The 72,089-nt window shown below is 38.3% G+C and overlaps 5 protein-coding genes across 5 annotated transcripts; 2 read left to right on the top strand and 3 right to left on the bottom strand.

Annotated features, from left to right (window-relative positions):
• Positions 1 to 20,781: 20,781 nt before the first annotated feature.
• Positions 20,782 to 29,186, bottom strand: LOC121986936 (zinc finger MYM-type protein 1-like). The gene is made up of 6 exons (XM_042540860.1): positions 29,110 to 29,186; positions 24,895 to 24,919; positions 24,604 to 24,737; positions 21,947 to 22,914; positions 21,443 to 21,834; positions 20,782 to 21,363 (listed from the first exon to the last, which is right to left on the bottom strand). The coding sequence occupies exons 1-6, from the start codon at positions 29,184 to 29,186 to the stop codon at positions 20,782 to 20,784; spliced, it is 2,178 nt and encodes a 725-aa protein (XP_042396794.1).
• An 860-nt stretch (positions 29,187 to 30,046) lies between these two features.
• Positions 30,047 to 31,274, top strand: LOC121986935 (protein ALP1-like). Its single transcript, XM_042540858.1, has 3 exons — positions 30,047 to 30,370; positions 30,479 to 30,704; positions 30,796 to 31,274. The coding sequence occupies exons 1-3, from the start codon at positions 30,047 to 30,049 to the stop codon at positions 31,272 to 31,274; spliced, it is 1,029 nt and encodes a 342-aa protein (XP_042396792.1).
• Positions 31,275 to 33,485: 2,211 nt separating this feature from the next.
• Positions 33,486 to 49,231, top strand: LOC121985404 (threonylcarbamoyladenosine tRNA methylthiotransferase-like). The gene is made up of 11 exons (XM_042538841.1): positions 33,486 to 33,723; positions 33,814 to 33,852; positions 36,861 to 36,952; positions 37,344 to 37,593; positions 37,786 to 37,905; positions 37,975 to 38,050; positions 42,347 to 42,555; positions 42,706 to 42,814; positions 43,049 to 43,141; positions 48,254 to 48,414; positions 48,553 to 49,231. The coding sequence occupies exons 1-11, from the start codon at positions 33,574 to 33,576 to the stop codon at positions 49,081 to 49,083; spliced, it is 1,830 nt and encodes a 609-aa protein (XP_042394775.1). The 5' UTR covers positions 33,486 to 33,573; the 3' UTR covers positions 49,084 to 49,231.
• Positions 49,232 to 62,698: 13,467 nt separating this feature from the next.
• On the bottom strand, positions 62,699 to 65,221 carry LOC121987746 (disease resistance protein TAO1-like). Its single transcript, XM_042541482.1, has 2 exons — positions 63,863 to 65,221; positions 62,699 to 63,277 (listed from the first exon to the last, which is right to left on the bottom strand). The coding sequence occupies exon 1, from the start codon at positions 65,108 to 65,110 to the stop codon at positions 63,929 to 63,931; it is 1,182 nt and encodes a 393-aa protein (XP_042397416.1). The 5' UTR covers positions 65,111 to 65,221; the 3' UTR covers positions 62,699 to 63,277; positions 63,863 to 63,928.
• Positions 65,222 to 65,409: 188 nt separating this feature from the next.
• Positions 65,410 to 67,345, bottom strand: LOC121986934 (putative disease resistance protein RGA4). The gene is made up of 2 exons (XM_042540857.1): positions 65,532 to 67,345; positions 65,410 to 65,461 (listed from the first exon to the last, which is right to left on the bottom strand). The coding sequence occupies exons 1-2, from the start codon at positions 67,343 to 67,345 to the stop codon at positions 65,410 to 65,412; spliced, it is 1,866 nt and encodes a 621-aa protein (XP_042396791.1).
• Positions 67,346 to 72,089: the final 4,744 nt, after the last annotated feature.

Raw genomic sequence — 72,089 nt, 5'->3', positions numbered from 1 at the left:
TAGGAACCCACAACCTATTGGTGCTCCTTGGATGCTCTAGGTATTTACTAGGAATGACTTCCCTAGATACCTTCCTAAGGACCTTTCTAGGCTTCTTAGAAGCCTTGGTCACCTCTACTAGGTCACTTCTAGGAATAACTTCCCTTGTAACCTTCTTTGAAATTTTATTAGGCCTTTTTGGAGCCTTAGTCACCTTTACTAGATCAACTTTAGGGATGACCTCCCTTGCGACCTTCTTTGTGACTTTGTTAGACTTCTTAGAACTCTTAGTCACATTTGTCTTGTCAAAAGTACTCTTAGGGATTCCTTCCCTAGTATCTTTGACTTGACCTCTACACCTAGGGTTGGCCCCATAGCTATATGGAACCCTATGAAAGGAAGTCACATCCTCCTTGGCTTTATGTTTGTATCCCAAACCCCTATCGCTATTGGATGGCGCTTGTCTAGCTTTTCCTAGGTTATGCTCATTTTGACCCCTAAGCATGTTTTCCATTCTTGCTAAGGTCCTTTCTAAATTATCAAGTCTTGTCCTCAAGACTTGATTTTCACTCCATAAATCCCTAGATTTTGGTTTTTCATTTAATCTTTGAGCATTTCTATTTTTAGGCTTATATCTAAAATCCTTGGTGTTATTGCCTAAGTTATTATTTACCTTCCTAACCTTAGGTGTGGTAAATCTAGCATGAGGAGGAATATATTTATCCTTAAGGTTATCATGCCTCCTATTCTCATGATAAATAGCATTAAGATGATAAGAGTTATTTCTAGCATGCTTTTTATCATGTGTCAACGGAATGGATGTTAGGATCCTACGTACGGCTAGAGAGGGGGGTGTGAATAGCCGACCCCAATTGCTCGCGTTTCTTTCTACAATCTAGGGTTAGCGCAGCGAAAACTAAATGCAGAAAGAAAACAGGAGAAGAAATCAAACCTCAACGCAAGGATGTAACGAGGTTCGGAGATGATACTCCTACTCCTCGGCGTGTCCGTAAGGTGGACGAGCCCTATCAATCCGTCGGTGGATGAGTCCCCGGAGAACCGGCTAATATCAACTCCTTGTGGGTGGAGAAACCTCGCCACAAACACTTGCAACAGCAAGCTAAGAGTACAACAGAATACAAGAAGTAAATACAATGAATGTAACAATACAAGCTTGCCTTCTTGTCGTCGACTGAAGTCCTGGAAGCAACAACTTCACGGACGAATGCCAACAAGCAACTCAGCCGAAAGAAGCTCACGCGGGGCTTCGGAAGTGAGCTCAACAAAGCTCAGTCGAAGCTTAAACTTCAGCAGCAGAAAGAAGTTCTAAGGAGGAAAAGGAAGAACCTGCACGGAAGATGCCCTCTTATACCGCGAAGAAGAAACAATGAAGAAACCAGCCGTTGCGTCACAACGTTAGAACCCGATCGGCGTGGACCGATCAATATCCTGATCGGCCCGATCGACGTGAAGAAGCCTTCGCTTGTTCCATCCCGATCGGTCCATGGACCGATCAGAACTCCGATGGTCCACGGATCGATCAGGAACCTCCCGATCGGTCCGTAGACCGATCAGCTTCTTTTCTCGCTAGTTTACCATCGATCTCCTTCCGATCGGTCTCCGCATCGATCGATAACCATCGAGCATATCGATCGATCACCGATCGGTCACCGCACCGATCGGATGAGCCATATCATTGGATCGGTCAGACCGATCCAAACTTCTCAACCCTAAACCTAAGGCTTCCACACCAACATCCGGCCAACCTCGACTGTTGGTACATCACGCCTAGCATCCGGCCACTCCCTTGACCAGCACTCCCCGCTAAGTGTCCGGTCAATCCTTTTGACCCACTTAGACTTCTCCACACCGGATGTCCGATCACCCTCGATCCATCCGGATTTTCCCTTGCCCGCTTCACTCACCAGACTCTCCACACCGCCTAACATCCCGCTTAGACTTTCTCGCCTCGACGCCACTCACCAGACTTTCCAACCGCCTAACATCCCACTTAGGACTTTCCCATTGCCTAACATCCCGCTTAGGACTTTTCCACTGCCTGGCTTCACTCACGTGACTTTCCACCGCCTCATACATAGGACTTTCCCTTGCCCGGCTTCACTCACTGTGACTTTCCAACCGCCTAATATCCCAGTTAGACTTTCCTGCCAAGTCTCCATACTTGACTTTTCCCGCCAAGTCTCCATACTTGGACTTTTCCCGCACCAAGTCTCCATACTTGGACTTTTCGCGTGCCAAGCTCCCTGGACTTTTCCGTGCCAAGTCTCCATACTTGGACTTTTCCAGTGCCAAGCTCCCTGCTTGGACTTTTCCGTTGCCAAGTCTCCATACTTGAACTTTTCGCGTGCCAAGCTCCCTGCTTGGACTTTTCCAGTGCCAAGTCTCCATACTTGGACTTTTTCCCGAATCAGGTCAACCAGGTCAACCTTGACCTACGGTTGCACCAATAATCTCCCAAACATCTATTCTTGTCCCATATCAAGAATACAACTCTTCCACGAGTGTCAAACATCAAAATACAACTCAACTAGGTCAACCTTGACCTAAGGTTGCACCAACAATCTTCCTAAGTCAAACATCAAAATACAACTCGAGTCAGGTCAACTCGAGTCAGGTCAACCAGGTCAACCTTGACCTAAGGTTGCACCAACAATCTCCCCCTTTTTGATGTTTGACAAAACTCATAATCAAGTTAGGTTAACCCGATAACCTAACTTAGGTTTTCCAACCATCTTCCAATGTCCAATGTTCTTTCCTTGAACATTCTCTGGACATTCTCCCCTTAGGTTAACCCGATAACCTAACTTGGATTCTCCAATAATTCTCCCCCTTTTTGACATACATCAAAAAGAATTCCAATGTTCTTCCTTGAACATTCCTTGACATCCTTTCCCTAGCTTAGGTTAACCCGATAACCTAACTTGGGTTCTCCAATAATTCTCCAATGAACACTCTCCCCTTTTTGACACACATCAAAAAGAAAAGGAGGGTATCAAGGTCAAGAGTTTCTTCCTAATGAAAGTCCCATACCTTTCATTGAAACTCTTAATTTCCCCCTTGATACTAAACTCAACAATCAACTTAGTGATAATCCCATATCACTAATCCTCAAAAGTCTTAAGGAGTAAAAACTCCCCCTAAAAGTCAACTCCCCCTTGACAATTAGGTAAAACTCCCCCTAAAGGTCAACTCCCCCTTGACCATTGCACCAACAATGTCTTTGTGAGTTCCAAACCTTTAGAAATCCAAAAACACCATTTCCATAACTGAAATTTCAGACAACAGCTGAAAATCAGAAACTGGCACGCTCTGATCGGTCCCCAGACCGATCAGAAACCCCATGGATCGGTCCCCAGACCGATCAGGCCTTCACCAGATCGCACCAAGCTCTCTGGTTCTTACTGGATCGGTCTGCAGACCGATCCATGCTTCACTGGATCGGTCCACAGACCGATCAGGACTTACCTGGATCGGTCCCCAGACCGATCCAGACTCTGATAGGCAGATTTCTGAAATTTCCTTCCTGAAATTCAGAAACTCCTAGAAAATTCTAGAAAATTCGAAAAATTATGAAATTTTGAGGATATATTCCTCATAACATATACTATCATGGAAAAATAGTTTTCTATGAAAATAACTTCCATTTTTCAATCTTGATACAAAGTTCAAAAACTTTGAAATAGTTCAAGTTTAACTCAACTTTGTATCACAATGTTCAATGATGAATGCTATCACTAGGAAAGCTTCATCAAGGTTTTTCAAATCAATTTTAAAATGCTTTTAAAACCATTTGAATTTAGGACCATAATCTTAGGGCTAGATGTACATGACTTGTACACAAGCTTTCCCTATGATCCTCAATTTCTTGAATTAGGGTCATCTAGGTACAAGGACTATGTACCTTGATCCTAACTCATGATCCTAATATCTCACACACATCTAAGGTGTATCAAACCACATTCAAGTCAATTTTGATGTGAGATATGAGTTTAGGTATCTTAGACTAAGGTCTCATACATTTTCTAAACACAAATTTGATCTCAATATCAAAATGTGTTTTTCATCCTTAAATCAATTCAATTGATTATTAATGCAAGAGATGATGACATGGCATAAAATGGTATCATAAATGAAAACATGTGCCAATGTCATGATGTCATGGCATAAAGTTTGAAACTTAAATAAACATGACATAAAAACTAGCCTAAGCATTATCATGACATTTCAAATGATAATAAACTAAATATGATGTCATGGCATGGCATATGGCAACCAATCATGGCAAGTTAGCACAAATAAAATACCTAAATTCCCTATCTAAGTATCCTTAGCCTTAGCTAACTTAAAATCTAACCCTAGATTGCCCATATATCCCTAAGAGAAAACCAAAATCCCAATTATGGTATTTCTCTAGGTTTTCTTAAATTGTGCCAAATAAGATCATTCTTTTCCATAATGGCACATTTTACTCTTCCAAGGAGTAAATGATAATTCCATTTCATTTTCAAGAGTTCTCAAAACCTTGAAAATGCTCCTTGAGTGTCAATTTCCTCAAAGTTGGGTTAACTACCCTTCTTATTGGAGTTGACACTCTCTAACCCATTTATGGGGTAGAGAAGATGCTCCTAGGAACCCAATACCTATTTGAGCTCATTGGGTTCACTAAATATTCACTAGGGATGACTTCCCTAGCAACCCTCCTAATGACCCTCTTAGGCTTTGAAGCCTTGGTCATTTGGGTCTCGTCAAAGTCAACTATAGGGGTGACTCCCCTTGTAACCTTGGTAATGGTCTTCCTAGCCCTAGGTTTTGTTCCATAATCGAATGGAACATTGTGGTAAGTGGGCTTGACCATTTGGGACTTAGGTTTGTGACCCAAACCTTTCTTGTCCTTGGACTTGGGTTTTTGACTCTTAAACCCTAGAGATGACTTCTCCATGTTTTTAAGAGCCTTTTCTAAATTATCAAGTCTTGACCTCAAGACTTGATTTTCCCTCTCTAATACCTCAAGTTTTAATTTGTCATTTTCTCTTGAGATATTCCTAGGCATGTGTCTAGTCTTCTTGGGATTTCTACCTAGGTTTTCCTTAACTTTAGAAGCGTTAATCCTAGGGTTGATATTTCTAGTGTTATCCTTACCTAGGCTAACATGTTTAGCTCCTAAGCACATGTATTGGTTCCTAAAGTTAACATGCTTATCATTATTAACAATTGCAACAAAACTACTAGCATGAGTTTTATTAGAATTGCAATAATGAACCTTAGAGGTTACCTTAGGGTTTGCCTTAGCTCCCCCTATCGATGTGCCCGGTCTCTTGCCCTTGTGAGGTTGCCTCCCCCTCGGACAATGGCTCCTATAGTGTCCCCTTTGCTTGCATTGGAAGCACACGATGTGCTCCTTGCCCTTGCGTTTCGGGACTCCGGCTTCCTTGACCTTTGGCGCCGGTGGAGTCTTTCTTACCCTCTTCGGACACTTACTCTTGTAATGTCCATGTTCCCTACACTCAAAGCACATAATGTGTAATTTAATTGAACTTAAATTGCTTGAGTTACCTAGGGTTGAGGGTGGATGCGAGCTCTCTTCTTCATCCCTTTCGGAGGTAGAAGCTTCTTCTTCTTGCTCCGAACTTGAAGAAGAACTCTCCTCCTCTTCGTCCTTAGATGTTGAGTAACCCTCAACTTCTAATTCCTCTCCTCCATGATGTGAGCTACTTGGCTCACTTAGCTCCTCTTCATGGCTTGAATTTGAGCTTCCCTCATGGAACTTGGCCAAGTTATCCCATAATTCCTTGGCATTGTTGTAACCTATCTTACACAAGATGTTAGAAGGCAATGAAAATTCAATTATTCTCGTTACCTCTTCATTGATTTCGGATTTGTGAATTTGTTCTCTTGTCCACTCCTTCTTCTCAAGTGGTTTTCCTTCCTTATCCACCAGAGGAATAAAACCTTCTTGTACACAAAACCAATTCATTATGTTAGTCATAAGAAAGTACTTCATCCTTACCTTCCAATACGCCAAGTCACCGCATTCGTAGAAGGGTGGAATGGTGATGTCTTCTCCATAGAGATCCATTCTCTAGCTTTGCTCCCACGGGTGTTGATCCGATGAAGAGCGACCTCGCTCCGATACCACTTGTTAGGATCCCACGTACGCGGGGGGGGTGTGAATAGCCGACCCCAATTGCTCGCGTTTCTTTCTACAATCTAGGGTTAGCGCAGCGAAAAAACAGAAAGAAAACGGAGAAGAAATCAAACCTCAACGTAAGGATGTAACGAGGTTCGAGATGATACTCCTACTCCTCGGTCCGTAAGGTGGACGAGCCCTATCAATCCGTCGGTGGATGAGTCCCTGAGAACGGCTAATATCAACTCCTTGTGGGTGGAGAAACTCGCCACAAACACTTGCAACAAGCAAGAGTACAAGTAATACAAGAAGTAAATACAATGAATGTAACAATACAAGCTTGCCTTCTTGTCGTCGATCAAGTCCTGGAAGCAACAACTTCACGGACGAATGCCAACAAGCAACTCACAGAAGAAGCTGTCAGTTGGAGTCAAGCAAAGCTCACCGGCTTAAACTTCAGCAGCAGTAACGTTCTAAGGAGGAAAAGGAAGAAACCTGCACGGAAGATGCCCTCGCCTCCTTATACCGCGAAGAAGAAACAATGAAGAAACTAGCCGTTGCGTCGCAACGGCTCGATCGGTCCGTGGACCGATCAGGCTTCCTGATCGGCCCGCAGACCGATCAGGACTTACCTCGTCTATCCCCGATCGGTCCATGGACCGATCAGAACTCCGACGGTCCACGGACCGATCAGAACCTTCCGATCGGTCCGTAGACCGATCAGCTTCTTTCTCGCTAGTTTACCATCGATCTCCTTCGATCGGTCTCCGCATCGATCGATAACCATCGCAGCATATCGATCGATCACCGATCGGTCACCGCACCGATCGATGAGCTATATCATTGGATCGGTCTGCACCGATCCAAACTTCTCGACCCTAAACCTAAGGCTTCCACACCAACATCCGGCCAACCTTGACCTGTTGGTACATCACGCCTAGCATCCGGTCACCCTTGACTGCTAGCACTCCCGCTAAGTGTCCGGTCAATCCTTTGACCCACTTAGACTTCTCCACACCGATGTCCGATCACCCTCGATCCATCCGGATTTTTCCTTGCCCGCTTCACTCACCGTGACTCTCCACACCGCCTAACATCCCGCTTAGGACTTTCTCACGCCTCGACGCCACTCACCAGGACTTTCCAACTGCCTAACATCCCAGTTAGGACTTTCCCATTGCCTAACATCCCAGTTAGGACTTTTCCACTGCCTGGCTTCACTCACCAGGACTTTTCACACTGCCTAACATCCCAGTTAGGACTTTCCTACTGCCTGGCTTCACTCACCAGGACTTTCCAACTGCCTAATATCCCAGTTAGGACTTTCCCGTGCCAAGTCTCTATACTTGGACTTTTCCAGTGCCAAGTCTCCATACTTGGACTTTTCCCGTACCAAGTCTCCATACTTGGACTTTTCGCGTGCCAAGCTCCCTGCTTGGACTTTTCCAGTGCCAAGTCTCCATACTTGGACTTTTCCAGTGCCAAGCTCCCTGCTTGGACTTTTCCGTTGCCAAGTCTCCATACTTGAACTTTTCGCGTGCCAAGCTCCCTGCTTGGACTTTTCCAGTGCCAAATCTCCATACTTGGACTTTTTCCCGAATCAGGTCAACCAGGTCAACCTTGACCTACGGTTGCACCAATAATCTCCCAAACATCTATTCTTGTCCCATATCAAGAATACAACTCTTCCACGAGTGTCAAACATCAAAATACAACTCAACTAGGTCAACCTTGACCTAAGGTTGCACCAACAATCTTCCTAAGTCAAACATCAAAATACAACTCGAGTCAGGTCAACTCGAGTCAGGTCAACCAGGTCAACCTTGACCTAAGGTTGCACCAACAATGGATTCATTAAATGATACCTTGGTTTTTACCTTGGAAGTTCCCTTCTTCTCCCACTTCTTCAAGTGCGCCAATTTCTTGAGCTCTCCTCTCCTTGGGCACTTTGTGTGGTAGTGACCCCACTCACCACATGTAAAGCACCTAATGTGCTTCTTCTCCTTCTTCTTCTTCCTACAACTCACATTAGTTTCTAAATTAACTTTAGTGAGTTTAGGGTTTACCTTCTTGAGCGAAGGACATCTACTCTTGTAGTGCCCCATCTTACCACACTCAAAACATTTGATGTTGTCCTTTATGCTCTTCTTGGTAGTTGAGGTAGAGGGTTGAGCTTCCAAGATCTCCTCTTCCTCGGATTTCTCTTCTTCCTCTTCACTTGAAGATGTGGACTCTTCCACTTCTTCATCTCTTGAGGATGTGGAAGATCTCTCCTCTTCCATCTCTTCCTTCTCCTCCTCGAATGTTGACCTCTTGTAAACATCGGATTGATCCTTCTCTTCTTGGACCAATGAGTCATTCTCCTTGGGCTCTTCCACTCCTTGGATTTTTATAGGGTCTTCATGATAGGCAATGATCTTTTTCCAAAGATCACTTGCATTTGTGGTTTCACCTACACTCAACAAAATATTAGAAGGTAGTAAATTATGCAAAATTCTCGTTACCTCCTTGTCCGCTTCCGATTGCTCTCGTTGCTCTTCGGTCCAATGCCGAGGTCGGAGGCGTTTACCCTTCTTGTCCGTAGGAGCTTCAAATGGGTCACTCAAGACAACCCATTGGTTCCAATCCATTTGGAACCATGTCTCCAACCGCTTCCTCCAATAATTGAAGTCTTCTTTGTCGTACGGAGGTGGAATTCGGATATCCCATCCGAGCGGTCCTTCGGACTCCATCTTCTTCTTCCTCTAACTTCTTGCTCTCTTGGCGGTTAGTCCGTAGAAGAGCGACCTCGCTCTGATACCACTTGTTGGAACCTTGACGTCCGCTAGGGGGGGTGTGAATAGCGTCTCACCCAAATCGTCGCTTCCTACAATGGTTAGTGTGCACAGCGGAAATACAAGATAAACACTAACAATAGAAAGCAAACCTAACACGTTGATTTAACGTGGTTCGGAGATAAAGCTCCTACTCCACGACTGTCCGTAAGGTGGACGATCCCGATCCGTCGGTGGATGATTCCCCGGAGAACTTCCGGCTAGCTCGCGTAGCTCCTTGTGGGTGGAGAAACCTCGCCACAACCTCGTACAAGCACGCTAGATCACTTGGGCACTTGGAGACTCTAATTAGGGTTAACCACCACTAATTTCGTCAACTTCAACCAAGCTTCCAATGCTTGGTTATATAGGCCACGGGTTAGAAAACCCCGCCTACCAGTCGACTGCCAAAACATGCAGTCGACTGCCCTTCGTGGAAATTCGACCGTTGCAGCCCAACGGCTCGATACCAACCCTCTGTTCGCTACCAGTCGACTGATGAAACCACCAGTCGACTGCTACAGTACTGCTACAGTAACGCTACAGTACTGCTACAGTAAACCCTAATTTTGGGATTTTACCCCGAGTACATTCACTCAGCACTCGTTCTCGCCCGACCAACCTAGACCTAGCCTTCTAGCCTCCTCCATCAGCCTTGCGTCCCTCGGATGCCTCCCCATCCTTCACGTCTTGCCTTTTGGAGCTTCTATTGGCCTTGTCATTGTTATCAGGTCTTCCTTTGCCAAGAGGTCGCGCCTCCGGGACTTCATCCATTGCCAAGTCACACTTGGACTTACGTTGCCAAGACTACATGCTTGGACTTACACCGCCAAGACTCATCCTTGGACTTTCCTCCTTTGCCAAGATCACACTTGGACTTACGTTGCCAAGACTACATGCTTGGACTTACACTGCCAAGACTCACCCTTGGACTTTCCTTGTTGTACCTGTATCCTGCACACTCACAATGCATATCAAATACAACAATAAACCTAACTTAAACTTTTGCCCAAACATCAAAACCTAGGGTACCCAGATTGCTCCAACATATGTCACACACTCTCGCCCCTGTGTGAGTTATAAATGAGCAGGTCTCTCATGTCCAACGACCATCTGGTCGAGTCCCAGATTCTCGTCCCAGCGTGAGTTATAAGCAAGCAAGACTCTCGTGTCCAATGACCATCCGGTAGGATCCCAGACTCTCGTCCTTGTGCGAGTCATAAGTGAGTAGAGTTCTTGCAGCCAACGACCATCCAATCGGATTATAGACTCTCCCCTATAGGAGTTATAAGTATATACGGCTCGAGCGCCTCTCAGATTCTCGCCCCTGTGCGAGTTATAAGTAAGTAGAGCTCTTGTGTCCAACGACCAACCTGTTAGCTCCCAGACTTCACCCATAGGTGAGTTATAAACGAGCAGGTCTCTTGCGTCCAATGACCATCCAATCAGCTCCCAGACTCTCACTCTTGGGTGAGTTATAAGTGAGCAGAGCTCTTGCATCTAACGACCACCCGGTCGAGTCGTAGACTCTCGCCCCTGTGTGAGTTATAAGTGAGCATGACTCTTGCATCCAACGATCATCCTGTCAGGTCCCAGACTCTCGACCTAGTGCGAGTTATAAATAAGTAGGTCTCTCACGTCCAAAGACCATTCGGTCGTGTCTCAGACTCTTGTCCCTATGCGAGTTATAAGTGAGCAGGGCTCTCTCATCCAACAATCATCCAGTTGGGTCTCAGACTCTCATCCCAGCGTGAGTTATAAGAGAGTAAGGTTCTCGCATCCAATGACCATCTAGTAGGTCCCAGACTCTCACCCGAGTGCGAGTTATAAGCGAGCAGATCTCTTACGTCCAACGACCATCTGGTCGAGTCTCAGACTCTCGCCCGAGTGTAAGTTATAAGCGAGCAGATCTCTCGTGTCCAACAACTACCCAATTGGATCCCCGACTCTCATCCTGTGTGAGTTATAAGTGAGCAAAGCTTTCGTGTCTAACGACCATCCGGTCAAATCCCAGACTCTTGCCTTGTTCGAGTTATAAGCGAGCAGGACTCTCATATCCAATGACCATCTAGTCGGCTACCAAACTCTCGCTCGTGTGCAAATTATAAGCATGCATAACTCACACACCTCACAGATTCTCTCTTTCTTGTGCGAGTTATAAGCGAGTAAAGCTCTCACGTCCAACGACCATCTGGTCAGATCCCAGACTCTCATCTCTATGCGAGTTATAAATGAACAGGGTTCTCGTGTCCAATGATTATCCGGTTGGCTCCCAGACTTTTACCCTAGTGCGAGTTATAAGCATGCATGACTCATGCGCCTTCCAAACTCTCATCCTAGTACAAATTATAAGCAAGCAACACTCTCGCTTCCAACGACTATCTAGTTGGGTCATAGATTCTCATCCCAATAATGAGTTATAAGCGTGTATGACTCACATATCTCCCAGACTTTCTCCCTAGTACGAGTTATAAGTGAGCAAAGCTCTCGCATCCAACAACCATCCGGTTGGGTCCCAGACTCTCATCCCAGTGATGAGTTATAAGTGTGCATGGCTCACACACCTCCCAGACTCTAGTCCCAGTATGAATTATAAGCGGGCAGGGTTCTCGCATCCAACGACCATCTAGTCGAGTCCCAGACTCTCATCCTAGTGATGAGTTATAAGCATGCATGATTTACGCACCTCCTAAACTCTCACCTAGTGCGAGTTATAAGTAAGCAGAGCTTTCGCGTCCAACGACCATCCGGTCGAGTCCCAGACTCTCGCCCAGTGCGAATTATAAGCATGTATGGCTCATGCACCTCCCACACTCTAGTCCCAAGGAGAGTTATGAGCAGGGTTCTCGCGTCCAATGACCATCCTGTCAGGCTCCAGACTCTCATCTTATAGATGAGTTATAAGCGTGCATGGCTCACGCGCCTCCTAGAGTCTCGTCCTTGTGATGAGTTATAAGCGTGCATGGTTCATGTGCCAGAATAACTTCTTGTTCGAGTTTAATCCCCGGACTGGCTCTTATTTCAACAGTTGCCCTATGCTCCTCTCATCTCATCTCATCTCATCTCATAGTCGTTCTACCCGGATCTTATCTCGATAACTGCTCTACTTGGTTCTTATCTCTATAGCCGCTCTGTCTAACTCCTATCTCAATAGTCACTCTACCCAACTCCTATCACAACAGCTGCCCTATGCGACTCTCATCTCATAGTCGCTCTGCCCAGCTCTTATCTCGATAGCCGCTCTGCCCAGCTCCTATCTCAACAGTCGCTCTGCCCGGCTCCTATCTCAATAGTTACTCTGCCCAGTTCTTATCTCGACGGCTGCTCCGTCCGACTCCTATCTCGACAGCCGCTCTACTCGACTCTTATCTCAATAGTCATTCTGCCTAACTCTTATCTCAATAGCCGCTCTGCTAAGCTCTTCTCTCAACAACCACCCTGTCTGGCTATTATCCTATCTCAATAGCCTTGCCTAACATTTAGTATAATCGCGGCGCTGCCTGGTAGTGCACGCATATTGTGGCCTTGATTAATACACCACATCCTCAACCTCATTGTTTGATCAAGGCTCGAACACAAAAGTTAATCATTCCACTATAGATAATGGATGGGTAAACAGAAAGGCAATCAAAAATAATAAACGCAAAGCAGAGGTCAGTGTTTCATTATCGAAAGTCATTAATGAGCACATAATACAAGGATAGGTTGGTTAATTAAAATCAGAGAAAATATTCTCTGGCCTCTCTCCTACAATTCTTTGGTAGTCTAAAAATTCCTTCTGTGGATTAGTCATCAGGTATCCCTCCTCTTAGAGTTGCTAGATTGCTCCTGTAGCCCTATGTGATCGCGTGTAGCCGAACTACAACTCAAACAGAATATGCGGCTTGCCTAGCCTCCGAGCGTCCATTTTCCTCAACCTTGTAGACCTTTAGGGCAAACTTGGAAGTTGCCAGCTCGAACCTTATTCGTTCTAATTCGGATTGTAAGGAGTCTAGCTCAGTTGCTTGTGAATCCAAGTTCCATTGCTGGTGCAATATTGTCAGGTCCTTGGCCTTGGCCTCCCTAGTCGTGTGGGACATTGCGGAAACATACGTCATTCTCAATTCATACAGTTCCATAGTCTTTTGCACTAGGTTTGATAAAGCTTTATTTTTCATCTTAATCTCAGCTCAGATTTTGGACTTGGTGGCAAACAAGTGCACCTCGAGTTCTTTCTGGTTTGAATGGTGGAGATCTAGGGATTGTATCGCTTCTACCAAAACTTTCTTCTTCTCAGGAAGAAGTTTCATTCGGTGCTTCATCTTTGGTTGTAGCTGCTAAACCTCTTGAGCTACAGTGAGGAGATGAGATTCCAACTCCATTACCTGATAAAAAAGAGGGTTATAAACCACAATGACTAGATTACCCAAAGGAAAAAAGATCACGGGCATACCGCTATAGGATTCGCAGATGGAAGACAAGCAAGAGGCACAATAAAGTCAAAAAATAGGCAGATAAACCATTTGATTGCATCGATAGATGAGTCGCTCCCCAAGACCGGTGGATCAAGGGGTAAGTGAATCATCGTCCGTACAAAAGGTCGTGCGTCAGCTGTTTTGCTTGGTAAAGAAAAGTCGAACAGTAGCGTGGCGATATTGGAAAGGAGGAATATTTATGGCAATAGTAGAAGGCGAAGTGGCACGCCATCTCAAGGTTCTTTTCCTGCATTTATACCGCCCACAATCTATCATGCCTAGCCGACAACCCATGAGCATCTCCCTTATCCAAAGCCACGTGACTAAAGCCGAGCAGGTCTTCATAAGGGTCGGACGCCTCAACTAACCCACTCGGCTACAGTCAATCAAACACACTATTAATATGGTTTCCTATGAGTGCGGGCCTCAACGTGTGACTTTAGGTAGGTCCTTAGCAAGGCAGTTCATTGGGAGCGACCGCCTGACCAAACAATAGGACAGTGGATAAACTTGAGTCTAGTTAGTCGGTCAAGAGCCTCATTCGGCTAGATTAGAATGGGATACTTGTGATACAGAGAATAATAGGTGACCCTAGGGATAATGCGGGGACAATAGTCAAGGTGACGTGATAGTCAAAAGTTAAGAAAAGGTGGCGGTCAATGTCAAGGACTATGTGTCCTAGCAGGTCACTCCCTACTCCCAGCCGACTACTGGTCAGACCCCCAGGGCTCAATCTGTAGGACCGTTAGATTCGATAGAGGGGGGGGGGTGAATATCGATTCGAAAAACAAGAGTTTAAACGCAGCGGAAAAGTAAAATAGACACAATGATTTTACTTCGTTCGGAGCCTGTGACGACTCCTACTCGAAGGCCCGTGGTCCTTGACCACTTTCGTTGGGCAATCACTAGCAATTCGGAATAATGATTACAAAAGAACCGTACAGGGAATGCTAATGAAACTGAAAAACAAATACCGACAAAAAGGGAAAAGAACGGAGCGTAGTGTCGGAGCTTTGTTGGCGTCGCACTGAGCGTCGAGCAGCAAGACCAGCAGTAGAAGAGTTCTCAGCTTGATTGATTGATTCTGAAGCTCCTGTCTGGGGCTTCTTTTATATGCTGTTCTGGGCGCCTGGAATGTGACGTAACTGCTCAAACCAAGATGCTCCACGTGGCGACGACTTGGCTGGATAGAATTCGCCTTCCGGGCGCTCGGACCACCTTGTTCCAGAAAACTCCCTTTTCCTGCAAAACAAAGTTAGTCCGAGGCAAATATACATCCTGTAAAATAAATTGTTAGCACAGTTTAAAGTTCAATAAAAGAGTATGACTTAGATTCCGTCTTTCCGAGACCGGAATCTAGTCACGATCTCGACTTAGACATCCGAAATGGATCTAAGCCGGATCGACGCCTAATGTCCCTTCCCGGAACGCGTCTCTCCCCTCCGGTGACTTACCTCACTTACCGCCAGAGGCGCGTCCCCCCGTCTGGACTTCTCGCCACCTATCCGGTCAGCCCGTCGTGGACTTCTCGCCAAGCGTCCCGTCGACCGCTTGGACTCCTCGCCGACTATCCGGGTCGACCTAGCGGACTTCGTGCCGGACATCCGGTCAGCTCGTCTGGACTTCTCCTGCACACTCGATCAAAGTGTCAGACAACAACAAGACTAACTTAGCCTATTTGTCATTCATCAAAACCTGGGTTAAATCGTTAGTGCTAATCGCACCAACAATCTCCCCCTTTTTGATGGAATGACAACCTGGTTAGGTTAGTGAAAACATATGCAAGAAACAACATGCTTTTATGTGGTTTTAAAGTTAGTTTGTGTTTTCAAATTGGTTTAGCTAACTTAACCACCTAACCCTCCTCCCCCTTTGGCATTCATCAAAAATAAGCAAAGGTAAATAATCATAGTGAAGAGTTACTGTAAAAGGTAATCAAATTTTGAAATATATCTAAGTTTGGTTCAAAAATTAAGAGATAAAAGTACAATTTTTAACACCAAGTTAACAAAATAGTCAAGTTGACTTGGGGGAGACAACTTGAATTTTGAAAAGTGTAAATTCAAAGTTAATCAAGTTTAACTTTTCAAGTGTGTAAAAAAAAATTTTAAATCAGGTTTTTCAAATTTACTTTAAAAAAAATTTCAACTTCAAATTTTCAAAACCAAACTGAAAGTTGATTTTTCAAGCATATGTTACAAAACTGAATAAGTTTAAATTTGCAATATTCAACTTTTAAAATCAGGTTTTTTTTTTAAAAAATTAGGTGGGATTAAACTTAGTTAAATTTAACTTTTTGAAAACTGGTTTTTTTAAAATAAGTTAGTTTTAACATAGATGTAAAAAAATATTTTTCAAACATACATCAATTTCTCCCCCTGAACTTGACATTTATCTTTAACCAGCTGTCTAACCAATTAGGTACTAACTAACTATCAGAAGATAGTAGCTTTCACTTGGTTAGTCAGATTAAGTTAATTATAACCAGTCAGTGTTTGACTTGACTGATGAACTTTAATCTGATTAATATCTGAATTGTATTTAACGTCCAGACTTATGCTGATGCACTGAAATAAGCATCTTAAGTCTAGACAGTTGGCCTATGCATCTCACCCCTTTCTATGTTTGTCAAACACAAGCAAGGTAAACCTAAGGTGTTGGTGAGATGCTCAAAAACTAGTCCTATGAGTACATGCTTTCTAAGGATGTAAAACTAGTCTAAGGCCAAAACTGTTTTTGAAAGTCTAAAAATGGAAAGTTTGAAAACATATAGTTTTAACTTATAAGTTGGTAAAATCATTTTTGAAAGTATTTTTGAAAGATCCTAGCCTATCAAGATAGAACATTTTCAATGTAAGTCTGAAATACCACTAGATAGATCCAAAATAATTTACAGGTAGTGTTGCTACAGAAGTGAGTCATTACTAGATCTACTGAGAAGATGAAGGGGGTGGTCCAGACCCCAAGGATCGGAGAAGCGCCATCAGCTCAGTGTGTCGGGTATCCCCGGCAGCTCGGCATGTCCCGATGAAAGTCAGAGTTCTCCTGCTGGAGACTCGCCATAGCTCTCTCTAGTCCGGTCATACGGTCGGCTAGAGAGCGATGAGCGTGACGTGGTGCTCGAGCTGGGGGCGGTGGTGGAGCCGGAGCGGCTTCCTCTGAAATAGTGCGAGCATGAACTCGTCCACCTGTGCGTCTGGATCGGGCTGGTGCTGTGCCCCCCTCCGCCAAGACATAGTCCCGTCATCTCTATCTATCTGGATACCGGCTAGGGAAAAGTTCCGAGCGGCTATAACATCGAACTCGGTCATATGGGCAACGTCTCCTCTAGTGACATCAATGTGCAACGAGGACATATAGGCTGTCAGAATGTGACCAAATGGCATATGGACTCGACTATCAGTCACGAATCCAGCTGAGTAGATAATGGTGGAGAAGATATGTAGGCTGATGTCAATGTATAACCTATGAATTAGGGCATAAAGTAAGAACGAATGGAATGGGCGCATCACAGCGATGTCCCGAGTAGTCAGTGGTAAAATGCAAAGGACTACAACCCTATAAAGAGCGTAGTCCTGGACCCGAAGTTCTACTGACCTAAACTGTGTCACAGTGAGATCTCTCTCTCCCTCGAAAAAATACGAATAAATCGTATCGAGAGTAATATGTGAGTAGGGATCTTCGAATGGTAGATCCCTCGGAGGATAGCACAAAAAGGAGCAAGTAGATGGACGCAACTCTAAAAACTCTCGAATAGTCGTAGGGGAAAATACGATATCAGTGCCTGCTGCCCTAGTGGTATAGGTGAGATCGTCTACTTTCACTAGGTTATTGCAAAATTCGGCACACGGACTTATGTTTATTGGACTGGTACATTCGACAAGGTTCCTTAAGTTATAGTGGCCTATAACCTCTAAAGCGGAGGGACATGACCTTAAAAAGAACGATCTATCTATGCAGGTAGTCCTAATGGCCTTATAAATGGTTGACTCAAACTTAATCCTAAGTTCGTCTGTGGGAAACCTAGGGTCTGTACTAGCATTGGAGAGTCCAACACCAGTATTTGTTCGTTTCCTACTGTATATAAATAAAAGAATATTCTAAGAAAAGATTGAGAAGACAAATTCTAATAAAATTTTCAGAGAGGGGAAGAATTTTTACCGAGGAGCTATCGAAAAATATAGATTTGACAACCTCGGTTGAATCGCAACAACGTCTTCACCGCAAGAAAATTTAGATTTAGAGTACTTTCGCACTGAGGTTCGGAGTGAACCTTGGCAAAAGTGAGAATTAGTGGTGCAAAGATTGGGGGCGCATGCTGCCCCTTATTTATAGGGGACTCCGTGCGCTCGGATCCTCTCCGGGCGCCCGGGGTTGGCGGTCGGCTGACTTTATAATTTATCTTCTATCATATAACTCGAGGATGGGCTATAAGGTATGCCTGAAATGATTATAATTATTATTTTTTTTACAACAATTGGGTTGAAATGTGAGCTTTCACATTATTTTTTTTAAAAGAAGGTTAGCATAAGTTCTGACAGGGTTGTCACTTCAAAATTTTCAAATTCTAACATTAACATATAAAATAATGTGATCCTTTCATTTTCGATAATTTATCAAAAGACGTATATAAATTTTTGAATTTACTAAAAGACACATATTACTTTGTTATTTATCAAAGATGCACCTTTTTATAGTGTTTTTCCCATTCTACCCTCTTGATTACTTTTCTTTTTTATTTTCTCTATCATTTCTCTCTCTCTTCTCTTTCCTCCTATGCATGCAACTTTTCTTCTCTTTCATCTTCTCTTTTTTCCTCTCTTTTGCACGTCAATTCTTTTAAAAATATTTTAACACCTCTGAGAAGTCAAAATAAATAATGGATAATATATTTGAACTTCTTGCAACCTCATAAATCCATAGGAACTGAAATGAGTGCAATCAGAGCTCTCAACATCCATCAGAAGATTTTGATTGAAACCCACTGATGGATATAGAGAGCTCCGATTACATCCATTTTAGTTCATGTGGATTTCTGGGGTTGCAAGGAGTTCAAATATGTCATCCATTATTTATTTTGACTTCTTAAAGGTGTTAAAATGTAACAAGAAAGAATCACTAAAATTCTCCACGTTGGGCCTGACATAGAATCATATCAGACTCAATGTGGGCCTAATATAGAATGATATCAGACCCACATTAAGCCTGATATGGAATCATAACAGGTCCAATGCGGGCCTGATATGGAATGTTATAAGGCTTACGTTGGGTCTGATATGATTCCATATCAGACCCAATGTGGAGAATTTTGGTGATTCCTCTTTATTACATTTTAACACATCTGAGAAGCCGAAATAAACAATGGATAACATATTTGAACTCCTCGCAAGCTCAGAAATTCACAGGAACTGAAATGGATACAATCAGAGCTCTCTAGGTCCATTAGTGGATTTTGGTCGAAACCCACTGATGGACCTTGAGAGCTCCGATTGTACCTATTTCAGTTCCTGTGAATTTCTGGGATTGCAAGGAGTTCAAATATGTCATCCATTATTTATTTTGATTTCTTAAAGGTATTAAAATGTAACAAGAAAGAATCACTAAAATTCTCTACGTTGGGCCTGATATCATTCTATATCAGGCCCACATGATATGGAATGATATCAGACCGACGTTGAGCCTGATATGTTTCCCTATCAGACCCAACATGGAGAATTTTGATGATTCTTTCTTATTATATTTTAATACATCTGAGAAACTAAAATAAACAATGGATAATATATTTGAACTCATTGCAACCCCAGAAATCCATAGGAACCGAAATGGGTGCAATTGGAGCTCTCTAGGTCCATCAGTGGGTTTCGACCAAAAACTCACTAATGGACCTAGAGAGCTCTAATTGTACCCATTTAAGTTCCTGTGGATTTCTAAGATTGCAAGAAGTTCAAATATGCTATCCATTATTTATTTTAACTTCTCAGAGGTGTTAAAATATTTTTAGAAAAATTGGCATGTAAAAAAGAGGAAAAAAGAAGAGAGAAAAGAGAAAAATATTGCATGCCTAGGTGGAAAGAGAAGTGAGAGAGAAATGATAGAGAAAATAAAAAAGAAAAGTAATCAGAAGGGTATAATGAGAAAAACATATAAAAGGTGCATCCTTTGATAAATAACAAAGTAACATGTACTTTTTGGTAAATTCAAAAACCTGGATACGCCTTTTAGTAAATTGTCGTTTCATTTTTGTTGAAACGACAATTTAGCAAAAACCTATTGTATGTGACTACATAATATATATAACCCTCCCTTAATAAGCTAAAACTTTTTTTAAAGTTTTATAATTAAATAATATTATTTAATACTATTTAATCTCTTAATTATTCATGCCTAAAAAGAATATTTAATGTAATTATTTTTTTCCTTTTTTTAAGGAAACAATTAAATTTTTTTAAACAGTAATAAGACTGTTTATGAATAAAATAATTTTTCGATTAAGAAAAGAATCTCAATAAAAAAAATAATCGAAACAAAACCAATCTCAATTGAGTAAAAATAATTTTAATCGATTGATAATTGTTATAGTCGCGAGTTTAAGATTGTTAATCGATTAAATTTCAATCATTTCTATTTAAATTTTAGACTCAACAATCGATTGCTCGACCAAAGTAATCGATTGAATCATACAATTTTACCTAAAAGTATGTTAAATAGCGATGATTTTCGCTGTTCTTCGTATTATTCACAGAAACATGAAAAACTCGAAAAATAAGTCTATTCTAGTTTTCTCTTATACGGTTTTCGACGATAAAAAATTTGTATTAAGTAGGAAAAACTTGATCTAGTATACAAATAACTAATCGACGAAAAACTTAAACTTTATTGTCAATAAAAATGACAAAACAGAACACTTGCTCTGATACCAATTGATAGTTCTTATAAAACACCTAAACCGCATGGATTCTAAGAATCGTATAAGAATTTGTATATAGGAAACACAAGAACATATAAGTATGAATCTTCGTTTTATCGAAAACATATTATAAGAAAATAAATACATAAACAAATATAACAAGCAAACTGATTGAAGAGTCATCCTTGTCTTTAGCGTCGTCCATAAATAATCCTTGTGGAAGAAGATGCAGCGGAAAGAAAAGGAAGGTCTTCCAAGGGGTTTAAAAGTGACGACGCCGAAAAGCTTTAGGTCAATGGAGAATCAAAAGCTCTATCAATATTCTTCGCTAAACCCCTGGGAACAGTGGCGGATCTAGGCAAAAATTTAGAAGGGTGCTCAAAGAAGAGGCTAAAAAAAATTTCTTGCTATCAAATAAATATATTAAAAGATAACAGTACTAAATATAGACATAAAAATATGTGCATACCAATAAAGTAATTATTTTTTAATACTTGAACCACTAGCATCAGATCTAGACATACAAATAAGAGGAGGCAACTGGATCCTACGAGTGTTCATCTGTTGAAAATGTTGTAAAATTTGTTCATTTTCAATTGTAGCAAAAATATTCTTATCGATGTATACTACCAAACTGTCATTCATCCACTCATCCCCCATCCTATTACGCAAATTAGTCTTGATAATTTTCATCGCAGAAAAAACTTTTTCAACAGAAGCAGTTGCAACTGGTAAAACTAATGCTAACTCGATCAAACAATATACCAATGGAAAATTTGTATTCTTGCTCGTTTCAACCATATTTTTAGCAAGACTTCCCAAATCTCCAATCATAGAAAATTCACCTCGTACATTTTGAATGTAAGTCTCAAGTTGGTCCTCAAGTATTGCACGATCAGTCAATGAAAAGTCCTCCGAATAAAGTTCAGCAAGGTGGAGTAGCTTACCAATATCAAATTGAGAAAAAGAGTCCTTTGGATCTAAGCAAGCAATGCAAGTAAGTACCTCCGTACTTGATTCTGAAAACCGATTACTCATCTCTTGAACCATCATATCAAGAACCTAATATTGTAACAATAAAAAAATGAATAAAAAACATTATTAGAAAATTAAAATTCAATAAAATATTTAAAAATAATACCTGACAAAAAATTTCAACACGATAGTGATGAACATTAGTAATCATTTGTCCATTATGTCTGCTGCGACCACGAGTTCTCATATTTTCTTCCATATTCGGTACTGGGATCATATGGTTACTACAAAATTTGTTGACGACGTCCAAAAAATTCTCCCATCCTTCCTCTCTCAATTTTTGTAATCGAACTTTTATTGTCTTGATCAAACTGACAGCCAGTACAATGTTTTGATTCTTTTGTTGTAAGACAAGTGACAATTCATTTGTGATTCCCAATAAAGATTTCATCAAATGCATCACAAACACAAATTCATAATTCTCCATCTTATCAATCAAACTGGTGGTGATACCACTATTATCATCATTAGTACCATCATCATACACATTTTCAAGCACTTGTAAAATAGAAGTCCACGTAGACATCAAACGGATAATAGTCATGTAATGTGAACCCCAACGAGTATCCCCTGGTCATTTTAAACTGATTTCCTGATTTTTTTCCTTTGCCACTAACAATATCTCCTTTCTCCAAACATTCTACAAGTCTATCATGTTCAAGTTGTCTAAACTTATCTTTTCTTTTGCATGAAGCACCAGTAATATTCACAATCATATTAACATATTGGAAGAAATCACTCACAATTCGATTGCTTTTAGCAACTGCAACAACAACTAGTTGAAGTTGGTGAGCAAAACAATGGACATACCTTGTAGATGAATTTTTCTTCAATATAAGAGCCTTCAATCCATTATACTCACCTCGCATATTTGAGGCTCCATCGTATCCTTGACCTCTCAATCTTGATAATGACAACTTATGTTTTGCAAATAATTCATCAATAGCCTTCTTCAAAGAAATAACAGAAGTGTCAGACACATGTACAATAGCAAGAAATCTTTCAATAACACATCCATGTTTGTTCACGTATCTTAAAACAACTCCCATTTGTTCTTTGACTGAAATATCTCGACACTCATCAACCATAAGAAAAAATATATTGTCTTTTATATCATTAAGAATGACATTTGTGACTTCAGCAGCACAAGCTCGTGTTAAATCCTTTTGAACTGTTGGAGACTTCATTTGACTGTTTCCAAGGGCATTTTCATTCATAGTCTTGGCAACCTCATCATTTCTTTGGATATACCACTCAATCAATTCAAGAAAGTTACCTTTATTTGAGGAATTCAATGACTCGTCATGTCCACGGAAAGACAAACCTTGTTTCAAAAGAAAGCGTGTAACATCTAAAGTTGCCGTTAATCGAGTGCGATATGCAACCTCCATTTCACGCCCCTGTGCTTGTAGCAAATGTGACACACTTTGTCGTTGATTTTTAAAAGCCTCAAGTTGTGTTCTTGCATCATTGTGAGCACTAGCTACACCACCAACATGCGTATTAAATACTTCCATTGCTTTTCTCCAATTAGTCATCCCTGAATTAGTAAATGCCTCATCTCCAACTCGACATCCTCTATGAGAATTTTTAAAGAGATAACACCAAAAACAAAAAGCTGCATCTTTTGATATGCTGTACTCTAACCATGAAATTTTTTTAAACCAAACAACTTGGAAACTTCTATGCTCTTTACCAAATTGTCTTTAGGGATAACTATACCAAATAGTTGACAAGGTTCTCTAATCAAATATTCTCTTCGAATCTGATCTCTAATAGAAACATCAAATTCATTAATTGGTTTGCGTAGCCCTGAGTCACTAACAACATCATCCGGATTGAATTCAACACGAGAATATTTGTTCTTACTATTTTCTTCCATAGAATTCTTAGAAGACTCAATACTTCGTTTTAAAAATTTCTCCATAACCTATGTCAATTTCTCAAAATTATTAATTTATACAATCAACATAACAATTAATGTACTACCAAGTATAAATCATGAAATTAGAAATTAGATGAAATAAGGGATAAGATTCACCTAAAATTGAAGATATTTTACTTGTTGTGGAGAATCACCGGCGGAGCACAATGGCAGTGGCGTCGACGGAACAGGCAAACCGTGAACAGTAGTGACGTCACTGGCATGAGGCGTCGACGAAGTGAAGAGGCGACAAGATGAGGGCAACGGTTTGAGAAGACCGGAGAGAGGGAAACAATGAGATCTCTTAGTGCAATTAAGGTTTTTGGTTTAAATAAGAAAGGATTGGCTTAGAAAAAAAAAAGATTCGGCGGCTGAAAAAGAAAATGAAAGCTGTGGCAGCAGGAAAAGGATCGAAACGGATAAAGGAAAGGAGAAAAGGTGTTTTTAATGGCACTTTTATGAAAAGGTCCAATAGTTTTAAAAAATTATAATTATACCCTTTATTTTTTAATCATAATTAAATTTTTTTTCTCCAAAAGCAAGGGGGTGCTTCCGCACCCCCTCATGCCCCTGCCTCCGCCATTACCTAGGGATCAACTCTATATATAGTAGATATCTATTATCAGCATATAGATGATAATAGATGCATGACTATAGGTTTTACACATACAAGGTCTACATCCAACAACCAAACCCAATATACCTAAGTTAGATCACTTTAATGGATTAGTTTTGTACTCATATGCACAACTTACAATTAAGCCCACTAATTAGAGACAATAACTAACAGAGAATTGTTGGTGATTTCCATAATATGGAAAATAACGAAAGGAATTAGAAACTTGAATAATTGTGTTTATTCAATTATGTCCCTTTATTATTGTTTTTTTTAATGTTTGAATGAGAGGTTATGATCTAAAAGACATGTCATTTCATAAACAATGTTTTGAACATTATAAAACATCACTTTGCACAAACAAACAATCATTCTTTTTGAAAACAAAAACCTTTCCTCTCTCAAAGTTATTTCCCTTTCAAAAGTAAGTGTTTGTATATTGTTATAATGCAATAACAATATATAAGCATTCAATTGTCAAGTTTGAATAAATCCAAGGTATTCGGAGTTATTTTCTTAGAAATAATATTATTAAGAAATATATTGTATTATGGAGGAATATTTGCTTAGGTAGGAGAAAATAATTTTTTTAAGGAAAGTGAGCGTACGTACCTTGAAATCGTTCTCTAATTCACGGTAGTTCTTCAACAAGAATATATTTGAAGAAGCAAAATTCTTATATAACAACAACAAATTTCCTGATCAAAGCAAATTCCCTCCAACATACTTTGTCGGGCAAGAGCTAAACATCGAGAAGCCCAGCTCAAGGATTTGCTCCATGGCTAGATTATTTGCAGGTGTGCGTCGCAGATCCGACTCTAAAATTTCCATTGCTTGCCCATCTCTAAATTTCTTCATTGCCTGCTTCCAGAATTAGGATAAGGTTTAGGCCATAACTGAATAGTGTTGAAAGAAGACATCAATCGGTAAGTGATGAAAGGTCTTTCCATGGTAAACTTTGTCGTCCCACTTTCTTTCCACCATGATGAATCACTTTCTTGATATCACCTTAGATTACCATGCAAGTGATAAACATCGAGTTCCTGTAAAATAACACAACTTTCGAGTTTTAACTTCACTATTCGATTCGATTTCAGCATTTTTAAATAAATAATAATAATTTTTTTTAAAAAAAACAATCTTTACAAGTCATTCCACTGCACAATGGGCCATTTAAGGAAATCAAAAGGTCTCTAATTGTGACAACTTCATGAAAGAAATAGGGATTTTAATAAAATCCGATGCCAGGAGTGATGATTTTCAAGGATTTCTTTTCGATTTCGAGCACATGCCAAAACAAGCAAGTCAAGCTCAAGTCAAGAGGCAATTGCAAAGCTCAGAAACAAATGAACGCATACAAAACAACAAAAATATACTATTACAGGGGGAAAAAAAATTGAACCGTTAATCTGGAAGAGAAGGCGAGAATTGAAGATCAAAGCAGGGAGAAGTTAAGGTTTCGATGACACTTGCCATTCGACCATGCAACATCTGTGGTATAAGGTGAATATATTTGTCTCTAGCATTTTCGTTAGTCCATTTCAGAATTAATACGGAGAAGATAAATTACAATGATTAAAAAGACAAGGTAAGATGAGTTTACATGGATTGTAAGGATTTACGTTCTATCAGTCCCAAGATTCAACTCTAAGATCTCATGTAATAATTAATCTATTAATTATCAACTCAACTAAACTTGTGGAAACACTCGACGATGCAACATCGGTCATGTGACAAAAAAAAAGGCGATTCGCTCTCCCCCAACGTCCCTGCCAACTCGTCCTTAGGTCAACACGGATGAGGTAAATCACAAGTTACTACTAGCGATTAGTGCAAATGGTCAAGACATGGGAGAGGTTATACTCGATCACACTAAGTTTCAATCCCAAGACCTCATATGATAATATCCTATGTCTTAACTATCATATCGTTCTGAGAGACCAATGGAGAGGAGAAGGAGGAGGATATGATCGACCTGATCAACTCCTCGGTTTTTTTTGTTTTAAATTTTTTTATGCGTCCATCGTGGGCAGTTACCTGTTCACACTGCACTTGTATAAGCTCAGCCATTGGTTATAATGACGTAAAAATGATTTCGAATAATTTAAAATAATTTTAATTATATTCTAAATATTTTTTTTATCGATTTAATAAATAGCGTGTGATATGAGATTTTTACCACATTAAAATAATTTTACTCTATATTATATTAATTATAACTTTAGCTGCTAAAATAATATTCAAAAAAATTAAATAACAAATAAAATGAGATAATATTTTTTTTAAATAAAATGCTCTTTTGAATAATGAAAATAAAAGATAACTTTCATTTTTGCTAAAGAGATTTTGATATCATAAAAAATATATCGATCAAAAATCAAATGAGCGCCCCACATTATGTATATCGTCAAATAACATTTCTTAAAAATAATAACGACTAACTACTATAATATATATAACAACTATTTTATAATTGTTACAATATGTAACAACTAATATAATATTATTATAGTATTACAGTAGTTATTTAGTATTTTCTATAACATTTAAAGTGATTTTAACTAATTTAAAATGATTTTAATAAAATTTAATTAATTTTAATTAAGTTGGTAAAAATTATTTTAATATAATAGTCCTCAAGGCTTTATAATTTAGAGTTCAAGATTTTAAGATTTATGATTTGCCTATAATTGTGTATCAACTATTTAGTAATTCCTACTTTTAAAGTGATTTTAATTTTTTTACCAAGAATATATTTTGATATAATAGCGTTTAAGATTCAAGATTTTAAGATTTATGATTTAATTATAATTATGTAATATTACATAAGTTACTTTTACATATATGTAGCAACTACCTAATAGTTATTACAAATATTTTAAAATAATTTTGATAAAATTTAAATAATTTTAATTTTTCCTCTAGTGAGAAGCAGATCTAATAATGTTGGTCGTTTGGATGATCTTTCATTAGCACTTTCTAATTTTTTTTAGTGGTCGATTGAAAATTTTATAGGACCGGACTTGTCACCTAAGGATTAGTCAGTTCGAAGAATTTGATATATGATGTTAACTAAAAAAATAATAAAAATAAATAATTTTAATAAATTGTTAAAAAGTATTTTGATATAATAATAATAATTTATGCATAATAATTTTGATTAAAATTAAATAATTAATTTTTTCATGTGGAGATAATTTGAGGGGGCGTTTGGTTCTTTCTTAGGAATAGGAATCGGAATGAGAATCATTGTATTGTGGAATATGAATGAGTATGAGTATGGATATCACTCTTAAAAGTAATGTTTGGTTAGTTGCATATTTTCTATCGGAATAAATCAAAATTTCCCTTCTTACCCCTTAAAGGAAAATAAGAGAAAAAATTGGATGGGAGAGAAAGATGAATGTGAGAGAAAAATATGATGAAAGAGAATGATAAGAGAGAAAATACGATGAGAGAGAAAGTGTGATGAGAAAGAATGAAGAGAGAAAAAGTGTGATGAGAGAAAATGAGAAAAGAGAGTGTGATAGGAGAGAGCATGATGAGAGAAGATGAGAGAGAAAATATGATGTAAGAGAAAGTATGATGGGAGAGGATGAAAAGAGAGAAAATGTAATGAGAAAAAATGATGAGAGAGATTCAGGAGAGAGAAAGTATGATGAGAGATAAAGTGTAATGATAAAAAAAGAGAACAGTGAGTGTGATGAGAGAGATTGAGGAGAGAAAGTATGATGAGAGAGAAAGTGTGTTGAGGAAAAAAAAAGGAGGGAGTATGACAAGAGAGATTGAGGAGAGAGAAAGTGTGATGAGAAAAAAAAGAGAAATGAAAGTGTGATGGGAGAGATTGAGGAGAGAGAAAGTATGATGAGAGAGAAAATATGATGAGAAAAAAAGAAGAAAGAGAGTGCGATGGAAGAGATTGAGGAGAGAGAAAGTATGATGAGAGAGAAAGTGTAATAAGAAAAAAAGAGGAAAGAGATTGTGACATGAGAGATTAAGGAGAGAGAATGTATGTTGAGGAAATGATGAGAGAGAAAATATGATTAAAGAGAACAGAGAGAGAAGTGATGTGAAAGAAAAAATAAATAAATATATTTTAATATTTGATATTAATGGAAAAACTTTTAGTTTTAGGTCAAGGATATTTTTGAAATAAGGGAATATTTTGATTGATGAAAATAGAGTAATAGCTCATTGAAAGGGAGTAGAGCCGTTAATTTGGGTTGGGCCCGTCGGGTTGGCCCGCCCCGCCAAACAATTTAAGCGGGTTGGGTTGGAATTTTATCAACCCAAGTCCGCCGTGGGCCGGCCCGCTCGGGCTTGGGTTGGCCCGCGGGTTGAAAAACATATGTAAGTTAAGTTTTAGGTCAATTTATTATCTTTCTTTGTTATAATTTTGAAATAAAAATAGTACTTTTCATATAACATAAGTATTTGTGTTCATTTATATTTAAAATACATGTTTATGTATGCATTTAATTGTAGAAAACTTTTTTGAAGTAAAATGTCGAAGATATGAAATATCTTTTATTTTTTTTTAAATTTTTGATGGGCCCGCGGGTTGGCCCGGCAAACCCACAACCCGCCTTAAAATGGGTTGGGTTGGAAATTTCCCAACCCGCCAAGTTGGCGGGTTGGCCCGCCCCGCCCCGCCAAATAGTTAGTCCGCCACGGGTCGACCCGCCCCGCCACGGGTTGGCCCGTCTGACAGCTCTAAAAGGGAGATACATGGGAATGAGTTATTACCCAATTTTAAAGATTCATTCCCTTATTTGTATTCCTATTCCTATAATTCAAATATTAACAATGATAATCAATGATTATCATTCCCATTCCCGAAACATCTCCTGATATCTTAGGGGCTGCTTGTTTGGAGGGTTTGATAAATAAGGAATGGGAAAGGAATGAATTGTAGATGGTTGGTTTGAGGGTTTTATATTTACACATTAGTTTCATTCCTTATTTATGGGTAATCATCCATTCCTTACTAAAATCACGTTATTGAAACCCATTGCCGACCAAAAAAACGCACAAAGCCACTTTTCCCCTTTTTTTTCCCTACCGAGTCTCTCTCTTCTTTTTCCCCCAAACAAAAGCGCAGAACCCATTCGCATTACTGTCTCTTCTACCCTATCCACCGCTCTCAACGCCACCGCCGTCCTCGTCGCCATCACCTCTGCCGTCGTTGCCATCACCTTCACCGCCGACCCATTCACGTTACTGTCGCTTCTACCCTATCCACCGCTTGAGAATCTCGATCACCCTCAACGCCACCGCCGTCCTCGAGCTCGTCGGCATCATCACCGCCATCGTTGCCATCACCTTCACTGCCACAAACTTATCAAAACCCACTTCCTCTCTCCGTGAGTATTTCTTTTTTTTTGTTATTTTTTCTCTCGCTCCTCCTTATCTTGCCTGGCATCAAATTTTATTTGGAAAATTGATGGTATTTTATGATTTTGTTCGCCAAGATCTCGATGGTAGCTTTTCGTTCTTCAAGAGGGTTGCGATTACTGTTGCAGTACCAAATTTGAACTCAAAATCACTCGGTGATAGAAAGAAGGATTTTTCATTTATGTTGTCATAGGGGTGAAGAATAGCTTTATCAAGCAAAGAATTCCTTCTCGTCATTTTTTTCTTGGGTCCTCTTTTAAAGAATCATTTCCAGAATTGCTTGGACTTATGTTTTCTTAGATCAGTTAGAACTCCAAAAGCTTTTGGAATTCTTTCTTCAATTCTTGTATTGATTTTTGGCTTTTGATATGAAATGTAGTAATCTAGTGACCCATGACATCTTGTTTGCAGGCTTACAAACAAAAAAAATGAAAACTTTTGGAAATGATGTTTCAATGTGGTTACCAATTTATGAATTACTAATAACATTTTCAGTGGATACCTAGCTATGGTAACTAGGTGCATGATATTAATTTTACAATTACTCTATCAGTTTATTTTGTGTGTAGATTAAAATGGCTCGCTCGCCTATGATCAACCGAAGGCACAAACTAAAGAAAATGTTGTTGCTTCAACAAACAACCAATAATATGTTGGTTTTCTTATTTTCCATCTATTATGTAGTCCTATCTTTGTATCTTCGAAATAAAGTTTATGAGATCAAAACTAAGGAAGAGAAAATTATTAGTCGAATGAGGTGGATGTTTAGTTTGACTATGGACTGTGATGCTGCTTGTATTAGTGAGCTTCGAATGAACAGAGATACTTTTAGAATATTGTGTGATATGGTAAAAGATGTTGGGGGGTTAAAACCTAGTAAGAATGCATCCATAGAGGAGGTTGTGGCAATGTTTATTTACACCTTGGCTCACCATAAAAAAAGTAGAACAATTAGTCTACTTTTTTCACGGAGTAGAGAAACTGTGAGTAGGCGATTCCATCAAGTTCTTTATGCAATTATGAGATTACATGATATTTTGCTTAAGAAGCCGGAGCCTATTACTCAAGATTGTCAAGATGAGAGATGGAAGTGTTTTCAGGTACTTTAACAATATAATTAAAATATATATCACATTAATATAAAAATTTTGTCTTGTAATTAAACCAAATTCTAAATGTTGCTAAAAATCTCTTTTTGGAATTGGTAGGGATGCCTAGGAGCTTTAGATGGAACATTGATTAAAGTTACACCACCTAGTGAAGAGAAGTCTCGATATCGCACAAGAAAGGGATGTATTTCAACAAATGTCTTAGGTGTTTGCTGCCCAAACATGGAATTCATATATGTATTGCCTGGATGGGAGGGCTCAGCACACGATGGTCGTGTGCTTCGAAATGCAATCTCAAGGCCTCATGGTCTAAGTGTCCCGCGAGGTACATTATGTTGTAGTTTCCCGTTTGTGAAAAAATTCCATTAATCTTACTCCTGTGCAACTTAACCAAAAGTTAACTTTCAATTTGAAAGGTTATTATTATTTGGTGGACTCTGGATACTGCAATGCAAATGGTTTTCTTACACCATATAGAGGACAACGGTATCACCTCAAGGAATTTGATGGCCATCAACCTGAGACAGCGGAGGAATACTTCAACATGAAGCATTCTAAAGCAAGAAATGTAATTGAAAGATGCTTTGGACTGCTGAAAGGAAGATGGAAGATCCTTGCATCGCCTTCCTTTTTCGCAATTCAAACCCAAGTTCGCATTATAATTGCGTGTTGCCTTCTACACAACTTAATCCGCAAGTTTATGAGTTTTGACCCTCAAGAATTAATTATGGAAGAAGAAGAGGAGAGTGAGGATGAGGAAAGTGATGAAGATGATGAAGTAGAATATGTTACAAATATTACTCCAACTAATGAGTGGTTGCAATTTAGAAATAATATGGCAACCAACATGTGGAACATGTGGACTACTGGAATCAATAGCAATGATGTGGATTAGTAATTTGTCATATTGCTTGTTTATATGCTGATTAGAACATGAGGGTGTTTTGATATTGTGATTGTACTAGATTTGTTAATATCTTCCAATGTATAACTTTCACAGTTTACTACATTACTTTGAATGCACTCTTTATGTTCATCTTGTGATTGTTTTGATTTTGTGACTGTAGTAGAATTGTTAACATCTTTTTATATGTAATATTGTCAATGTATAACTCTTAGTTTGCTTTATTATTTTTAATGCACCCTCTAGGTTCATCTTGTGATTGTTTTCATTATGTGACTATATTGAAATTGTTAACATCTTTTAATACATAATATTCGTATAACTCTCATCAGTTTATTGTATTAGTTTATATTTTCTAGAAAGTGAACTTTATTATATACTATTTGCTTGGTGGCACTTACCCTTTTTTTAGGAAGGTCTACACCTATGGCTGTTCGTGGGAGGGGAAAGAACAAGCAATATTGGAAGGATGAGGAGATTGATGCCTTGGTTGATGTTCTACAAGAACTAGCTTCTGATCCTTTGTGGAAAGTTGATGGGGGATTCAAAAATAATTACATGTTTCAAGTGCACAAAATATTGGTGAGCAGGATTCCCAATTTCGATAAGGAAGCTGATCCCCACATTGACTCTAAGATCAAATGGCTAAGGAAAAAGTACAATCTCATTTCAGAAATATGTATGCAAAGTGGTTGTCAATGGGATGATGTTGAGCATAAGATCAACTGTGAGAAACAATGGTTTGATGAATGGTGCTTGGTAAGTTAAATAATTATCCACTATTGTACTTTTAGTTAAATTGTTATTTCTAGCTAAGTTTTAACACATTTTTGTTTTCAATTATTTTTTCTTTTGTATAGAATCACAAGAATGCAGTTGGGTTGTTAAATTTTAGATTTCCTTATTTGCGCAAGCTAGACATGGTTTGGGGTAGGGATAGAGCAACAGGAGTCCATGCTGAGGATTTTGTTGAAGCCAGTGCTAATGTCAATTGTCCAAAAAATATGACCGTGTGTTCTTCCTCAGATAGTGAAGATGAACCTGTCATAGTATCTGATGCACAAGGATCCCCAAGTAGTTCATCAACAACTCAAGCAACAAAGAAGCGCAAAAAACTGTCACCAAGGAGGAAAACCTTTTGCAAAAGCAAGAAGCCCAGAACACTTCAGCAAACTATTGATGCAAGGTTAGATAGCTTTATTACTAAGTTTGAGTCCGTATGCGATCACATGGCATCACAATATGCTATTGTTACAAATGCTTTGGTTGCGGAGTCTAAATCTGATGAATCCCTCTCTAATGAGAAGATGCAAGAAGTAATTAATGAACTTCTAAATGTTGGCATATCTCCGATGGATGTTGGTAGAGCTGCTGAAATATGCTATAATGATCCTGCCAAAGTTCAAGTTATATTTGCTTTGCCAAGTCATTTGAGAAGGTCCTTTGTGCTTGGTTTCCTTTATCTATCAGTTGCTCCCTAAATCTTGCCGGCACATATCATTTTGGTTTATAAAACTTTTGTAAAATGAACTGAGGAATTGATATTGCACAACTAGGTTATTTTGCAATGTTGGAATATTTTGAGGTTGTTATTTTGTATTTATATGCTATAAACAAAGCATGCGATATTAACCTAGTTGTTATACATCAGTTCATAATATTTTGTAATAGTTTGTTTAGTTGGCATAACCAAAAATTATATTTTGGATCATTTTTCTGTAGACATTATTTGTTGTAATGAAGGCAATGCTCTTATATAAAGTGTTATAAGAACGTAAAAATAATATTATATAAAATAAATGAAAATAGAAAAAATAAAGAGAAAAAATAATGGCAAATGTCCAAATCCTCACCTTCAAAATGACAAATATATATAATAGGTAGAGATTTTAAAAAAATTATTAGCTCATTCTTATTCCCAAATAAGATATAACCAAGCAGCATCTTTTATAATGATACTCATTCCCTTTACTAAACCAAACAGTGCCATTAAATTAATGATATTCATTACCATTCCCCACTAATATCATTCTCATTCTCATTCCTATTCCCTTTACTAAACCAAGCAGCCCCTTATTCTCTTAAACTAAACGTCCCCGGTTATGTTCTCAAAATTTTTATCCAATTTTACGTAAGAGAGAGTAGAATAAAAATAATTAACTAGTAGGGTGCATTTAGAAATATGCAAGCTATTTGTTTCGTGCCCCGGGAGTAGCACGTGAACTCTCAATCCCTGACCCTGGTTCCGTTCCGCCGGTTCGCTCGACGGCCGCTTCACGTGGGCGCTGCGATGGAGGACATAGAGGACCTCGTCGGCGCCGGCGCTCCTCCCGGCCTCCGTCTTCCCGTCACTGCCATCGGTATCAAAGCCAAGAGAAAGCCTAAATCTCGCCTCCTCTCTGACCCCGTATCCCCAAACCCTCAAATCCCAGGCACACAGGTCCTACCATCGAACCACTTTCCTTTCGTTTATCTCTCGGTTCAAGTATTTTCTACATGCTGCTAATGTGTTTTGTTTAATTTGGTATAGACGATATACTTGAAGACGTTCGGCTGTTCGCATAATCAAGTAAGTCTGTTAGCTGCATCCGTTAAGCTTTTTATTTTTTTTCTCTTGAGGTGTTGATGCATGGAGACGAGACAGATGTAGTTCACTCCACAAATTTCATTGTCTGCCACCTGCCATATAAACGAATTAAAATTGAAGTGGGAAGAACTCCTTGTACACTGTTTAAACATTCATTTCTTAGATAAAAATTTTGTTTTCTCACTAACTTTAGCTAAAATTTATTGGGTAAAAAATCTCAAGTCATTGCCATCAAGTTAATTATGTGACCAGGCATTAGTTAAAACCTTAGCAGCTAACATGCTTATGTTACTGTATAAGGGGCTTCCATTAGGGCTGTTATGAAAAGATCTGCATCTTCTTCACCATCAGTGCGCTCTTCATCAATGATAAATTACTGTAGCTTTATCTTTTAAATAATGTTTTCTTTTCTGTATATTTCAATGATGGATAAATGCCTAGACTAGCTTTCTGCCCTAGCACTGGGCAGATGAAGGCAACAATGCTTGAGTACCCTTCTGGCATTTCTTGACAACAGATAATGAATTAATAAAAAGAGAGTCGACCCTGGGTATCATATATCCTGATTATGCTTCACACCTACACTAAGCTATCCGCATAATCTGAAACAAAAGTGCTGTTATCTAATACCAAGCACCATTCATGATTTACACTTTAAGATAGTATATGGGAACATTAGCGAACAACCATATTCATAAATGAAGCAAATTATAAAAAATTCTTTTGTCCTCAAAGAAAAACGAGGAATCTATTTGTGAATCTGCTTTTAATCCTTTTTGAAGAAGTTTGTGATGCAACACCTAAATCAAACCATCAAACCACCCAAGAATATGAAACGAAGTAGATGAAGCGAAGAAAATAATTCTAAAGTCGAATTGAAAATTGTATTAATTCAAAGATAATTAAAATACATGACTCCAAATTTCTTTTGTAGACTCCACTCGACAATAAACACAGGGATTAAATATTCTAAATAAAGAAAATATACTAATCTTAATAGGAATTATAATTATTTCCTATTCATTACCAAAATAGAAAATGCTAGATGACAAAAATCAAATCTCTAAATTGTTTCAAATGTGCATCAATTATGAATATTTTTCAATTTTCCCGTTGTCATGGATGAGTCAATCTCAATTTAATGCAATTTATTTTCTTCAAAATTATTTCCTTTTTTGTGTTCCTTGTATAATGAACTAATAGAAGGAGAAGGAGAGTTGATCTTTGGTATCATATACCCTGATTATGCTTTACTCCTAGACTAATCTATCCAGATAACCTGAAACAAAAAGTGCTGTTATCTTATACCAAGCATCATTAATGATTTATCCAATACAAGGTTCAATGTGACTTAGAGATTATGGTGGGATCCAACATGCCATTCTAATGAACCTTAGCCATTGATTTTTGAGGTTGGCTATGTGTCCTCTTCTAATCTGCTGCCTCGGATGGCACTGACCATTCATGTTCAAACTTATTGATCTTTCTAGTGGACACATGCCACCCATCTAAATGTTATTGTGTTTAGTGGGTAATTTTATTTTCATTAGCTACTTTACCTCATGTCATGTTGTATGAGACATCCTTGCAGAATTTGATATGAATGTTTGATTGATCTCACATAGTGGTTGCCAAGAGATACCCCCTGATCTTCCTTAATCATATGTGTTTTGATCCATGCCCCCACTTTATCTTTCTCCTCTCTCATGGCGCCCTCTCTATAAATAGTGTGGCTGGCTCAGTTAAGAAAAAAATTTACTCTTACCTTTCCCTACAATATTTCTCAACTTCAAGAGTAGAATATGATAATATGTATTGGAAAATTCTTTTATAAGAAAGTGCTGCCTCCTTTTGTTTATATCTTAGTCAAATGGAATAATAATGTATGCCAACTTGAAAGTTCTAGCAATTTACTATTTGAAGTTCCATTTTGGTTTTGGGTTTTAGCGGAAAGTCATTTTGGTGCCAACTGGTGTATTTTATGTTTACTAAGTGTTATCAGTGACATAAATGACCTACCAGAAGGGAGGGGAGGAAAAGGAAGAAGATTAAGAAGAAAGGCACACCTTGTTCTTCGTTGGAGTTGTTTGCTTGATCACCCTTCTTCCTTGTCGAGCCTCCTTGAAACTCCCTTGCTGAGATTGCTACCCAAGGGTTATTTTCCAACATGAATATGCCTTTTTAAACTGGTTTTATTTTTATTCCAGTTTCAGTATTGTTGCTCACCTCAAGTGGCTCATATCGCTCAATGCTCATTTTTGTTTGATATAAATGACATTTAAAACCATGATGTGGACCAAGGTTAAAGTGTCATGCCAAGTTGGAGTATCAAAAAGAATCTCTAAGGAGATGATCACTTACCTAGAGGAGTTGGAGGAAACCCTAGTCGTCTAACCTCATATAAGGAGGCTCACAACCATAATAGTCCTAAGGATTTGAAGAAAACACTAGTCAGTTTGCCTTGCATTTTGTTATGGGAGAAGCCTCGCCTCACTTCCCTTTGGCTCATATCACCAAAATTGGAGGAAGCCTCATGTTTTGAATCATGGAAAGTAGATACCAAGTGCATATGAGGTGGAGGAAGTCCTCGACTCATCTCACTTCACAGGATCTAGAGGAACCTTCCATTTTGAATGGGGGAAGTAGAAATCATATGCACATGAGGTGGAGGAAATCTTGCCTTGAGACCATGTATCTACTCCTGCACATGTCAATCAATTGCTGGAATATGATTCATCTGTGCCAGTTGATTTTTTAAATTGTGATGCAAAGTATTGCATAGAGCATCCTAAATGCCATATGAGAACCATAAATAAGCATCTGTGTATTTTGAAGTTAATTTAAGTTCGCTAGTATAATGTTTTTGTTAGACAATGCCAATGCACTTTTTTGGGGAAGTATGTTTGCAAGTGCTTATTAAGTTACAAAGATGTGATTTTTTTGGTGTTGTCTTTGAAGTGCTCATTCCTTCTCCTTTGTTTGCTAAATAGAGTGATAGTGAGTATATGGCTGGTCAACTTTCAGCATTTGGTTATGCTGTGACGGAGGATCCTGAACAGGCGGACTTATGGCTGATAAATACGTACTTTTCTTGTTCATAATCTTCAATTGTTGTTTTTTGTTTCTCCCTTTGACTTCATGCCAACTTGTTTTCTACTAAACATTTTGTTAAACTTTAGTGCCACCTACAATCAATGTTTATGCAATTCTGTTATCCGGTCGTTTATATCTTATGCCCTGTCACATTCATGGTAGTGAATTGCAGTTTGGAAAAAGCAGCAGGAGAAATTACTTTGTATGTCACTTGCAGGGACATATAACTAAGTTCGACACTTCATGCATGTTAAAGTGTTAGCTAAAGTGCTAAACATTATCCTTAAGACTTGTCTCTTCCTGTTTGTCCTCTACATGATTTGCACATTTTCTCATACCAGTAGGATTTTCTGAACCCCTTAATTGACTAATTGCTGCAGATGCACTGTTAAGTCTCCTAGTCAGTCTGCAATGGCAACGCTTATAGGGAAGTGTAAAACTGCAAAAAAGCCTTTAGTAGTGGCGGGATGTGTTCCTCAGGGTAGTCGAGATTTGAAGGACCTCGAAGGCATTAGCATAATTGGAGTACAACAAATAGATCGTGTTGTTGAAGTCGTAGAGGAGACTTTGAAAGGCCATGAAGTACGGTTTTTAAACAGGAAAACATTGCCATCACTAGATCTTCCTAAGGTATTTCTTGGAGGTTGTGCATTATTTATATAATCATATTAGAGTTAGTTTCAGAAAACAAAGCTGTTTAGCTATTTTTCACTGGATTTTAGTGTTTTTATGATTCCAGGTGTGTGTTTTTGATGTGGAGTTGATGATCTCTTAGATCTCTACTTGGAAGGATTCTTGTCTAACTCTTCTGTGTTTCTGCAGGTAAGGAAAAACAGGTTAATTGAAATTCTTCCTATAAATGTTGGTTGTTTAGGTGCTTGTACTTATTGCAAGACAAAGCATGCTCGTGGCCATCTAGGGAGCTATACAGTTGAAAGCCTTGTAAGTTAGCTGAACTAAGGTGTAGCTATAGAATTATTCTGTTCAGATATAAGACATATGTTGATGCAGGTAGAACGTGTAAAAAGTGTTATTTCTGAAGGAGTCAAGGAGATCTGGTTGAGCAGTGAAGACACTGGTGCATATGGTTAGTGATTTTTTGGTGAACTATTTTAGTTAAAAATGTCATGGCCTGGGTTATCCTACCATGCTCAAGGAGTACCTCTTTAGGTGACAATTGAATCAAATGTATACTATATATATGTTCGGAACTGTGTATGAACTCAAGGAAACGAAAGCCAAATGAGTTTCTTATCAAAGATCTACATATATTTTCATCTTACAAACAGGAACATCTTAAAAAGGAATGCATACTATATAAAAGAGCATCTATCAGTAAAATTGGTACATATAAGAAAATAAAACACTGAACAAAAAGTATAACAAGAAAATGCAAATTAAACAAAAAATGGTTTCTAACATGTTCGAGTATCTTTGAGTAACTCTATATATGCTAATTGGAACTAGTGAAGGCCTGGAATACCTACGCTTGCTTATAAAATTTGGAGGACAAGGTAAATACAGAGTAAGAACATATTACAAATTGGGTAAGAGGATATATGCACTCGAACATAATCTTATTTAAGAACGAACCAACATGTGGTTCTCCTCCTAACTTTTTAATGTTTTTTAAGCACATAATTAACTTTCAATCTTTGTCACATTTAGCACATTTTATCATGACTACGAATCACTGAAATCATCTGACACATGGGTCAAAGCCCTCTAGGTGGTAGATAGCAATATAGTGAACCACACAATATTACCCATACACGCTGGCACAATGCAACGATACCATGAAGCCCATAGGTGGTCAGGAGCCATGATTATATTTTTACACTTGGAGTATTTACTTTTTAGTTTTTAGCATTTATTTTCACCATTTAAATAGTCTCTTGTTGTAGCCATTCTTTCACTTTAAGCTTTCACACAATATTTATTCAACTTTTGGGTTTAAATATAATTTAGCAATGTTACTTTTAAGTAATGATTAATTTGAGGGGCTAACATATTTCACCATTTAATAATTGTTACTCTAATGTAACTATGTGTTGGAAGATGATTTGAAGGTTTAATGTACTATCTGTAAACAAACATTTAAAAATGGAAGAGAATTAATATTGAACATGGAAGGGAAAACAATTTAAACGACAAGTGACTGGAGCATCATGTTATAACTTGAAAATTTCTCCCCTTAGATGTGACCTCGCAAGATGTCACGCCCCAGAGGAGTCCTGTCCGAAAAAATTTCGACAGCATCTCCCCTGTACGGGTGACAATCTGAAGCATTACTACATACAAAATATACCACAGTCACACTCGGCTGGAATATATATATATACAAAATATAAACAACAGAACACACAGTTTAATATACTCAGCCTACCCGGCTGGACAAAAATGAAATACAACCCTGCAGTTTAATAAGCCTACACGGCTAAAGGTAAACACACAACAGCGGAAGACATAAAACGATACGAACGTAAAACCAACGACACTAACAAAAAATACCTGTCATCACAGACTTGACCCAAAATTCACATCGACTTGTTGAAGAACAAAATACACAAAATCAATATACCACCCCAAACGATAACAAAACCAAAATGAAAACTATCCTCGAGTGTGACGTAGGACCCAGGACTGGCAGCCGGCATCTCTCCAAGCATCCATGACTCATCTACCTGTTACATGGCGAAAGAAAACCATTTTGTGGGGTGGTGAGTGTTGGAACTCAGCGGGTAAGGAAAGAGATAGTGCATGAACATAACATATAAGTAGAGAGTGTCAACAGTATACAGTCTCATAGGAGGAATAACAGATACTATAATAGAACCAAAATAAATGCTCATACCTGAAACTATATCCTAGGCTAGGTATAGTAGGTCAGAATTGGTACTAATCTGCTACAGTACTGCTCATACTACAGAGATAATAAGCAAGGTATATACAAATTTCCAATGACTAAACATCTACAATGAGAATATATCTCAACCTAAGTAAAACATATCAGCATATGTGAACAACGACAGTAAGCAATAACAGCATATATAGACAGCAGCAGCCAAAGCAAATATAATAACAACAGCGTATGCACGGATGGTCACTCCCGCCCACCTCTCTGCACCATGACCCCCGTATGGTCGAGAGGCCGGGTCAGTGACAGACTGTACACCACTCCAGCTACCACGACAGTTGCATAGTAGCTAACTAGCTATATCTGCGACGGGGTCCCTGCTGCTCGTACTCCAGCTACCACTCACACGAGTGGCCGAGTGCGGCACGACAGGACAAGCAGCATCGACTCCAGCTACCACTCTCTCGAGTGGCCGAGGATGCGGCCCCTTTTTAACGACTCTCTCGACCGCAAGGGAGAATTGATCGTTGACATGTATGCCATGACAAGATGCGAACAATGCAACAATCATCATATATATATAAGCAGAAACAGGTATACTACATGAAGCCAGTATGCTCAATACGGTACATAAACAAACAACAGTTAAAGCATACAAATATGTCTCACATGATTGATAAGCAAGAGAAAAATAAACATTCATTTCACTAAAGAATTTAACCCATGATCATTTTAATTCCCTTTCATAAAATAATGTTATCACCATATAATATTGAACACATTTAATTCATGCACAAAGGATCATATAAGTTTACCCATATCAAAAGATGCCGCAAGATGAGCCAAGAGTCCTCGAGGTTAGCTGCTCTGTATGGAAGAGTCCCTACATAATCACATAAGTATAACTTAATAAAAAATCCAAATATGGTTAATATAAGATAGGAATATTAAACCTCAAACTCCATGTATTCCCTAGATTAGTGGATCCAATCTTGGTTCATCATCCTCAATACATCACAATTATTAAAGTAAATGGATGTACCACTCCTTAAATCCCCAATTTATTAAAGTTAAGTTCACTAACATCACTATCTAAATCGTAAAAGTATAAGTTAGACAAAGAAAGTGTTACCTAACAACTCTCTTTGATAAATAAGCTTAGTAGGTGTTTTGATGACGTGAAAAGCTCAAACCAATTTAACCTAAATAAGGTATTAGTCTATAATTGATGATCGTTCCGCAACACAAAGCATGAAGTTGCTCACTGAATCCTTAAATCGATAGTAATCAGTTGTTTTTTGATCCAGGGAAAGCCCTAAAGTATGGAATGAAGGAAGGGGAGGTGGAAGTGTAGTTAATAGTGTCACCAAGTCGGCTATTACTAATGGTTGCATGTGGGAGGGGTTGCCGCCGGGAAGAGAAAGGGAATGAGGCAATGCCGGAAGTCGGTCAACATTGCTGCAACATGCCTAAGTGTTGGACAGTGTCGCCTAGGGACGTGCAAAGGTTAGGTGGTGCTCCATGTGCGTGTTCAAGAGGTGATTGTGTCTCAGGCACATGGAGGTATTGGCAAGCGACTTCATGCAAGTGCAACAATAGGCGCCTTCACGTGTGGGCAACAACAAGCGACTACACACAAGGGCAATGTGAGTGAGATAGAGCCATAACCGGGAGGGAAGGAGGCGAAAGCTTTGAGAATACATGGCTCGGGAATGACCACGTTGGGGAGTGGAGGGGAAAAAGATTTTATATACTCCATACAAAATTAACTTTCCCACTAACCCAAGTAACACAATTAAATTGGCTTAGCTCAAGTGTAAACTTGGTTCAATCTTAATTTACTCATAGATCCAAATCGAGTTCAGTTTGCATCCACATGATTGTAATCTCCATGCCTATGTGATTGACTCACCCAAAACTTAATTATACCACAGATCCCCAAAAGCCAATAAGTTGGTTCGCTTGTCAAATTGCTTCTCTAAAGTTCAAAATAAATTAAGACAAAAAAGGATAAAATTTGATATCTAATAAAAAAATGTTGTAGATAATGAACTAAAAGTGATTGCTTGTATAGATTAATGTTGGGAATTGTCAAGTATCCTCTATGTTAGCTTATACAAAGAATGTGTAGCCTCTCTTTTTGTACTTATAATTGATACTGCACCGTGAGCATAATGACTCGTTTAGATGAATAGGAGGGAAGAGGAGGGAGAGGGAAAAGATCATGCTCTTGACAAGGGGAAAATATGATCCCATGTATTGTTTTTCCTTTTTCCTCCCCTCTTTCTCTTCCTCTTCCCTGCTATAATCCTATCACTCCAGTCAAGTAAACAAACCATCCGATCATGTTAATGAATATTCAATTATCTGAGTAAAGGTAAAGGCAATTATTAGTCTTAGTTGACTTGATGCAATAGTTAGAAACATTTTGTCTCTGGTATTTTGGTTTTCTGGAATTGTATAATTTAATTCTTCATGCTATGTATCTGATAATAACTATTTGGTCTAAGTGATGCTAAATTGCAGGTCGGGATATTGGACAAAACCTTCCAGTTCTTTTAAATGCTATTATCACTGAGCTTCCTCCTGATAGGAGTACCATGCTTCGCATAGGCATGACCAATCCACCATATATACTGGAACATTTGAAAGAAATTGCTGAAGTACTGAATCATCCATGTGTATATTCATTCTTACATGTTCCTGTTCAATCAGGGAGCGACTCTGTCTTAACAGTAAGTTGGATAAAAGTTTCTCTGTCTATCTAGATGTAATCCTCTCTTTCTCCCTCTCTCTTTGTCATGAATTTTTCATACTATAAAATAAAATAAGTTTCCAGTTTATGACTTATTACCTGCAACTTATGGGTCTGTTGACAATGTTAGGCAATGAATCGTGAATACACTGTAAGTGAGTTCAGAACAGTGGTTGACACTCTCAAAGAGCTTGTTCCTGGGATGCATATTGCTACTGATATAATATGTGGTTTTCCTGGTACTTTTTTAGTTTATTTTATTACTTTTACCAATTAATGTGGATTTTTATGGTTCTTGATATATAACTCTCTTTCTTGTCTTATTTCTTTGTGTTATTTTGTTAGAATTGATGAATAATCAGTGGTGTCTTACTATCATGATATAGATACTTTTTGAATATTTTTCGTAGTAATTATTTATCATGTCCTGAGATGTCTCCGGATTGCTGCTGAACATGTCTTGCACATTTTAGGTGAAACAGATGAAGACTTTGAACAAACTATCAATCTTATAAAAGATTACCAGTTTGCACAAGTTCACATATCCCAATTTTATCCAAGGCCAGGTATGTTCTGACATAGTTTTAGTCACTGGCAGTTTGTTTGTAATTCATTGTATATTTTGTCAGCTTTATCTGCTGAGCGAGTTACATAAATGGGCAAGAAAGCATTATGCCTAGGAAGACTGCTTTGCTTAAACTTTGCCTTTTTCTTACAACCCGACCTAGTTTAAATTTTAAGTTTTTTAAACTGAATGTTTTTGGTAAAATTATTTCTATTAAAATAAGTTATTTTAGTCTAATATGCTTGCTCATTATGGTTGGAATTGTGGCAAAGTTGAGACTATTCAACTATTATGGATTTTGGTACATTTGATTGTTGCCATGCCATGAATGAGCTCTTTTCTGTTGCACAGAATTCTTTAGGTAAGACCTTGTCGCACACAATTCTCTAGGTAAGACCTCGTGCTGGATATTGAATAATGTGGTGGACACGCTAACACTTGCAACACCCTCACATAATATTATTGGCAAATAGAGATAATTAAAATAATAGTGATAACAATATAATATGTATCTCAAAGATTATAAAAGTAGAAAGCTAAGAAAGTATATCACAAATATTTCTCATGAATTAATAATGCTAATAGTAAATATATGATACAAGCCAAAAGAAAAATTAGAAAACAAACAACAACCAAGCTTGTATTTCACTAAGTGGGGTTAGTTATATGGATCCTCCTATTTTATTGGGCTCTATCCCCCCCTATATCATCATCATCATCATCTATATTTAAATGAATTTTATTGTTACTAATCAAGTTTTTGGTCTTCCTTATTTAATGTGTGTATTTGTTATAATCCTACGTCGGGTAACTGGAGCATTTATTGGATGTCTAAGTATGCACCCATACTATCTTAAACGCGTCTAAATTTTTGTTCATTCTCGTATGCCCGTCAACTTATGTAAAAATGTCCACCTTAACATGTTCATCTCTGCGACTCTCATCTTTTATTTGTGTACTCGCTTTATAACCTAACATTCAACTCTATATAACATAGCAGGTCTAACTGTCGTTTTGTAGAACTTTCAATTAAGCTTTAGAAGTACCTTATGATCACAAATAACACTTGACGTCATCCACTATTTCAACCATCTTGCTTGTATCCTATGTAAACATCTCTATCAATTCCTTTATCCTTTTAAAAAACAATCCTAAATACTTAAAGCTTTGCAGGTAACTCATCGCTTAACTTAACATTTGCTTTACTACTTCTAATACTACTAAATTTAAATTTCATATATTCTGTCTTTACTTTACTAAATTTAAAACCTTTTACTTCTAGAGTTTTTCGTCAAAATTTGAGCTTAATATTTACTGCTTTATGTGTCTCATCCACCAAAGTAATATCATTTGTAAATAACATGCACCATGGTAACATGTCTTGGATGCCTAGTGAGTTCATCCATGAATAGTATAAAAAGGTAGGGACTTTGAGCTCATCCTTGATGTAACCCAATTTTTATAGGAAACGTTTAGTTAATCCGTCTAAAGTTTCACTCTTGTCATGATATCCTCATACATATCTTTAATTATTTCAATATAGGCTACACTAACACTTTTTTTTTTCTCTAAAATTTTCCACATAATCATATAGACAAATATTATGTATGGATCCATCAAACTATTACACTAACAATAACACATTTCAAATAGATTAAAAATATTAAAAAAATTAATTTCTCAATCCAAAAACGAGTATAAATAAATATTCACATCATCCAAGTAAACTTAATGTTGCTTTGTGACCAAAAGGTCATGGGTTTGAATCCTGAAAACAGCCTCTTGCAAAAAAGTAGGGTAAGGCTGCGTACAATGGATCTTTCCCCGAGATCTCGCATAGCAGGAGCTTTGTGCACCAGACTGCTCTTTAAGACCCTGGAAATAGCCTCTTGCAAAAAAGCAGGGTAAGGCTGCATATAATAGATCATTCCCCGGGATCCCGCATAGCGGGAGCTTCGTGCACCAGGCTGCCTTTTTTATCCAAGTAAACTTAATCATTAATCAAACGATAAGTAACTAAATAAATTTTCAAATTTCACAAATAATCTAATCTTTACATCGTTTATCATAGTGTTCACGGGAACCAAATTCTCTAAAAAAATAAATTATTCATAGATCCCACCTTGTGAATCATTTTATGAACCATCTCCTTGAGATTTTCTCTCTGCCTACCTTCCTCGATAAGTTTATCTTCCCTCTGCCTACGTTCTTTGATAACAAGTTTCAATTTTTTTTACTTAATTTCTTCCTCCATTCTCTTATTAGCATGTCTTCAATTTCTGGTGATAGTTCTTTGTTCTTCTCATTGAAACACATCTCATAACTTGTTAGAATATGTGAACTTCTATGATCTTCTAGAGTGTTGATCATGTTCAAATCCATAAACCCTCTCCTTAGGTGGGAGACTCACCACATCACACCACGATTTGAGATTGAATGAAGGATGAGAAGATTGATCATCAACATTTTGTTTTTCTCTATATTTTTCTTGTCCATATTTCAATAACTTAAATTAGTCCAATAAATATAAAAACAAACAAGTGAGATGCGCAATATATAAATATTGGTGTTAATCAACTTCCAAAATCCAATGCTATTCTTAAAACAATGGACAAAAGTTGCACTTGACTGATTGGCCACCTCAAGAATTTAACTGCAGCAATTTTAGTCACTTGTTTGTTTTGTACTTGTGGTCTGATTAATAGTTAAGTTTACTTGGATGATGTGAATATTTATTAATTGTATGGTATTTTTTTTTTGGATTGAGAAATTAGTTATTTTTAATATTTTTAATCTATTTGAAATGTGTTATTATTTCTTTCAATAACGGATTTTTGAGATTGAATTTTTCGTCGAAGTCCTATTTTATAGTAGTTAGAACGCAGATGGGTGGAATATCCAGATAGACCCAAAGGCACCTCTCTAGCATAATGCTCTCACTAAGGCCATGTGATTTCCAGCTGGGCATCAATGATCCTAAATATCACGTCTAAAATATCTCTAAGGCCATAAGATCACAAATTATGTATTAGCAATGCTAACTGTCACACAACCATAATGTCCTTGATAGCATGTGATCTCCAATAAGGTATAATGTTGCTTTCCTCTATTTATGTCAATTTCTCAGTGTAGCACACCTGATGGGGGGTTGCACCCCTCTGCTTGTTGCCCACCCTCGGAGGAGGCTACTTTGACTATGAAGAAGAATCTTAAGGTTGCTTGATCTGGAAGGAAACAACTTATAAATTCTCAGAAGTTGTGAACAGTGTATGAAATGCCGTTCCGTGCCGCCCGGCACGGGCGGTTTTTACCGTTCCGCCGGGCGGCCGAAACCAGCACGGGAGGCGTCCCTGTCTCGGCAGCGTCGGAGGAGACGCGGGACGCCTCCGGTGGCGTCCCGGGACGCCTTTGGCACCAAAGCGTCGCGCGCGACGCCTTCGGCGGCGCCGAAAGCTTCCGGCGACCCTTCCGGCTCCGCCGGAGGCGTCCGGCGACGCTTCCAGCGCCGCCGGACACCGCCCGCGATGATCGCGGGCGATCTCGCGTACGCGCGATTTTTTTTTCTTTTTTTTTTAATATTTATTTATTTTATTTAATTAATTAAATTAAATAATTCCTATGGAGGGCGTGGGTTATTTGGAAGAGGCTTTTATAAACCCTAATTAAATTATCCTAATAAAATATATAAAAAATATATTTAAAATTAAAATAAATTTAATAAATTTTATTAATTAATATTCTGAAAAAATTAATATTGTAAATTTAATTTAAAAATTTTAAAAAATATAATAATTCTTATTTATATTCTAATATTTTCTTTATTATTTTAAATTTCATTTAAATTTAAAAAAAAATTTAAAAATTCTAAAAAAATTTAAAAATTCTAATTTTTTTTTAAAAGAATTCTAATAAATTATATTTATATTCTGATATTTTTTTAAATTTTTTTACTTGATATTTTTTTGCTATTTAAAATATATATTATTTAATTAATAATTAATTAAATGAATAAATAATTAATTTATATAATTATTATTAATATAAAGTAATATCTTGTATTAATTTATATACTTATTATTATTATTATTATTATTATAGATACTTCCATTTTAATTTAAATTATTGATATATCAATTCTATTTAAATAAAACTATTTTTAATTATTTTTTCTAACAATATTAAATTATTCAATAATTGAGAACTTATAATAAATCAATATACAATTTATTTTTATATACACCATAAACATATTTATCTTATAATTACTATAGATAAATAAAAAAATACCGAAACTGTATCGGCACGGTACGATACGATACCGAAACCGTATCGTTCCGGTCTAAGTCCGAAACCTCGGCACGGGTCGAAATTTTAAACCTTGGTTGTGAACTCCTCTAATGTTGAATTCGAGTTGGAGGGAGTTGGCATATGCACTGGAAACAAGCAAACCTGATAGTCCCGTCCATTGATAGAGACGAAATGCATGGGAAGGGGAAAGCAGAACTGTCTTGCTACTCCACGGAGATCTCATTTGGCTAGGTTTTCTTGGCTGGGAGGAATAAGCACACATATTTGCCATCACCAACATAGCTTACAGTCACGTGGAGGCTTCCATCCAACTGAGAACAAAAGTCTCAGCTTGGGGAAGATCATATGCTCATACAAGGCTCAAGGAGAACTAGGAGAAAGGAGTTAGGTTGTTGATCCCACTCTGTTTAGAATGTCATTCCAAATCGAGAAGAGGCGATGCCAAGCTTTCTAAATAGGGGTTCTGTGATGTGAACTTTACCAAACTGGGAGCGGGGCTGTGTTGCATGGGGTAGGGAGCGAAGGAACCAAGTAGGAACTAAATCCTACACATTTAATCTCAGCCAATCTGTTTTGAGTGAACCATTGGTTCACTTGAATTTAATCGACTCGACACATTCAAACTCAATTTGAGCTCCATATTGCACTGAAACTCAATTTGCCACTCAATACGCTCAACTAGAAACTCAATTTGCTAAAATCAAGGAAGATTAAGCCTTAACATGGAAAAGCCATTCCTAGTTTAATTTAAGAAAAGACTTGGTCTTACCATTTCTTGAGCTACTAGTTTTTGTAATTGTTTTAGGTACCCCTGCTGCAAGGATGAAGAAGGTCCCTAGCACTGTAGTTAAGAATCGCAGTCGTGAACTTACTTCGGTTTTTGAGTCATTCTCTCCATACCAGGGTATGACAGGCCAAACTCTGAGGATATGGATTACTGAAATTGCTACTGATGGAGTTCATCTGGTATGCCAATTATGTAACTTTGTCAATATTGACAACAATTATTTGCCTTGTACTAATGATATTATCAATCAAGGTATCCCATCAAACTAGAATCTGCGTCGCTACTTTATACAAACTGATCTTTTATTTATACGACAGGTTGGTCATACGAAGGAATATATCCAAGTCCTTGTGATTGCTCCTGATAGTATGTTGGGGACCTCAGTGGATGCAAAGATCACCTCTGTGGGAAGATGGTCTGTTTTTGGTGAAATTACTGAGACTCCAGTTTTTGTTGAGGATGCTGCACACCTAGGAAGACCTTTAGCAGGATCTTCAAATTCATGTGTAAACTGTGAATGCTCAGAGGATCCTATGCCCTGCCAATGCCTCGGTGAGAATTCATGTGGCCAGCAAATTAGTAGCACTGAACATGAGGGCCATACCAATACTGCTATGAATGGAAGCCACGGTGAGATAACATTCATTGCCTCAACTAAGTCTATGCCGCCGCGTAAGAGAAGACCACAAGGAGAGAGTAACGAAATTAATCTGGTAAATAACCAAGAAGCAGCGCAAATGTGTAGTAAATTAGCCGCAATAGATTGGATTTTACTGGGTGGAATTGCTCTGAGCTTTATTACCAGTTCAGTTGTGCTGATTTTGCTTTCCTCAAACTTGTTTTCTTGACTCTCCTGACAAAGGGCATGAGATGTACAATTTTGTTCGCTGTAGGCTCGATTAATCTGTGTTGCAGTTCATTTCTTATTATTCTGACAGATAAATGTTTCACCACCACAACTGCAATGGATGACAGATAAATGTTTCACCACCACAACTGCAATGGATGTAGCAGTAGTTGGCTTGCTAGGTGAGTGTATCTTCTCTAATTACTGGCATTGCTTGTACTCAAAACTATGGGTTATAAATCTTTATTAGATTTCAAATATTCCAATCAGTGTTTGTTATAGTGTTTTTTTGTGGGAATTCTGGTAAATTAATAAAAATAAGAAGGCATTTTTATTTTGGAATATTATAGTCTTAATAAAAATACTAGTCGAGCAACATACATAAAAAAACTTTAATTATATCTTTTTATAAATTTTAGAATTTTCTAATACATATTATAAATACTAAATTTAAAAAGAACATAAAAAATTATAAAATTATTCACAAATATTATATATATGTATATTATTTTTGATAATTAATTTTATATAAGTTAATAAATAATATTTATGAATTTTTCATGCAATATTATTGAAGGAAATATATATATATATATATATATATATATATATATATATATATATATATATATATATATATATATATGATCCGGTGATGAGGAGGGGTCCGGTTTACAGGGTGGTCAATGACATGGCAGAGATCAATACCTCGTAGTCGATCGGACGACCCACTCGCCCGACTGACTCGAAGGACAGCTGAGGTGATATCCACCCGATGATTACCACAGCTTGGTCGCATACCGAGCTTTCGACGTTCAGAACAAGATACATGCCAAGTTGCCAATCCGCTCGGACTCACATCGACAAAACAGTGACGACTGAGCAGACTACATTCAGACACAGCTTCGTTCTACATAACAACGAAGCCTAGACCATAGGATGTTGGCCGAACGACCATTCCGCTTGGCCCAAGGGCAAGATCGCCCAGATGGCCGATGGCTGGCCGATCGGCTCTTCCGCTCGGCCTGTAACCGACAAAAGGAGGATCAGAGGATATTCTTCTGGGAACTCGTGTCGTCGACAGACGACATGTTTGGCAGCATAGTCAGGTAGAAGATCGTACGACGGAAGCTTTCGCTGTCTTGTCAGAGATATGCTCGAGTCATTAAAGTATGGTGTCAGATATGAGTGCAAATGAGTCGAGTCGCTCGTGAGCCGCTCGCGAGCGGCTCGGTCAAAGCTCGACTCGAGCTCGAATTTGACCGAGCTCGAGCCGGCTCGTTTAACATTCGAGCCGAGCTCGAGCTCATTTAACACTGGCTCGAAGGCTCGTCGAACCTTATTGAGCCAGGTTAATTTAATATTTTAGTAATTAAAATTATTAATACTTTTAAAATAAAGAATAAGTTAAGGAGGAGTTTGTGGCTAGAGCATATCATTTGGTGTATTTAAGGTCTACGGTTCAAATCTCCATTGGGACAGGCTTTTAATTTATTTTTCCAAGTCAAGCTCGAGCCGACTCGAGCTCGACTTGAGCTTGACTTGAGCTTGACTTGAGCTCGAGCTCGAGTTTAAACTCACAAGCTCGATCAAGCTTGAGCCGAGCTCGAGCCTATGCAGTTTTCTCGAGCTCGAGCTGGCATGAGCTCGAGCTCGGCTCAACTCGATTATAGCCTTAGAGTCAGAGACACTTTTCTAACACGTCTTTTCAGGGTATGATTTGAGGAGCGTGTGTGCCTCAGGAAGCGCGCACGCGCTCCTCGGGAGTTCTATATAAAGACCCCCAAGTTTCGACGGAGGTATGCATAATCTCTACTATAGCTACAGTTACCCTGTCATTTTGCTTTCTCGTTTCTTCTAAATCGTCGGTGGTTGACTTGAGCGGCGGAGGGTCATCGTCAGGGAACCCCTCCCTGGCTCGGCACTGACGTTGCTGTGGTTGTAAGTTTCATTGACGAGAAGTCCACCAACGATCAATAAGAGCGTCATATTCTCAGTATCTATCGTTTCGACTCTTGGACAGGATAAATATAATATTATATATATATATATATATATATATATATATATATATATATATATATATATATATATATATATATATATATATATATATATATATATATATATATATAACCAGGATTAGATATGAATGAATCAGATTCAATAATCGAGGATTGAGATGAGTGGGTTAGCTTTTTCCTTAAAGAAAATAAAATGAATATTTATAAAAATTTTAAAATTAGAAAATTCTATTAAAATAGTAATCATACACCATTTACATATTTATTTCTGAAATGGACCAAAGACATATATAGATTTAGAAAATTTTTAAATCACGCACTTACCCGACCAAAAAGCATATTGATTTGGGTGACCTTTCCGTTCTACTTCTTCTGCCACATGTCGATTTTCAATACATCTGAACCACATTTAAAAAAAATCTTATTCGAAAGTAATTTTTGTTGTTCGGATGCATGTGACATCATCATGTCTCATCCTCTCTCCGTTGTATGACATTGAGCTATGTGCTTATCATACCTCTTCTCTCTGTTATAAACTTAATGCCATTTCGAATGAGACCTGAAATAAGCAATGAAGGTATCATTAGATTCTTTACGGTCTCAAAATTTTACGGGACCTGAAATGAGTCTAATCAGACCTGTATAGGTTGGTCAAAACCAATTGATGAATGTAGATAAGTCTAATTGGATCAATTTCAAGTCCTGTGAATTTCTGAGACTGCAAAGAGTCTAATGATGTCCACTATTGCTTATTTCGACTTCTATGGAGGTGTTACAATATTAGCTATCTTTTAACTAAAATGCGGTCCTAGTCTCCGAGAAATCAGACTCACGTTAGGCCTTATTTGAATCATACCAGGCCTAGAGGATCTAAATCAGCACTACCATGGGTCTGATTTGATTCAGATTAGGCCCGAGGTGGGCTTGATTTCCCAGAGACTAGTACCACATTCTAACTGAAAGTTAGCATAACATTGTAGCATCTCTATAGAGGTCGAAATAAGTAATGAAGGACATCATTGAATTTCTTGTAGCCTTAGAAATCCATAAGACTTGAAATGAGTTTAATCGGACCTATCTAGGTCCATCTGTAGGTTTTGACTTATAAGCTTGGTCTAATTCAGATCAGGCCCAATGTGGGCCTCATTTCCTAGAGAATAAGATTATGTTTTAGCTGAAAGTTAGTATAATATTATAGCACCTCTAGAGAAATTGAAATAAGCAATGACGAATATCGTTAGACTCCTTACTATCTTAAAAACCCACAAGATTTGAAATGAGACTAATTGGACATGTCTAGGTCCATTAGTGAATTTTGACCACAATCTACTGATAGACTTAAACAGATCCGATTGTACTCATTTCAGATCCTGTGAATTTTTTTAGGCTGCAAAAAGTCCAACGATGCCCTTTATTACTTATTTCGGCCTCTCCGGGAGTGTTACAATATTATGCCAACTTTTAGCTAGAATGTGGTCCCGATCTCCTAGAAATTAGGCCCATGTTGGGTCTTATTTGAATAAGCGCAAGCCCGTGGTAGTGCTGATTCAAATCCTCTAGGTCTGGTTTGATTCAGGTAAGGCCAAATGAAAGCTTATTTTCTCGAGACTGGGACCTCATTCTAGCTAAAATTTATTATAATATTATAACACTCTCAGAAAAGTCGAAATAAGTAATGGAGGATGATACTATTAGACTCCTTGCAGCTTTAAAAATTCATAAGACATAAAATGAGTTTAATCGGATATATCTAGGTCTATCAGTGAGCTTCTGTCAAAATCAACCTAAATAAATTTGATTGGATTTATTTTCAGATTTTATGAATTTATAAGATGGTAAAGAATTTAACGGAACTCTTCGTTGTTTATTTTAAGTCCTATTCATGATAGCATTGTGTTTATAATAATAGAAAAATGTATGATAAGCACGAAACTCAATGTCACATAACGGGGAGAGTGATAGACATGATGAAACAAAAATTACTTTTAAATTAGATTTTTTGAAAATGTGACTCACGTATATTGGAAATCAGTATGTGAAAAGCTAAGGTTGACGGGAGGGTTAGAATAAAAACACTCAAATTAATATGCTTTTCTTCATTCTCAAAGCGGTGCTTTAAATTTTTTCCAAATTTACTTACTCATTTGGTCAAACCCGGTATTTATCTTGAAGAAATTGAAAAAAATAATAATTTGGAAAAAAAAAAAATCAACAGCTCGATCCAAGACCAAACTAAACAAACGGCGTGATTGGAACAGTTTGGACACGCGGTCGTATTTTAAACAACTCGACACGTCACGCAACGTTATCCATGCTGCCCGTCATCACGACTTGCACGTAATTCATGTTTCTTCACTCCTCCGTTAAAAATATCGACGAACTCAATTTTAAATCCCAAAAACTGACTAGAAAATCACTCGATTCGCGATCGATCTCCAAATTGAAGTGCTTAATCTCGATCCAACTGTGCAGTCGAGGCGAGAAAGGAAATGGCTGCAAATAGGAGGAGCAGCGGGAGTGGGCATGGAAACGTGAGGCTCGCGGCGGCGACGGGCCGTCGGTGGCCGCTGCCGTGGCGTCAGCCGACGGGGAGCGGCGGAGGCGGGAGGCTGCGGTTGGTGTTCCTGGTGCTAGCCCTGGCCTGCTGCTCGCCAGTGCTACTCCCTCTCGCTTGCCTCTCCTTCCCCCTGCTCTGCCTCACCAGGGTTTGCTTCCGGCTCGGGCGGCTGAAAACGATGGAGTGCCAACGAGAGCCAGAGTCGGTGGCGGCGGCAGAGCGACGGTTGCTGCACCGCTACTTGGAGGATCAACTGGGACTCGTCAGAGGCGGCCTCGCAGTCGACTTCGGCGGCGGCGTATCTTAAAAGGAGTCTAAAATTAAGAAATTTGCCTGCTTTGTTCTGTTTGGGTTGTGAAATCAGATGGCACAAATTAAAGAAATGGAGCCATAACAGCACAGAAACTGAAGCCGTGGTATAGCTCAATCGATTCAATTAGACCTTGTCTCCAAGAGGAATGCATCGAATTTTCACAGCAATATCTATGCAACTTCCTTCATCTTCTTCTTCGTCTACCATCCTCATAATTTCCTCCTCGCTCTGTAGTCAAATTTTTCAAGAAGCAGGGTGGGGGGATGGTTTCTGATTTCCTTGAAGTAATCCTATGCCCAAAACATCCGTCAGACAGGTTGGACTAGGGATTCAAACGAATTAAATTGGCTCGCGAGTTTTTTTTGACCTGGTTCAAAAAATATTCGATTCGTAGTCGAATTTGAACATGTTCGAACTTTTTTTCAAGCCGAATTCGAGCCCAAATTATATTATTCGATGGTTCGCGAACCGCTCGTGAACTTTAATATTTTATTAATATAAGTTAAATATATATTAAATAAATAAATTCTGATCCTTTCAAGTACCTATTTTCGAGTAATAGTTTTAATAGTTCACGAACATGTTCAAATCTTTCGAGTCAAACTCGAATCCGAGCTCGAGCCGAACTCGAACAAAATTTTTTGAATTTTTCGAGCTTCGAATTGAGCTCGAACTCTAATATACCTATTTCGAGCTGAATTCGAGCCTTAGATTTTTCTGCATATTCGACTCGATTTGGTTTATTTATACCCCGAGGTTGGACAATCTGTTACATTAGGAGAAATTAGTGAATTTAAATACATTAAATTAAATTCAACAGATCAAGCGGCCGAGTGGCAGTGCAGTTGAGTGTGCAAATCGGTCGAACATCCCAACATCTGGGTGAGTGGTACAATAGAGTAGCTGATCAGGCCGAGTGGCGTAGATTGACCGAGCGGGCGAGTACTTGACCGACAAGGGCAAGAGGTCAGTTGGGTAGAGTAGCCGACCGGGTAGCAGCACAGTTGAGCGGGCAGTGCGACTGAGTCGCAGATCAAGATGAGTAACCGACCGGGCATATAGGTCGCATGGGTAGTTAGGCCGACTGGGAGAGTCCGATCAGATAGAGTGGCCGATCGGGCAGTATGGTCGAACGAGCAGTGCAACCGATCACAGATCAAACTGAGAGTTCGACCAGGCAGAACAGCTGACTGAGTAGAGTGGTCGATTGAGAAGAGTGAGCGTATAGCCGAGCGGACCGAGTGAGCGTACAGCTGAGCAAATCGAGCGAGCGGACAGGCGAGTGACCTGTCGGGCAAGCGAGTGTGTAGCCAAGGGGATCGAGGCTTGCGATAGACACAGTTTCCTTGAAACAGATTCGCTTGCACCTCCGACTGTGCTTTGAGGCTTTCTCGGATTGTCTGTTTTCCAAGATACAATGACTAACTGTGATTCCCACCAAGCACGGGTGGTCATGACGAATTGAGAGGTACCCCACTACTATCACGGGTACTCCACCAAGCAAGAGATGCACGACAGTAGAGGAGGGGAACGTAGGTGAAGAGTTTTAGCATTTTGTGTGTGTAACCTTTTGCATGTGGTCGCAGTCTTCTTATATAGGAGCTCAGATCAATGGACAACGTTAATGATCATTAAACGCCGAGCTGTGAAACGTCAACGTTTTGCTTGACTGTATTAATCTTTAATTAATGCATCCGTTATATCCTTAAATAAGAGGGGGAAAGATTGTTCTACTTGGATAAATTTTGTCTCAACCGGTTCGTCATTCGACGCGCTCACAAGTTGTGCTTGCACACAAGTTAACTTGGTTCAGTATAATCTGGGACCACGTATGAGAGAGACCATCTTCCAATACATTTGTTCACATCATCAATATATGTAAATCAATATAAACCAATTAATATACCTTGAAACTCCTAATATAAGTCTAAAGTCTCATTTATAATGAAATTTTTTTTCTCTTCTATTTCTTCTGTGTTTATATATATATATATATATATCAAACAAGACGATCTTACTCTTCAATATTAATACTGTTGCCAAACATCACTAAATTCAGACTTATCTAGTCTGCCAAGACGAGCTTTATTCTCTGTCAAGCTAGATTATAGGTAGATCGAAGGCTGAGTTGGTCGGTATGGCCGAGCTTTCAGGATGGCCAAATTATCAGAAAAGGTTGAGCTATCAGGAACTGTCAGCAAAGGCTGAGCTATCTCGGAAGGCTAAGCCACCAAGTGCCGGAGCTGGGGTTGCCAATCAAATCGTTTCCTCGAAGTGATGGGGTGATTAAAGTATAGGGTGTTGATATATAAAGTCTTGGGATTAAAACTTAACGCATCCGAGTATGACCTCTCTTATGCCTTAGCCACTTACACTAATAATTAACAGTCACTCGTGATTTATCTCCTCCGTGTTGATCTAGGGATGGATTGACGAGAACGCTGAAATGAATAAATCACCTTTTACCACATGGAGTTGCTAATCAAACCGAATTTTATTTCCTTTTGGGCTACAATTTCATGGTCGCCTAAGCTTGTGGTTGTGATGGTATAGTCGCCTGACTCTAGAGAGCTTACAGTGGTCATGATTTGGGCTACAATTTCATGGTCGCCTAAGCTTGTGGTTGTGATGGTATAGTCGCCTGACTCTAGAGAGCTTACAGTGGTCATGATATCACTGCTAATTCGCGACAACCATGAGTTCGCGGCCTGGTGGCTTGAAATTATAGCCAGCTAGCTGCAAGCTCGCGGTCGCAAGGCAATTTAGCCACACCGGTACAAGACATTCTAGACACTTTTCTATGTTCATTATATTTGAAAATTATGAGAAAAATATTATAGGAGATGAAAGAATTAGATAAATTATTTTGTTTTTGTTGTAAATTTCTAATAAAAATTAATTACAATTCAAGTGGCAACAAAAGGTGATTCGTTCGCCCCCAGCGCCCCCATCAACTCGTCTCTAGGTTAACACGGAGGAGGTAAATCACGGGTGACTACTAGCCATTAGTGCAAATGGCCAAAATATGGAGGAGGTTATGCTCGGTCACGTCGAATTTCGACCCCAAGATCTCATATGGCAATATCTCATACCTTAATCATCGTATCGCCCCGAGGGGACTAAATTAATTACAATTCAAGTAGTAAATGAAAGAGGTAGAGATTGAAAAAATCTGAATGCTAAACTTAAAAGTCATGAAATAAATCGTAAATATATTATAAATATAAATATTTGATTTGATATTGAAATGAGATTATTTAAAAATAAAATTATTGATCAAAATATACCATAAAAGATGAAAAAAAAAGCATTGGAGGAATGTATTAATTAAAATTATTCAAGATAACAATCTGGATATTATAAAGTAAGAACATTTTAATTTCATCATCATTATTTTGATCATAATATATGATTATATTTGAAAATCATAGAAATAACATGTTAAACATAGTGGATCGGTGATTGATTGAGGGAAGATTCTATACTCCATGGAGGGACTTCTTTTTATCCTATGTATACAGAGATGAGCCAATAAAATGTCAGCGTCTAAAAATTAGGAGGAGTTTCTGACGAAAACCCTCTGAAGCTCAAGTCAGTACCAGTTCGGATGAGTGAATAAAGAATAGTAAGAACGTACGCGCGAGAATAAGTTACAGATGTTCAAAGAACGTATCTTATCAATGGAGAGGACCCTCTTTATATACCACCTCACATAACTTCCGCAATCATGAGGTGACCTAAGATGTCAGAAGTTATTGGGTAATGGAAAGAGTACAACCTAGATAATGCACAATAATTATCCAAGGAATCTTCAATTTACCTATATATATATATATATGTGTCATTTGTAACTTATGCATACCTTTGCCGAAGCTATTAAAAAAATATGTTGTTATAAGTGGTCGACTGATGGGAGACACAATAATCACTAAAGAATGTTTTAGAAGAATATTCTCTGACACAACTATTATTCTGAGAGGTTGTTATGATTCTCTACTCATGTTGTCGATTAAGTATATCCTGGCCAGCTTGTAAGGTCGACTATCTTTACACATGTCCTTGTAATAGGTTGCTTTGTTATGTATTGAATGTCATTAGAAATCTGTTCAAGAAATTATACTAATATGATGCACTGGGCGTATTGGAAGTCCATCTGGGAAGCAATATGAAGATAAGTACCGCATGCCTGGTCGGCTTTTTGTCTGGTCGAGCGTATGATGGGACACCCAGAGAAATAAAGCTATGTTTTGAGAGGTTTGGTCAGTATTTTGAGCCGAGGTACCTTAGGCCCGGTTTGCCCTTTGTTCGGTCGGGCGTGTAAAACCCGTCCAGTTCTATGATCGAATTGATACCCAAGCATATTGTCATGCTACCACCCATAGCGGCGTCCGGTAACAAGGTCGGTCAGGCGTGTGTAGAAAGGCTAATACAAAGGGACTTGACCTTTCCTTAAACTCGGTCGACCCTCTCCCAAACTGCTTGTGACCCGGTCGGGCTAGACCCGAGAGGTTCAGCACTGAGCAAGCAACAAAGCCAGATAGGGAATACTCCCTACCCTTGACTTTGACTGGCTCGTCATCTTGACTTTGACTGCCACGTCAACTTCAGAGTCTGTTCGATACAACCCATATCACTAGCCTCCTGTTCAAGTTTAGTCGAAGGAGGCATGAGTCCGACTGATTAGACCCAAGTCTAACTCTCGTCCGTTCATCCTTTTTATTAAGGTCGTTCAGAAATTCATGTTTTCCTTTGCGCCTTGAACACTTAGTAAATTTTTTCCCCCAAAAACTGTCTGTCAGAGGCGCTTTGTTTAGAAGAGAATACTGAGGATGCACGGAGAGGTACTTTAGCAGCAGAATGATTTAATTGTCACTTCCATCATAAATATCTATTTATGGGTAGACGTCACGTGGTGATTGTTGGAATCCCAAGGTTATTTTGATGTGATCAACCAAGTTAGGTTAGGTCCTGTGGTGTTTTAACCTTATGTCTAAGTGTGCAGGAGCTTAGGAACACAAGAAGTCGAGCAAAAGACGCAGCTAGCGAGAAGGACGACACGGGAGAGAGCCGACGGGCTCGGTGCGTTTGAGGGACGAGGTGCTGTGGAAGAGTACGTGGGCGGACAAGAAGGAAGCGCGCGGCGTTTCCGAGGGACGAGAAGCCGGAGCGGATGGTTGCTCGAGAACGCCGAAATTGGGTTCAGGTGAGCCTTATTTCGGTTGGCCGAAATCACCCAAGCAAGTAGAGCCGGAGTGGAAGACCCGGACTGAGGCGAGTAACACCGGAGCAGAGAGCCCGGACTGAAAAAAGTCAATCATATTGACTTTAGTGGTCCGGGCGCCCGGAACCCGACTTTGACCAGATCATGATTTGACCGTGATCTGTTGCGAAGGGGATAAAGTTTTATTTTCTTCCAAGCACTTGGAACCGTTCAGGCGCCCGACCAAGGCTATAAATATGCCCTTGGTCCAGAAGCTTTTCAATTAACAAACAATTAGTATTACAACACTTGTGCGCTCTTCTTTTAGTTTAGCTTCTCATTTCTGTACTTTCACTGTTGTAAGAGGCTTCTCCACCTGAAGGAGATATTTAGTGCAATCCATTACTTGGATTAACAACCTTCCCGGTTGTAATCAAGTCAAATCTGTAAGCCTCGTCTTTTTAGTTTCTTTTTTTATTTAATTTACGTAAGTGTTCTTTTAAAAGTCCGAGAAGAGTATTTTGGTTTTATATTGTGCAGGGCTATTCAACCCCCTCTCTAGCCGACCACCAAGGGACCAATAATGAATTGAAATGAAGCGATAGAAGGGAGGGGAGTGAATATCGCTCGTTAAAAACTTTTCTTTTCGTATCAACTTGTAAAACAAATATCAAAGTAAAACAATGGAAAATAAGATGGCAAAAGAAAGACATATGACTCAGGTGGTTACTTGGTTCGGAGCCTATATCGACTCCTATTCTAAGATCCGCCATCCTTGATCGCACCGTTGGACAATTTACTATAATTCTTTTTCCTGAATCTTCGAAAAGAAGCAATTCGTACAATGGAAGAATGATAGTAACACACTACTATCTTCTTGTAAGAATGCAAGCTACAAAAAATATACCCATAAAGAGTAGATGATTAAGCGAGCTGGCACTTCTCAGCGTAGTAGCTTGCACGTGGAGTTGTGGCACAGAATAGTAGAGTAACGAGCAGAATATAATAAAGGAATGTTCAGAGAGTTGTATCTTCTGAACAGACCTTGAGGTCCTTTTATAAGATAGGTTCAGTCAACCAAAAAGTCATTCGGTCGACTGATCCTTTCAATCGACTGATCCTCCTATCGGTCGACTAAACCCTTTACTTTCCTTCTTCAATGAGATTTGATCTCCTCGTATTTATGGTTTGGTTAACTAATCCCCTTGATCGGTCAACCGATTTTGTGTAGTGTCCCTGTTTGCCCAGATTTACCATTAATTCTCTAATTATTCAGTCGACTGATCGACCTGACTTCCATGTTTCTTTGGTTCGATCTGATCTCTGCTATGTCACCTTTGTTCAGTCGACCGAACCAGTAGATCGATTGACCGATCAGTCACTTTACTAAAATTTACTTCGAACTGATCTTTGTTCTATATCAACCTGGTTCGGTTGACTGATCCTGGTGTTCAGTTGACCGATAACTTTGGTTCCTACAAAACAGAGTTAAAACAAATACTTCTGTAAAACAAAGTTAGTATAGTGATAATATATGATGCATGGGTAGTAATATGCATGAATAGTAATTGACAGTAAAATTGTCTTGATCTCAATTTGGAAACCTTCTTGATTTCTTCAGTTGGATCATTGACCTACGATTGTTCCTTTTCGGAACACAACCTCACCATCGCTCCTCTACAGTTGCTTACCTCAACCTACCTACCAAACATTGATTTTCTAGGTTTGTTTGGACTTTACTGCTTAGCCTCGGATCATCTCACCAGGGCTTCCTCTCGATACCAGGTCCTCCAGACCTATCGAGATTTTCTGGCAAGTGTAAGGTCCTCTCGACCCACTTGGACTTCCTGCTTAGCTTCCACGATCTACTAAGACTTTTCCGGTTAAGTAAACATTCCACACACTTAGTTAACTTGTTAGATCACAACAAGACTTAACCTTAACCTTTGATAATATCAAAACTCAGGTTCGATCTGGTGCACACTGCACCAACACGTGGCACTACTCCTCGCTTTTTGAAATGACCTTTGACACATGCCTCTTCGTATAGCTCAACAACATATCTCCCCGTGCAAATCAACACCTCTCCATGTGTCCATTATTTTGATCAAACGATTGTAATTAAATCATATTCTATAAAAACCCTAAACAACTTCCACTAGCAACACTTTATCTTTCGTCTTCCTCGATTTTCTCAATAACATAATACCGGAAGCTCCATTAATAATCTATCTTTGGATAGAAAGTATTAGCTTGCAAGTAATATCCTGATGTAGTAATTCAATAATGATGATAAATAACATGTCAAATAATAACTTTTTTTGGACCGATGAATTATTCACATGTACATAATCGAATAACAATTACATGTCATGTAATCCTATTAAATATTCATCTTCCTTTGAGCCGGCTAGTATTCATATAAATTATATATATATATATATATATGACCTGTTATATCTTAAAATAAATTAATATCTAAAAGAAAGGTCACTTTGGTGACATTTTGTTTCAACTAATTCATTTTAAAAATATATAAAGTAACCATCTCATTATTTGAATAAAATGAAAATTTAAATTTTAGACCGTACACAAATTATGTGATGGGTTAGTTTTTTTAAAAATTTTTTTTTGAGAATTTTGAACGGACAAAACCTTTAGAATTCTGAAAAGAAGAAACCTTTGGAATTCTGAAGCAAAATCATGAAATTAATTGGAATTCAAAACAACAAAATCTTTAGAATTCTAAAGCCATAATGTAATAATCAAAATTAGGCGGTTGAAAGATATGAAAGAAATCATAAAAAAAATCTCTATGGTAAGAAATCGGAAACATAGCAAAAAAGACTGCAATATTATACCTGTACCGAATAAAGGAAGCCTTTTTTTTTTATTTCGCCGCCATAACCGCTGGACAATATTTCCCTCCAACCACCACTACTTGACAGTGACCGAAAGGCGGCGAATTTGCCTGATTTCCAACGACTCGAAATCCTAGATCGTGAAAAATTCCATAATCAATCTAGAAAATCCGACATCAAACCTTTTCGATCTACCAAAATCGAAGAATATGTACTGATTCTTAATGATTTAATATGAATAGTCGCTCCGATAGCACATGTTGTAGCATAAATTCATTATAAAATATTTTTAGAATCATTGTGTTAAATCACCGAGAATATTTAGCTATAACTAAAGTGGAAGTGTACTTGAAGCCATAATCTTTAGTATGTGAGAACGAGTGATTGATCTTTTAAATTTATGCGTTCTTCCTCGAGAGCCCTTTCAATTTTCTCTAGATCTTATTCTAGTAATAAGATTTAGTATATGGGAACATGATACACAAGATCTGAGGATCATCACCATTAAATAGATAATTCAACAATTACCACTTATTATTTCTGTTTTAGCTCATCATTAAAGTAGAAATTATACTTTTGGCCTCTATCAATAAAAAAAAAGCTCATATCGTATTAGATACATTAAAACTCAATAACCAAAACTTTAGATGATCATTTTAATTTAAGCTTAACTTTACTGAACAGCCTACAACATATAATCTCTCACATATAAGCCCATACAATTAATTGATCCAACAACCATGGCTAGGGGGGCTTACCTGCCTGATGAGGTAGAGTCTTGCAAGATCACCAGATTTATTCTCAGCCAGAGAATGCTGATTGACACTGATATCGGACTGATAAAACTGTGTTGTTGCAGTAGCATCAGTTAATGGCTCTGCATTTGTTTTATCCTTCTGTTTTGAATCAGTTACATGTCTCTGTTGCTGGGCATCCCTGTTTGAAGTTGGATTTGAGCTTTCCCCTCCCATCTGATTGGCTGCACATATACATTTGCTGTGTACTGGGTTCTTGAATCTGTTTATCAGATTCAGAAATTGTGTTGCACTGATTTGGAAATTGAGTGCTTTCCTTTGCTTGGCCAGCTCTGTTCTGCATGTGTGTGTCTATCTCTAGCACTTGCCTTTCCATTTGACCCGAGACAAGCAGTAGCCGAGTAGGGACACCTGCTCCTATTCATAAGATGCAACTTTGATCTTATGCCAAGTCTTCATCTATCCAGTCCTCATCCTCGATCGGCCTACCAATTTAGAGGTCAAAGAAAGACAAAAGACATGATGAGCACAAACGAATTTAATAACCTAAATGAGATTTTTTATAAAAAAATAAATCATGATTTTAAAGACTGATGATAACACCGTACGTTTATGTAATTGAATTAATGCGTCTATAATATCACCATGCCAATTATTTTAAGAGTATTCCAATCAGTATTATCATATTTGAATGACAAATGAGTTGCGAATAACTACTATTGCAAAAAAATAATTTTAAATTGACCATTAAATATTTAAATTTCGCTAATAATTCTAAATAACTATTGTTATGAGAATTTTGAAAGCTCCAATGAGTTTTTTTTCCGATCCATTTTTTTTTAATCTTTTTGAAAATGATTTTTAGTTTTACAAGAAGTCCATCAACATAAATGAATACGACGGCACTGAACAACCTCCTATAGATTACCATATCAAGATTATTATCGAGTGGATGCTTGAAAACTCAACTTTTTTAATTAAAAAAAAAGAAGCAATCATGCTATGCAACCATACAAATTAAATAAATATAATGAACTTTGTTATTCAACTATAATGGTTTTCTATCTTACCTCTTCACCATGTCCGGCTGAATTCAAGGAGCATATATAAACATTTCGCACATGTGAGATGATCGGTCAATCTTTGCCTGTCTGAGTTTCGCATCTACTTTCCAGTTGTGGGCAACCGACAATCCTCAAATCTTCCAACATATGTAGATTCTTCAAATCCATTGGCACCCTTTCTAATCGTGGGCAATTCCGGGTTGTCAGTAAACGAAGAGACTTTAGATGCTGTAGCCAGTCAGGCAAGGTTGTGAGATTGGAAATTCCATCTATATATAATTTTTCTAGTTGAGCACTATTTGCTACTTCTGCTGTCATCAACGACTGCAATTCATCACAACAACAAATACTTAATTCTGGATTTTCATACCCTTTATTGTATTTGTAGATAGATGATACATGTGCACCAATTAGAGACAATCCTTTGAGCGTGTGTAAGTGTTGCAGTTGCCCACGTAAATTGACTTTGTTGCCACAAATCTGTATTTGAAACTGATGTACTGAATTCAAGATTTGTATGAGTTCTTCTGGCTGCCATATAATACTTGGACAACCTAAGAGCCGTATAAAACAAAGAGAATTGAGATGCCCCACTTCCGACGGGAAGGATGCCAAATTATTACACCATTCAATGGTCAATGAGCGAAGCATTTCTAGGTGCTGCATTTCATTCCCAGGAAGAGATTGGAGTTGTGTCCATTGTGTAATTTTTAATTTTGTCAAGGATGTGAGGTTTCTGATGTAGCCATTTGGAAGAAATGCCATGTCGTTTAGATTTCCCACTCTGAGAACAGAAAGAGAAGTTAGCGTTCCCATACATGAGAGTATGCTCCCATTGCATTGTGATATCTCAAGGTGTTGGATTGTAGGAAGCCTCGGCATACTTTTCAAATTAGGACAACAGAAAATCTTCAGACTCTGCAATTTAGGGAACAACTCATCGACACCATGATACTCTGACCATTCCTCTAACTTATGCATCCGTTCCAAGATGAGTTTTTGAAGGGAAGGAAAGCCTCCATACCCATAGAACTCCGCACCCATCTGTGTGATGCCACCCATAGATTGTAAGCTAAGGTTCTTAAGAAATTGTAGATTTCCAAACGGAGGAATATGCTTACAACCACAGGAGATGTTAACTTCAACCAAATTTGGCAATTGTAACTCTATCAACCATGTTGGAAATTGTCGGCTCCAATACTTCTCTATGCGCAACTTCTTTAAGCTCATGTTGGGACAAAGATCATCCAACATGTCTTTGTCATATCTTTTTGAAGCATTAAACTCTATGCATAGTTCATTAAGATCTTTATTCTTCAAGATTTTTTTTCCACCACAAGAATAATTCTTAAAATCTTTGGAAAATTTAATTTTCATTTTTCCACGAAGCTTCAAATCCTCAAGCTCTATAATTGAGCATGTGCTAGTTTTGTCACCCGCAATAAAGAGAGGTAAACTTCGAAGATTAGTTAATCGAGATAATCCACAAGGCATGTGTGTCAATCTATAGTCACTTTTGAAAAAATTGAGATCCTGGAGGTTTTGCATATTTCCTAATTGTTTTGGTAGCTCTTGAAGTTTTTTATTGAAACTGAGATTGAGATACTGTAAATTGGAGAGAAGAGTTATGGAGTCAGGCAAAACTTTAATTTTATTGTTAGATAAGTTGAGGTACCTCAAATGTATCAAGTTTCCTATTGACGTCGGCACCTCCTTGATGCCATTGTAACTTAAATCTAACACCCGTAAAAATTTCAGTTCTGAGAAGACTTCAAGTAAATTGATACTCAAACATGAAAATGTACGTGGGGATATAAAGGTACGCAAGTACAATGGTTTCTTATTTAAGAGCTGAGAAAATATATCATTTGGTAACTCTCCCGGAAATAATTGCAAATGATATGTTCGTTTTCCAATATCTTTCACCGAGTCTTGTTTAGAATTCCAGTATATATTTGCAGATACTGATCGTGCCAGATCATACATCAAATCATGCATCTTGCACTTGGTTACATAACTATCATCTTCAAAATCACGAGAAGGTGCCAGGATAAAGAATGATCCCATTACTAGATCATTAAAGACATGGTTGCCATTTGTTTCAGCATCAAAATTTCCTTCTGAGCATACAAAACCATTTGCTATCCACAGTTTTATTAATTCATCCTTTGTCATCCAATAATTTTTTGGAAATAGGGAGGCAAATGCAAAACACTTCTTTGACCGTACAGGGAGAGTGTCATAGCTAAACTTTAGTACATCTAACACTTTATCTTCCTCATTTCCCAACTGGCTTATTTCACTCTTCAATACCGAGGACCAGTAAGCTTCCTCTCGAGTGCCACGGAGCATGCTACCAAGGGATATGGCAGCCAAGGGCACACCACCACATTTCTCAACAATCTTTGCACCAATGTTCATCAAATTTTGATCCGCTACTTCGTCTCCAAAAGCAAATTGATAAAACAAGGACAGACAATCATCTCGGGACAACTGTTGTATTTGGTGGGTGGTATTGGATGAGCCCATAATTTTAGAGACCTGTTGGCTACGGGTTGTCACCAAAATTTTGCTTCCTCTCAATCCGCATGTTAAGGCTGTTTTCAATGCAATCCACTTTGATTCATTTTCATTCCATACATCATCCAGTACAAGAAGAAATCTCTTCCCAGATAATTCATTTTTCAGCTTCTGCTTCACTAAATATATTTCTGAGATGTCGACTGATGCACCAGTAGCCAGTTCTAAAATAGACTTTATTATCTTTGTGGGATTAAATTCGGCCCCAACAACTTTCCACATTGTCAAACTTGCAAAATAGTCTTGCACCCTCTCATCATTGTAAACAAACTGAGCAAGTGTAGTCTTCCCTAGACCACCCATCCCAACGATGGAAATGACCTTCAGTGTGACATTGTTGCTATCATAATCATCATCCTTTGTTAACATGTTGACAATCATCTGCCTCTCTGTCTCTCTCCCTGTAACCAAACTATCGTAAAGGCTTGGTTCCGACATGCGGATACTGCCTTGTGGCAAATTGTGAAGAAAGGACTTTTGCAGCAAAATATAATCCAGACTTTTTGTTATAGCTTTTATCATGACACCAACCCTGCTTTTAAACAGTAGTTGATTATTAGAAGAAAAGAAATCACGCACCATCCCAAAAGAAGTATTTGATCTCTGCTGCTTCTGGAAGACTTTGGTGTCATAGTAATCCACAACATCCTCGAGATCACGGGCTAAGTATTTGAGCTTCTTGAGCAAGTCCTTTACAGCATCATCAATAAAAGGGCGGGAGTCGAGGTCTTGGATCACCTTGTCAATGATCGTGGACAAGTCCTTGAGCTTGTCCATCTTCCCTTCGATATCAGTTATAGCCTTGACTTTGAAGTTGAGTTGGAGGAGATCTACTACCTTCTCACTTATAAAATCTACTACTATCTCGCCCATCAAGAGAGACGCATCAATTGCCAATTCTACTGCCATAGCTCCGGATGAAGGATGCAGAAGTTTGGTGTGGATATGGCTAACAATAGCTTGGATCGGAGGAGAAAAAACGAAGCAATAATTTGCAGGGCGACGACTTCTTGAAGTCTTCCTTTTTGAGGAATTATTACAAAAAAAGGGTTTGGTCGCTAACTCTCCGTTACTTATAAATTCCAGCTCACCTTGTCAGTGATGTTGTATTAATTAAATCTACGTCGCTAACGCCACACACCGATTAAAATATATGCATGCAATTATTTACTTGGAGGAGAAAAGAGAAGCAATAATTTGCAAATATTAAATTAAAATAAAAAATAATATTTGGAGTTCGAACCATAAAAAGTTTTCTCATGAAAATAATCTTAAATTAAAATAAATAAAAATAAGATTTTTTTCCCTAAAATAATAAAAAGGAAATAAATAATAATAATAATAATATATATATATTTTTTTGTCTAAAATTGTTTTTTTACAAATCATGCCGACTTCATAAAGAAATCATTTTTAAAAAATTAAAATAATTTTATAATTTAATCCAACTATGTACATAGCATTATCCATTCATTAAATCTACCTCGTGAACGCTACAGCAATGATTTCATTTGGTTCGATCCAGGTTATTTGGATTATTTAATTCGTTTTATTCAAATTTTATAATTTCTTAAATCCAATCAAAAAATAAAATTGAATTAACTATAAATCAAACTAAATTATCCAAAACTAATTCGGATTAGTACTAATTAACTCTTTTGTTATTTTAAAATTTTAATATTCTTCGAATAAATAAACTCAATTTAGATTACAAATAAATAAACTCTAAATTTCATAAAATAATTTTATTCAATATAAGAAAAAACTTGCACCTTACAAAGATTCCAAAGATTATGTGGGACCGTTGCGGCCGGTTAGAAGGGGGTTGTTGGATATCCCTGTAAAAATAAAAAGACAAACAACCCTTCTTCAAACTCTTTAAGCTAACACTTGCATAAATAAAGCAGAGCAAATAAATAAAACATTAAAAGACGAGGCACAGGGATTTACTTGGTTACAACCGATGTGGTTGTTAATCCAAGGAAGATTAAGGACTAAAACTCCTTCAGACGGAGAAGCCTCTTACAACGTTGAAGCGCATAAGACAAAAGCTCAACTACAACTAGAAGCGCACAAGCGTTGGAATTACAAAAATGAGTTCGTTGAAAAGCTTCTAGACCAAGACTATATTTATAATCTTGGTCGGGGCGCCTGAAAGGGTTCCGGGCGCACTGGGGGGATAAACTTTATCCCCCCAACGTTCAGATCGAGTCAAAGCTAGATCCTGGTCAAAAGTCTGGTCCGGGCGCCCGGAGCCATTCTGGGAGCCCCGGGCTGTTTCGGGCGCTCGGAGCACCAAAGTCAACAGTGGTTGACTTTTCTCCGTCGGGACCTTTGCTCCGGTTTAGTCCGTCTCGGTCCGGGTCTTCAACTCCGGATCCGCTCGCTTGGATGATCTCTGCCATTCGGAATAGGGCTCACCCGAACCCAACTTCCGATTTTCTCGAGCAGCCTTCCGCTCTGGCTTCTTGTCCCTCGGAATCGCCGCGTGTTTCCTTCTCGTCCACTAACGTACTCATCCGCAGTTTTCGTCCCTCGGTCGCACCCCGTGCCGACCTTCTCGCTAGCTGCGTCTCTTGCTCCCCAAGCAATCTTCCGCTCCGGCTTTCGTCCCTCGGAACCACCGCACGCTTCCTTCTCGTCCACCGGGGTACTCTTCCGCAGCACCTCGTTCCTCGGACGCGCCGTGTGCCGTCCTTCTCGCTAGTTGCGTCTTCCGCTCGAGTGCCTGTGCTCCTAAGCTCCTACACACTTAGACACAATGTTAGAAACACACAGGACCTAACTTAACTTGTTGATCACACCAAAACAACCTTGGGGGTTCCAACAATCTCCCCCTTTTTGATGTGATCAACCCAAGTTAAGCTAGGGTCAAAAATACTCATAAAAATTAAATAATTGCAATAACGTGCAAAAAGATAGAAACATTAAATTTCAAAAAATTTGTAATTTTCAACTTTTTACCTCCCCTAGACTTATACTTTGTTTTCTCCCCCTTTGATCACATAAAAAATTAGGGTTGCAAGAAAAATCTAAGGGTTGACACTTAGAAATTTTATAAAAATCTATTTCAATGATTTTTTGGAAAATATTTCTAAGTCAAGAAAATTTTCTAAGTCAAAAAATAACTTTTGAAAAATTTAAAGAAACTTTCTAAACATTTATTGTTATTATTTTATTTTATTTTAATTCTGATGCTTTTATAGAAAGTTTTAAATTTCTATTTTAATATATCATAACTTCTTAAATCATATTTTTTCATATTTAAAGCAACGAATGCTAAACATGCAAGAAATTGTATTGACAAAATAATTAGTAAAAATTCGTTTGACAATTTTTCTAATTTGCAAAATTTATTCGATAAAATATTTTGTAACTTGCAAATATTTTTTTGCAATATTTCTGATTTGTAAAATTCTTTTGACAAAATAATTTGTAATTCGCAAGAATCTTTCGTCAAAATATCTTGCAATTCGAGAAACTCTTTCGATAATATTTCTAGTTTGCAAGAATCTTTCGTCAAAACATTTTGTAATTCAAAAAATTCTTTCGATAATATTTCTAATTTGCAAGAAGAGTTCGGCAGTTGATTTTCTAATCCGAAAAACTCTTTCGATGATTCAATTTTTAATTCACAAAATTCTTTCGGCGACATTTTGATTGTTTTAACTAAATGTTCAGAAGGTGGAGACCATACCTGACTTACCTTGTCAGCTGTTGATTCTCCCCCTATTGAATTGCTTTCTTCTAAAGACTCTCCCCCTTTCTCGATGTTTGTCTCGGTTGAGCTTTCTTCATCTTTAGGTGGATCTTCTGCTATGATTGCTGTTTCGGCAATTTCTTTAATCTCGGATTCGACTTCTTTTGATTCTTCATGAATCTTCAAGAACTTTTCCCAAAATTCTTTTGCGCTTTTGTACTCTCCGACTCTGTTGATATCTTCATTTGGTATTACAGTTAGAATGTGAAATTCAGCTCGCCTGTTTGCCATTGACTCGTCACGTTGCTTCTTATTCCAGGTGCATAGATCGAGTTCTTCTCCATTCATTGTCTTTGGTGCTTCATAACCACATTTCAATATTAAAGAAATATCAAAATCTAAATTTAAATATACCTCCATTTTTTGTTTCCAAACAGCAAACTCCCCCTCGAATACTGGTGGGTAGTCGCTAGCTCCGGCCATTGTTTTGTTGCTTCAGACGGCAGTTAGTCCTTCTGAGGCGTCTCGGCTCTGATACCACTTGTGGGACCATTGCGGCCGGCTAGAAGGGGGTTGTTGGATATCCCTGTAAAAATAAAAAGACAAACAACCCTTCCTCGAACTCTTTAAACTAACACTTGCATAAATAAAGCAGAGCAAATAAATAAAACATTAAAAGACGAGGCACAGGGATTTACTTGGTTACAACTGATGTGGTTGTTAATCCAAGGAAGATTAAACACTAAAACTCCTTCAGGCGGAGAAGCCTCTTACAGCGTTGAAGCGCAGAAGACAGAAGCTCAACTACAACTAGAAGCGCACAAGCGTTGGAATTACAAAAATGAGTTCGTTGAAAAGCTTCTAGACCAAGGCTATATTTATAGCCTTGGTCGGGGCGCCTGGAAGGGTTCTGGGCGTCCTGGGGGGGGGTAAACTTTATCCCCCAATGTTCAGATCGAGTCAAAGCTCGATCCTGGTCAAAGTCTGGTCCGGGCGCTCGGAGTCATTCCAGGCGCCCGGAGCACCAAAGTCAATAGCGGTTGACTTTTCTCCATCGGGACCTTTGCTCCGGTTCAATCCGCCTCGGTCCGGGTCTTCAACTCCGGATCCGTTTGCTTGGGTGATCTCTGTCATCCGGAATAGGGCTCACCCGAACCTAACTTCTGGTCTTCTCGAGCAGCTTTCCGCTCCGGCTTCTCGTCCCTCGGAATCGCCGCGTGTTTCCTTCTCGTCTATCAGCGTACTCATCCGCAGTCTTCGTCCCTCGGTCGCACCTCGTGTCGACCTTCTCTCTAGCTGCGTCTCTTGCTCCTCGAGCAATCTTCCGCTTCGGCTTTCGTCCCTCGGAACCACCGCACGCTTCCTTCTCGTCCACCGTGATACTCTTCCGCAGCACCTCGTCCCTCGGACGCACCGCGTGCCGTCTTTCTCGCTAGCTACATCTTCCGCTCGAGTACCTGTGCTCCTAAGCTCCTGCACACTTAGACACAAGGTTAGAAACACACAGGACCTAACTTAACTTGTTGATCACACCAAAATAACCTTGGGGTTCCAACAAATTCTACTTAAAAAAAATTTATGAAATATATATTAATTTCCTTATTCAGATTTTGGACTGATTATTTTGTTGGGAAGCTATATCTAAAATTAAATCATTAATCCAATTAATATTTCATGTCAATTCATTCAACTGATCTAAATTTCATTTAACCGAATCAAATAATTTAAATATTATTTGGATAGGATAACTTAATAGATCCACCTGAATAATGAACACCCCTAGTCACAACATGCCATAAGTTTTAAATTCCAGTTGCTTATAATATCTGTAATTAATGTATTATTATTATTATTTTTTTTTAAAATTCAAGTAATTATTTTAGGTGCCATTAGATTTATAAGAGATCTATTAAAAATATATATATATTTGAGTTTAAACGGATTAAATAATAT

The sequence above is a fragment of the Zingiber officinale genome, chromosome 5B (genome assembly GCF_018446385.1).
Source record: "Zingiber officinale cultivar Zhangliang chromosome 5B, Zo_v1.1, whole genome shotgun sequence".
In the NCBI taxonomy this organism is placed as follows: domain Eukaryota; kingdom Viridiplantae; phylum Streptophyta; class Magnoliopsida; order Zingiberales; family Zingiberaceae; genus Zingiber; species Zingiber officinale.
Note: the sequence above shows the minus strand (reverse complement) of the source record. Positions and strands in the feature narration are given on the sequence as shown.

Coding starts and splice junctions, on each gene's coding strand:
- LOC121986936 (XM_042540860.1), bottom strand. CDS start 29,186: ATGGCGGTGATGATGCCGACGAGCTCGAGGACGGCGGTGGCGTTGAGG. Junction 24,920..29,109: donor ATTCTCAAGCGGTGGATAGG/GTAGAAGCGACA, acceptor GTTATTTTACAG/GAACTCGATGTTTATCACTT. Junction 21,835..21,946: donor GAAAGGAGATATTGTTAGTG/GCAAAGGAAAAA, acceptor CTATTTTACAAG/TGCTTGAAAATGTGTATGAT.
- LOC121986935 (XM_042540858.1), top strand. CDS start 30,047: ATGGACTGTGATGCTGCTTGTATTAGTGAGCTTCGAATGAACAGAGAT. Junction 30,371..30,478: donor AGAGATGGAAGTGTTTTCAG/GTACTTTAACAA, acceptor TGGAATTGGTAG/GGATGCCTAGGAGCTTTAGA. Junction 30,705..30,795: donor TGGTCTAAGTGTCCCGCGAG/GTACATTATGTT, acceptor TCAATTTGAAAG/GTTATTATTATTTGGTGGAC.
- LOC121985404 (XM_042538841.1), top strand. CDS start 33,574: ATGGAGGACATAGAGGACCTCGTCGGCGCCGGCGCTCCTCCCGGCCTC. Junction 36,953..37,343: donor GACTTATGGCTGATAAATAC/GTACTTTTCTTG, acceptor TAATTGCTGCAG/ATGCACTGTTAAGTCTCCTA. Junction 37,906..37,974: donor GCTATACAGTTGAAAGCCTT/GTAAGTTAGCTG, acceptor ATGTTGATGCAG/GTAGAACGTGTAAAAAGTGT.
- LOC121986934 (XM_042540857.1), bottom strand. CDS start 67,345: ATGGCAGTAGAATTGGCAATTGATGCGTCTCTCTTGATGGGCGAGATA. Junction 65,462..65,531: donor GGAAACTTGATACATTTGAG/GTACCTCAACTT, acceptor TCCAATTTACAG/TATCTCAATCTCAGTTTCAA.
- LOC121987746 (XM_042541482.1), bottom strand. CDS start 65,110: ATGTTGGATGATCTTTGTCCCAACATGAGCTTAAAGAAGTTGCGCATA.